We start from the raw sequence: 72,089 nt of genomic DNA on the forward strand, positions 1-72,089 counted from the left end.
TTAGAGAAAACTCTGAAATACAAGGAATAATGATCAGGGGTGAAGAACACAAGACTTGTATGTTCGCGGATGATGTTCTTTTTATTACAAATCCTGAATCTAGTTTGTTCCAATTGATGACCTTACTAAAAGCCTACAATCACTACTCTGGCTATAAACTAAATATTCAAAAAACTCAATCCCTTACGTTCAATTATACACCTCGACCGGAAACTGTAAAGAAATTTAACTTCAAATGGGACTCTCCCACAATAAAATACTTGGGAGTAAACCTAATGAAAGACATGTCTAGACTCTATGAAATTAATTATTGCCCCCTCAACAAAGAGATCAAATCTGACCTAACTCGGTGGTCTCTCTCCTCCCATTGGATATGAGTAATAGAATAGAAATAATTAAAATGAACGTTCTGCCTCGAATCCTCTATCTCTTCCAGTCACTACCCCTGGAGATACCCCAAAAACAATTTGACGAGTGGGACAGATGGATCTCACGGTTCATCTGGAACGGCAGACGACCGAGGGTCCAGTACAAAACGCTGCAACTAAAAAAAGAGAAGGGAGGGAGAGCTTTGGCCTGCTTACAAGATTACTACTACGCCGCACAACTGAAGCCCCTGGTAAACTGGTGCTCCCCAAACTTTGAAGCTAAATGGAAAAATATGGAAATTACACAATTAGACTTCCCACTACAGTCACTTTTAGGAAATAAGAACCAAGCTGAAAAATTTTACAAAGATTTGAACCATTTGACCCGGTTCACCCTGAAACTATGGTTCAGGGTAGTGGGGAAACTACAAATAGAAAAACAGGCTAGGACCTTGAATTGGATAGCTTATGACCCGGAGTTTGTGCCTGCCAGGCTGGATGGGACCTTTAAACAGTGGTCTCAGAGAGGAATTACTTCTTTTTGTTCACTAGCAACAAATGGGGGATTCCAAAGCTATGAAACCATCTCAGATACATATGGACTGGCAAAGCATGACTTCTTTAGATACTTGCAGGTTAGAGACTATTACAACAAGACGTTACTAATCAGAGATGAAAACGAATATGACCTAATTCATATCTTCCAAGAGGCATACAAGAGAAAGGACTCTAAAAAGATGGTCTCAAAAATATACGGTAGTATACAAGCCTCTAAAAATCACTCTACGTTGTACATTAAGCAGAAATGGGAGAGGGAATCAGGCTCACTAATTTCAGAGGACAGCTGGTGGGGAATATGTGACTCTCAGGCTACCACTGCAAATTCAAGGTCCTTAAGAGAGTTTGGTTGGAAGAATGTAGTGAGATTCTTTATCACTCCTAAACTCACAGCTCGGCAAACAGGCTCACAGAGCCAGGGCCTATGTTGGAGAGGTTGTGGAACCCCCATGGCAAACCATTTTCATGTCTTCTGGGCCTGCCCAAGGACCCAGCCATATTGGGGGGAGGTGGCCCTTGAGATATACAAAATAATTGGGATTAAAATAGTCTACTCATTTGATACGTTGTATCTTGGCAAATTGCCTACGGCACTCCCACATAAAGATAATTATTTATTGAAAATACTTTTGGCTGGCTGCAGGAAGGCCATAACCCGAAGATGGCAAAAGGCAGACCCTCCAACTAGGGCCCAATGGCGTGGGATAGTGGAAGAAATTTTTGGAATGGAAAGACTTACCTTTGCCCTTAGACTCGAGCTTGAGAAATTCAAGAAGCTCTGGGAAAAATGGGTTGTGTACTCCCTTTGTACTGAATAATTGAATATTACCATGATGTAAGAAGATGCTATTACTGGAATTGTGTATGTCTCCTATGCTGACCGTAAGTTTTGTATTCTCATACTGTAAACTGACAAATAAAAAGTTATAAAAAAAAAAAGAAAGAAGCTGAGGCAGCTTTGTCAAACCGAAACAACTCTTCAGCTCTTCTGTACCCGTCCTTGTCCACCCAGATATTGTGAAGCAGTTTATTGTGAAAGTGGATGTCTGTGATTCAGTTCCTGGGGCTGTGCTCGCTCAGCAGTCTGGACCTCAAGGTAAGCTGCAGCCTTGTGCTTTTTTCTCTCACTGACTAACACCCCCAGAACAAAATTATGATGTGCGGGATTATGAGTTACTCACTATCAAGTTAGCCTTAGAGGAATTGTCACGTTGGCTAGGAGGAACCGAATAACCGTTTATTATTTGGACCAACCACAACTTACCCTAAAGCCACCAAGAGGCTCAATGCTCACCAGGCTCATTGGTCTTTGTTTTCTGGCCGCTTCAATTTCTTCATTTCTTATCATCCAGGTTCCAGAAATATAAAATCCACTGATTCTCTTCCAACAACAACCAGATTCTCTTCCAATTCTCTTCCAACACCGACCAGTCAGAACCTGAGAACATCCTCCCATCACCATGTAGACTGGGCTCCCTCACCCGGGGAATCAAGGAGACAATTCACCAGGCTCTTCTGGATGAACCAGACCTGGTTTCCAGCACTCCCAATAGACACTATGTTTCCAGTCTGCCCGATCCGCCATCATTAATTGGATCAACGACCCTCTGGCCTTCTTCAACCATTAGCCATCCCTTGGATTGGCAGCATCACAATGCTGACCACTGCCAGATGCCTGCTTCCAGGTATGAACCCAGACAGAAGGCATGGTTCACCACATACTCCCGTCTCACCATTGTTTATTCTTGTGTTTACAATAAAACTTGTGAAAACCTTACGCTGCTGCCACATACTTTTTCCTCGGTTCTCAGGAGGATATAACAGGAGAGTTAAAGACCCAAAAAGCTCATGTCATGGGCTTTCTTGCTTCCGCTTGCAAAGACCATAAAAAGGTTTAAAAAAGAAGAAGCAATGCAACATGATTAAAATACAAATGAAGTAGAATACAAATACACATAAAGTGTCTGATCATTACCAAATCAGTGGCTAATATGAAACCAAATATATAATAATTTATGTAAGGTACTGCCATTTCATTTTTATTTATTTTCTTTAAAGTGGAACAGAAATCTGGGGTTAGGGACTCTTTATACTTTGACACTGTCACCAGTGTTATAAACAATTTTTTGTAACCCCAAATCCATGCAGAGAGGTGGCAAACGTAACATGTATAACCATTAATAATATTTCTATGTGCAAAATGGGGATAATTGTTTATGAAAAAAGACACGTGAATCAAACTCGGTATTGTAAAATACAACATAATACTCTTCTGTTAAACTACATTCCTGAGCCTGCACACGTGCCAATTTGCACTTTACAGTATTAACAGAGCATGATACCCATAATAGTGACTGTCATCCCGATCCACCTATTTGGCAGGAAATCAAAGTCACATCCAGGTGTTGATGTAAGCCATCTGTGTCTATGTGTACATACAAACAGATGTGGGGCACAGATGTCAGATAATTTCTCCACAAAGAGCTTTTAGACACATGAGAGTTCATTCACACTAGATCTGCTGTTAGAGGCAATCCTAATAATATAACCGTTAGTGTCAGACTGTACATTCATAATTTACTGAGAGCAAAGCCACTCTAAATCCACGGTGTATCTAGTCACACTAAGTTGGCTTTTAAAGAATTGTATTAGCTCAAGCACAGCATAGTAACCCAAATGTACCCAGTTCACATATCTTCGTTATTTATTCTGTTAAGTTGAATTACTGCAAGTAGAGAAATTTCTTGAATTAAATTCAAGGAATGCCACTGATAAAAGTTCACTGAGCAATTGGGTTCAATTATTGTTCTTTCAGTTCTGACCATAATAATTATTATTGTTATATTTGCCATAATCAGACAGCCACAAAGTATAATAAAGTATAGCTTTAGGGAATATATGGTGACTGTGGCTCAGGAGGTAGAGCAGGTCATCTAGTCATAAGAAGGCTGGTGGTTTGATTCTTGGCTGGTCCAGTCAGCATGCCAAAGTATCCTTGGGCAGGATGCAGAACTCCAAGATGCTTCCGATGTGTGCATTGGAGTGTGAATGCAAGACAGAAAGCACTTAGATGCAGAAAAGAAATTAAATGGGTCAATTTACCAAATTTACAATATACAGTTAGCTCCATGAGGTTTCCCCACATTGGAATTTAAATCAAACAATCAATATGTGACTAAAGTACAGACTTTCCATTAATTTAAGGGCTTAAACAAAAATTTGGCATAAACTGATTAGAAATTGCAGCTATCAGTGTAGACAATCCCTCAGTCTGAGAGGCTGAAAAGAAACTGGATAATTGACTGACAGTTTCATGGTCCCTTGTTATTTCATGACAAATAAAGCAAATATAATATTTGAAGATAATTCAGAGTTTGTATTTCATAGCTTTGCAGTGTAGGTAAAACTTAAGAAGTGTTCAAATAACCAATCTAGTACATTCTTAAAAAAGAAGGAATGCACTGGAAAGCTCAGCAACACCAAAAGTCCGGAAAGACCACAGAAGACATTGAAAGTGCATGATGACAGACTTATGTCCACACTTTAGAAAGACAACTTTTCATCAGTTAACCAAGTCAAGAACACTCAGTGCTTATATTTAAACTTCTGTTTGTTTTTGCAATTACCTTTGAGCCTTAAATAAGGGACTGTTTTTAAAAATAGGCATAATTGCTAAGCAGTTAATGCTAAGTTTTTGTAAAACCCTTTGAATTAAAGCTGAAACGCTGCACTTCAATCACATTTAATTGTCTGAATTAAAATCCATTGTGGCAGGGTCCAAAGGCAAAACTGTAAAACGTCTGTCTTCTGTGTCTTTGTCCAACATTTTTATATGTATACGTTATATGTTATATGTACAATATAGGCATAGTGATATTGGAACTAACTGCAGAATATAACTACATAATTTATAAATCAGATCCCATAGTTGATAAAATGTCATTGCTATGCAGTAGGATAAATAGTTGAAAACTGAGCTACCGAATTTCATTCAAAAGTGTGAAAGAGAAGGCACACATTTATGTTTGGAAATTTTTAATCAAAGTAAATATTCCTGGACATTTTCAAACAATTTCTAGTGAAATTGTGAGTCTCTTTTATTTATCAGCAGTTGTTACTTCATACGGCTACAGTTTGACTACCACTGAGACCAAAAGATAGATATGAGTTCATCTTGTTTTTACAAAATAATTCGTAATTGGAATTTAAATTACACTGATGCTTTAGCAGCCTAAAGTTATTGAATAAATATGTAAAATCCGTGCAGATGTAACAGAGTCATAAATCACATTGTTATAATTACACAAAATGTGTTCCCAAACTACTCCTTTTATACCTGACTTTTAGGACCTCCAAGCCTGTAGTTGTGTTCATTATCAGTTAGAGCCCCTCCTCATTCTTTTCTTCTTCTTCTTTGGTGCAATACTATAAATACAGTGTACCCCTTTTGCCTCTCCCCTTTTCCTACAATTCCCCTGTGGGAGAGGTGGGTGTCATTTCTTTCCAACACCCTGAAACACACATAATTCATATTTAGCCACCCTGATGTTTATGATTGCGATGTTAGTTCAGTTATTGTCATTATTAAGCCTGTTTTTGTAAGATGTTATAAGTGTGTAGTATGTGTGTATCATAAATGTGTTTTAGGCGCCATAAATGCTAGCATGAATATATACTCCTTGCTAGCTTGGGAGCTGTGGTGGGTTGAGCTAACCCTCTTCCCCACTGTTTGTATTTGGTCTAGGAGCTGGAGTGGGCAAATTATTTACTTGGAGGTCTTTCTTTCTTTTACCTTTTTTATCAGGTATGTCGGATTTCATGTTCATGTTCTCCCCGTGTTTGCGTGGGTTCTCTCCGGGTACTCCGGCTTCCTCCCACCGTCCAAAGACATGCAGCTTGTGGGGATAGGTTAATTGGATAATCCAAATTGTCACTAGGTGTGAATGTGCGAATGAATGTGAGTGTGAATGGTTGTTTGTCCCTGTGTGTTGGCCCTGGGACAGACTGGCGACCTGTCCAGGGTGTACCCCGCCTCTCGCCCTATGACAGCTGGGATAGGCTCCAGCGCCCCCCGCAACCCTGAAAAGGATAAGCGGTAGCAAATGGATGGATGGATGGATGTCGGATTTCATGTTGTTGTTTTTGTTTTATCTTATGTCAAATATGTTACGTGTAAATGCATATTTTATGTTTAATGTAAAAATATATGCCAGCCCTTTTCCTACAATTCCCCTGTGGGAGAGGAGCTGGAGTGGGCAAATTATTTACTTGGAGGTCTTTCTTTCTTTTACCTTTTTTATCAGACACAACGCAGAATCACACCGGTTACACAGATACTTTGAACATTGATTTTTTTTGTTTGGACATGTAACATTAACAATCTGATATTTTTATTCCAGATTTCCCCTTAATGTTGACAAAGTACTAGAAACACTGGCTATACAGTGTCAGGTAACACAGACACACTACGAATTACCGCTTGGAAAGCTCACAGAGCTGAGTTGACATGAATACAGTAAACATAAACAAACCTTTAAAAGTAAGGAAAACCAAAGTTTAAAAAGTGCTGTAAGCATTACTTCCAGCTTTCAATTAGACAAGCATTTTTGTGTGTTTCCAGTTAATACTTAAAAAAATAACTAATAATGCATTATTATAGTGCACACTTTAAGTGATAAATCTTAAATAATATTCAGTATGTTCCTGAATGAAGTAGTAAACCTCACTCAAACATTTTGTTGACGGGCCCTTCTGATGTTAGGGTTATATGGATTCATTTAATTTTTCACTTCAAGATTCTACCAAAAACAATACGCTATAATCAGGAAAGTGAAAAGAAATTGCTTGATATTCTTGCAAATTTATTAAAAGTGAAAAACAGAAATATAACATGTACACAAGTATTTACTGCCTTTGCCATGAAACTTAAAATTGAGCTGTTTCCTGTTTTAAATGATAAATTGTCAGGTGTTTGATTGGAGTTCACCAGGCACCACACATCTCCTGGCCAATGCCATCCCTACAGAAATGGTGGTGGTAGCATCATGCTATGCTTTAGGAACTGGGAGTCAAGTCAGGGTTGAGGGATGAACGCAGCAATGTACAGGGACATCAGAGCGCTCCGGACCTCGGACTGGGAAGAAGCTTCATCTACCAGCAGGACAATGACCCTGAGGACACAGCCAAGACATCCAAGGAGTGGCTTTGGGACCACTATGTTTATGTGCTTGAGTGGCCCAGCCAGAGCCCAGACTTGAACCCAACTGAACATCTCTGGCGAGATCTGAAAATGGCTGCGCACCGACGAAGAAACTGACCCAAAATAGGTGTTGCAAGCTTGTAGCATTATACTCAAAAAGACTCGAGACTGTAATTGTCCCCAAAGCTGCTTCAAAGTAATTAGCAAACATCTTTGAATTGTCATGTACACGTCATATTTTTTATCGTTATTAAATTTGCAAACTTTTTCCACTTTGTCATTAAGGGGATATTGTGTGTAGAATTTTGAGGTGAAAAATAAATTTAGTCCATTTTTGAATAAGGCTATAATATGGAACAAGTGAAGCACTGCAAACACACAGAAGATGGAAGTTCTTGGTGAAATTGTCATGGCTTAATTCTCTATTCTCTTAAAAGATTATTTTAAATTTCACAAACTGTGGACTCCACGCCCCACACATACCTAATCTTAAAATGAGACAGATATAGGAGTGAGCTTAAAGTGCTTTGCTTATCGATAAACAGTTAGTTGTTGAGTTGGGCTCAAACAGAAAAGAATCACTAGTAAACAAAGAGAATTCACTCTGTCCTCAGTGCTTCTTCTTAAACTCTAAGCTGAGATGTGCAGCTCTGTAGAAGATGCACACAATTACTTCAGAGGCGGGGTGCTTTATTTACATATGCAATATGCATAAGCAAGGTTACTGTGAGGGTGAAATAACCGCGAGATAGAGGGAGGGAAACGAGGAGGGGTTTTGTGTGTGTGTGCACTTGCTTGTGTGGGGTGGTGATGGAGAGAAGGTGTGTGGGGTAAGGGGGGGGGGAGGCAGAAAATTGGTGTTATCAATATTTAACCAAGCCTTCCAGCATATTTATGGCAGACAATAGAGCAGACATGCAACTGTCTCATATGAGTGGAAGTATATTTATTACAGACTGAAATAGAGGCTGTAAATAGGATGTTCATTGATATAAATCCTTTGCCACACTTTTGTGAAACCAACGAGGATCCCATCACTTGGTACACAAGGCTTACAGTAGATTTTTACTAAAACTATTAATGCACTACTGTGAAAAAGTATTTGCGCCCTTCCTAATTTATTTTTTTGTTATGTTTCAGACCATAAAACATATCTAAATATTAGTCAAAGAAAGCCGGTGTAGATATAAAATCTAGTTTTTAAATGGTGATGTCATTCATTGAAGAATAAAAGTTATCCAAACCTAGCTGGCCTTATCTGAAAAAGGAATTGCCCCCTAAATCTAATAACTGGTTCTGCAACCACTGACAGCAAGAATTGCAACCAAGCTTGGCAATGAGTCTTTCACATTGCTGTGGAGGAATTTTAGCAAATTTCCTTTGCAGAATTGTTTCAATTCAGACACATTAGAGGGTTTTCAAGCAAGAACAACAATGTTTAAGGTTATGCCTAAGGTAATGTTTAAGGTTAAAGCATCTTAATTGGATTTAAGTCGTTTTGAGCCATTCAGAGGTGGACTTGCTGGTGTGTTTTGGATCATTGTCCTGCTGCATAACCCCAAGTGTGCTTAAGCTTCAGGGCATGAACTGAAGGCTCGACCTTCTCTAGTAAAGAGCAGAATTCATGGTTCCATCAATAATGGCAAGGCATCGAGATCCTGGAGCAGCAAAGCAGCTTCAGTCCATCACACTACCACTTACATGGTGTGGTAGTTTTTCTCCAGATGTAACAGGATTCAAACCCTCCAAAAAGTTCAACTTGTGTTTCATCAGTCCAGAGAATATTTTCCCCAAAGTCTCGAGGATCATCAAGATGTTTTTTGGCAAATGTAAGACGAGCCTTTGTGGGGGTTTTGGTCAGCAGTGCTTTCACATAGCAGCTCTCCCATTGATGCCATTTTTGCTCAGTTTTCTTTCTTATTATTCAACTCTGACCTTAACCAGGACAAGTGAGGTTTGTAATTCTTTAGATGCTGTTCTGTGTCCTGTTGTGACCTCCTGGATGAGTCGATGCACTCTTTGAGTTCTTTTGGTAGCCCTGCAACTCTTGGGAACCACTGTTCCAAGTTTTCTCCATTTGTGTATAATGGGTCTCTCCACAGTTGACTAGAGTCCAAAAGCCTTAGAAATGGCTTCACAACCGTTTCCAGACTGATAGATGTCACTGACTTTGTTTCTCGGGGTTTTTTTTAGATCATGGTATGATGATTGCTTTTTGAGATCTTTTAGCCTGCTTCACTTTGTCAGACTGATTTTATTTCAGTGATTTCTTGATTCAGCAGGTCTGGCAGTAATCAGGCGTCGGTGTGGCTAGCTTTAAAGAAAAAGTGGTTAATTGCAGTTAATTTATGATTTAAGGGGAGTAGCTACTTTTTCACTTAGGCTCAGATGGTTTTAGATAACTTAATCCTTAATCCATCATTTAAAAACTGCATCTGTATTTCTTTGGGTTATCTTTGTCTAATATTAAAACATGTAAGAGTGACAAATATTGCAAAAAAAAAAAAAAATCAATAACTAATTGCACATCGTGATTATCAAATGCAATACAAATATTCATTAGGGAGTTTCTTTCTACATGTGGCAAACAGATGTATGTAATTCAATCAGTTTGAGGGAGAAAAAAGTTCTAAAAAAGCTATGAAAAGAGGGAGAAGAAATAAAATGTCTGGAGCTCTTTTTTTTTCACAGACCCATGGCCTCTCAGAAAATGTTTCCATGTGTTGTGTCTGAGCACACTGAGAGCAAAGAAGGAAAACATTCTCTCCTCCAAACCACATGCAACAGATTCTTTCTGAAGCCAAATAAATCAACCCTTCGCTTCAGATCATGTGACACTTTTTGTGCTTTGTGTTATTCCCAACATATCCTGTTTCACCCCCCCCCCCCCCCCCCCCCCCCCACGCACCCACCCACCTCAAGCAGCACACACACATACACAATCAGAGTTTCCATTTCCTGTGCGTAAGATCACCTGTACAGACAGAATGGCGTGCTTCAATGCGACATGCTCAGGCAGGAAAACAGGAAAGGGAGTTCAAGGGTGTCCAACATGAAATACTCGCAGAGTTAGGGGAAACCCAGCGCTCATGGCAGCACTCCAGTTTCTGGAGACAGTAAGTAAAGTTTCATCAGTTTTTTTTGTTTTTTGTTTTTTTTGCTTTAGCACTGCCATCATGTGCTCTACTTCTGCTTGTGCAAGAGTGCTGTAGAAGCATGATCTGCCTGCTCCAAAACAATACATACTGTATATTTCAGTGTAAGTTAATGGGATCACAAGGCAATACAGAATACAGTCTGACATTTTACATTTTGCCCTTTCCATTACTTACATGTAAGATCTCTATCACTCTATAATGTGAATGATAAATATGTATGTTCCTCTGCCTAACAGATGGTTTGCTTAGCTTAGCATAAATTTTAGAAATAAATGAAAAGTGGCTGTCTAAATGTAAAGATTGTTACTTTTTTGTGAGACTGTACTGAAGCACAGCTGTAATCCTGCTCTAATGCTAACAGAGATGATGCTACATTTTTGTCTAGGAAGTGTGATAGCTCTTTCTCCACCTGATTTTTAATTAATTGACTGATTAATACCACCTGCATATTATTGCGTAAGGTTCCCGTGACACATAAACGACTGTGTTATGTTTGAGCATAAATCCACAGTGGATCATTTTGGATACTGTGGGTTGTGAATTTAATTTTATCTATAATTCAGTATTATTTATATAGTGCCAAATTTCTACAACAGTCACCACATGGCACTTTAAATTGTAAGGTAAAAACCCTACAATAACAGAGAGTAAACTCAGACAACTCAGCAACTATCAGACAACCCCTTTTGAGCAAGCACTTGGTGACAGTGGGAAGGAAAAACTCCCTTTTAAGATGAAGAAACCTCCAACAAAACCAGGCTCAGGACGGGGCAGTCATCTGCTGTTTTGGGGTGACAGAGTAGAAATATTGGAGATAAAATACAGTGGAAGAGAGACAAGGATTAATAATAACTATTGATTAAATTCAAAGTGGGTCATAAACACAGCGAGTGAAAACAGGGGAGTGAAGAAGAAATGCTCAGTGGATCATGGGAACCCTCCAGCAGCAGGCCGATTGCAGAATAACTCAAGGAAGGTTCAGGGTCATCTGATACAGCCTAACTATATCTGTTATCAAAAAGGAAAGCTTTAAGTCTAATCCTAAAAGCATAGTCTGTCTCCTGAATCCAAACTGGGAGCTGGTTCCACAGAAGAGGGGCCTGAAACTGAAGGGTCTGTGTCCCATTCTGCTTTTAAATACACTAGGAACCACAAGTAAGCCTGTAGTCTGAGAGTGAAGTGGTCTTTTGGTTTATTAATAAAGACTGTCTAGATGAGGAGGAGGACTTTAAATTTGATTCTGGATTTAACAGGGAGCCAGTGAAGAGAAGCTAATATGGGGGAACTACACTCTGTCTTTCTGTGAATGGCTCATGGGATCTGTTGGGTTTGGAAACCGAGACAATGTCTTCAGGTCTTTTTCATGATCCTTGAACCATTCCTGAGCAGGTTTTACAGTATTGCAGGGCATGTTGCCCAATGCTGCCAGAAACTAATGCTGTCAGAGTGTGCTTGTTCTGTAACAATGTTAAAGTCAATACCAGGAACCAAAGTTTCCCAGCAGAACATTGTAAAGTAATTTTCATATTATGAATGATTACGATTACTGTCACCTGTTTGAATTCTGACTTTGAACCTGCATATTGTGCTCTCAAAAATTCCCCAATGGAATTTTATTTAAAAATTCCAAGTTATGAATACGTCAGTGGGACACGCTTCTGTGAGGTACTAATATGGTGTATGATGATTCAAAGTACAAACGATTTTTGGAACCACAAAGCTCAAACTGAAACCACCAATACATTTAAAATGTCCAACCAACAGCCCTGTCACAGGGTAACCCGGTATGCCTCTGGAGGACTAAGGCTACATATAGCCCACAACATGCTAGAATGGCAATTTCCATTGTTTTATTACATCTTGTTGGCAAAATAGAGTTGTTGTTTTAGTTGTGAATGTGATGCTAATGCGGCTGTAGACCATTCCTTCTTCAGGTTTGTTTGAAGTCCTAAGTGAGTGAAATAAAATGCATATTTCTGGTAATCCTAAGCATTTCCCAAGTTATAATTTCATACCATAAAATAATTACACAATGGGCCCATGTATTCTGAATCATTTATTGCAAAGTTGGCTTATCAGTATTACCAGAATGCTTGAAGGTTGCTCTGTTTTATGTTGCTACCATCTTTGAGGTCCAGACTGCCGTACAGGAAATAGTCTCTTTATACTATAGGAGGGAATTAGGATCTTACCAAGTAGTTAGAAACACAGGAGAGTTTGACAGTCTTTTGTTTAAACAGTCTTTTAATTACTGTCAGTAAAGTTCTGTATTTGTGATTTTTGTATAGAAGTCTCAGAAGTGATAAACGCAATATCTTTGTCATGTTTTGGGTAAGAGTGTATAGTATAAGCTAATTGATTAATGCTTACATGATTTGTTTTGGGGAGAAGCTTAAGCTTTATGAGTTTAGTTGATTTCTTTTTTTTAAACGGTTTTAAGTTTGTTTGTTCAAGTTCCTTTTAGGTTTGTCGTACCACCAACCTGTGCTGCCTGGCTATCAGTATTTCTTTTTTTGTAAATAAATTGCATGCGTGTGAAGAGAATCCATGACTCCAAGTGTGCTTCCTCCACCGCATTTGCAACCCAAAGCTCTAAATTTAAAAAAAATTATGACATTTAAAAAATTGAAATAAGAAAAAAGTAAAAAGGTTGAATGATACACAAACAACAAAGTAATCAATTGCAAACTTTCTCAAAATCTATATATATACATATATATATATATATATATATATATATATATATATATATATATATATATATATATATAAAACAGGTCGTATGGCAATGAGAGTCATAAAACCTGTCCAGGTCCTCGACATTTAGGAGAGCTGGACTTCGATAAACCTGCTTCTTGAGCAGTGAAAATGTACCCCCTTGCAAAGTCTGCCTTTGTCTGCCTTTAGATGTGTTTGGCTGTTTAGTCAGTCAGAGTTAAAAACTTAATAATCAACCACAACAGAGCACAATGCGTCAACCAATCACAGTGTCCCTCCGTTTTATCCAGTCTAGCACCAACAAATGGATGTTCACTTCAGCGGTTCTAAAATGCAATGTTCCATGTTTTGTAGAATCAAAAGGGGCTGAGGGTAATGACACACAGTGACAATGATGTTGTTTTCTTGCTAAGTTTTTGCTGAAGCTCTGCACAATCTCTAAAATGGCATGGTTAGCTTAGCATAAAAAATTATCCTAGCCATATTCTGATTAAATATCAAAAAGTAAATGTGATTACAAGCAAGTCTAAATTTCACTAATTAATACATTTTATTTAGTTTAGTGAATGTTGAAATATTTTTAAACTCCCCCACCCCCCCAAATCCCATTTATAAGTTTAACTTAGCGTGCAAAATTGTAACCTTGTAGTTCTTGCTATCTGCGATATGCCATACTGATCAATGGTCCCTGTTCTTTGTACGGTAGCACACAGCTCCCCTGTGAATCTGACAGCCATCCCTAGCCCATTTACTGTCAAATGGGGTCTGCTCGCATTGCCTGAGCTCAGATGCAGATTTATGCCAGAGCAATGCCGGTTCTTGCATATTAGATGAAAGCCTTGTTTGCATATACCCGCTCTCGCCCTCCCCTCTCCTCCTACCCTCATCCCCCCCTCTTTCTCTCTCTTCCTTTTTTCTGAGGCGTCACTTTAATATGTATGCAAATGGGCTGCGCTCCACGGGCAGATATGTGTGGAGTCCTGTCCTGCAGTCAGGAGGTGTAGGAGAGATTGTGTTTGTATTTATGAGGCATGGGCCCTGCCGCTCTTGGGAGAGAAAACGTTGCGAGTAGCGTGGTGGAGGCTCTGCAGTGCAGGCAGAATGCAGATATGCCAATAACAGAGGTCATGGTTGTCACTAATGATAAGAAGAGACAATTAGACAATAGCATAGCTGTAATGCAACCTCCCCTTACACACTCTTATATGCACACACAAACAAACAAACACCTAAGCTTAGACATTGCCTTCTCTGATAGGAGGCAAGCTCGCAGACTCTTCTTGAATGTTCGGTACATTGCAGCAGCTCTCCTCCTCAGCGTTGCCGGAGCTGGATTGGGGAGAGATCTGGGTATTTGGTGTGGGTAAAAGACCAATCTATTGATCATGTGCATCCCTCACTGTTGGGGGCTGAGGCATAGGGAGACAAGGTCAGGTCACCTGTGAGGGAGGCACCTCTGACCATTTCATCAGCCCCATGCTTCTCAGACAGGCCTCAACAGAAGACGATCAATAAAGTCTCAGCAGACGCGGAAATAAGTGTGTGCTGTGTAAAATTTCCTGTTGCACGTGTGCACCGCGAAATTAGAACAAAGATCTGGTTTCAAAGAAAAAGAATCTCATTTCAGACAAGAGTTGTAAATTGCAGGAAAAAACCCTGAATGAAAATAACAGTGAATGCCCAGTGTTGAAGACATAATAATATCTTGGCTTGGTGCCAATCAGTGATCTACTAAGGCAACACAAACACACACACACACACACACACACACACACACACACACACACACACACACACACACGACTGTGTGCAAATCAAATGTCGGTTTCCCCTCTCTCTCTCTCCCTCACACACACACTCTCTCTCTCACACACACACCCTTCCTCCATCATGAATAAACCATACTGTGTCTATGAGTCATATACCACCCCCACATCCCTCTCTAACCCACTCCCCCTATTCGCTGCTGCAAAAGTAAAAAACGCTAATTAACGTGATGGCTAGCTCCAGCTCCTGTCAGCAGCTTGTGGGGGCCTCTCAACCAGCAGCCAGGCTCTGCTGGTCTCTGGTTTTAGCTGCTCTCTCCCCAGCCACCATCTCTGGAGAACCAGGGGCCCCTCATTCATATTCAGACCCAGTCTCAGGCACCTGGAAGCTGCCAGCACCACCACCACCAGCACCGCACAACCAACCCCCATAGTGTCTATCACCAGCCCCCTCTAGCCCAGCTCCTGTCAATACTGGATCCCCCCCCCCCCCCCCCCCCCCCCCATACTGCTGTTAGAAGGCACCCACAAAATCCAGCTCCACCCTTCACAGATATATAGGCACACAATTTATTATTATTATTATTATTATTATTATTATATATATGCATTTTTTTTTGCTTTTATATTAAAGTACAATCAAACTGGAACAGGAGCACAAACCGACCAACTCCCATTTAGGAGAAGTGAGAGCTACAAACTCCATCTAGGAGATGACACAACCCAACTGATGGGTTGAATCACCCAACAGTGGAGAGAGAGAGAGAGAGAGAGAGAACAGTGGCGAACGAGCTCGGTTACCATGACAACGCAGCCGGGAGAGCAAGAAACAGGAACATACATAATCTGTTTCTGCTGAGACTTGCACATGTGGCACAGAGCTGCCTTTCCTCTGAGAAGAAGTGAAGGGGAGGTGTGTGTGTGTGTGTGTGTGTGTGTGTGTGCCCTTATGAAACATGCATGCCTGCCTCTCTGCAACTAAACTCACTTTTCTGCCCTAGTCACAGAGTGAGTCACAAAATACAAGCCATTATGGCGAAACTGAAGCACACAACCCAGTGTTTAGTGGCAGGTTTTTCTTTTTTTATTTATTCCCATCTGCTGAACGGTGCGAGGAAAAAAGCTGCTAAGCAGTTAAGATACGACATAAAATATATACAGGCAAGTAAGGGCAACATTTTCCCCTCTATTTTCCCTTCCCTGTGCCTCTCCGCCGCTCCCCTTCTGCCTTTCTTTTCTCTTTCCCTCTTGCTCCCTCTTTCTACAGGCTCAGTCTAACCTCCCCCTCCCCTTTCCTCAAGGGAATAAAGGTCGTAACGCAAATGATTACTCAAACCCGAGTTGCCATAGAAACGCAGTCATGTGACTGGAGCAGGCATGCATAGACCACAACAAAGAGGTGGATCAGGAACCAAGCGCTGGAAAGAGCTGGAGCTCGCCTTACTGGTGCCTCAGTGCATTTCACTCAAATTCGAACCCCTTTAAAAATAATAATTACAATAAATAAATAAATAAAAATGGGAGAAAAACGGCACTGAAAAGAGCTAAAGGCTGCAGTGAATCTGGGCTGTAACACCGCAGTGTGCCATATATCGTACCATTCACTAGAATACCAAGGGTGTGTCCTATTCATCATGTCCTTCTTGGAGGCTGAGCTCAGGCGCCAGTAGTCTGGAATTTCTGTGAAATGGCGTCAGTTGTTGTAGAAATGCAGAGGGTGGTGGACTGGAGAGCTTCTAAAATAGGAGCTGGATTGTGAGGCTGAAAAGTTGTCCGCATTATACACTTTCAGTAACGGCTCTCCCTCAAAGAGGAAAACAAGTTTTGTGTCAGTGCTGCTCTGGTTACTTGCCTGAGTTACTCTGTTTCCAAAGTCGAGGCTTTAAAAACCCTACTGGTGCACAAACAGATTTTGGAACAGTATCTATGAAAAAAAAGGGGGGGGGGGGGTAAATGGTAAAAGCTGTAAACAGATAAAATATTTGTTCATGATGGAAGGACACAAGTCAGAGTGTGCCGCTCTAAAGCAGGAACCAGCACCTGGAGCACAATGAGGAAGGTGGCTTGCCCCAACAGGATTCAGCTGTCCTACATCCAATCAAGCCCCATTGAGATTAAGTCCCACCAGCTCGATATGAACCCCATGGCCTGCAACCATCTCTCTCTCTCTCGCTCTGACCAACCAGCAGTCCCCTCCCCTCCATAAGAGGATGTGCACATACACACGCACACAATATCCCAGCACCGAGTCAAAGCTACACGTTCAAGAGTCTTGTGTGGAGGCAACAGATAAAGTATATACAGTCTGGAATGCAGCACGATTGCAAGAAATACGTTGGTATCCAAATTCATCTTGGTGTTAGCAGCCATTAATTTCAGTGCACTTCAGCAGAGCGAGAGGAAGGGGTACATGTTTGTCTGATGAAGTCACCACATCTGTGGGTATGAGCGCTGTGTGTTTCGATGTCTACGCTCTCTTTCCCTCTCCCACACTCTTCTTCTCACCAATCAAACACACACAATATAAAGATACCTGGGCAAAAAGATAAGTGAAGCCAAAACAAAACACACAAACACACAATCTAAAGGGGTGTGACTGCACGGTGTGGAACCCCCTCCAGCTCCCAACCCCTTCACTGACTGCTGGCCATTTCCCTCCAAAGTCCACCTCAACTCCCATGAGGCTTCAGGCAGCAGCTGAGTGTTCAGTGATGTCTGCAATTATCCCGCGTCTAGACATTGTCTAGTGGAAGACAAGGAGATCCTGCACAGGCTGCTCTCCACAGAGGAAAAGGCCTCGGCTAGACCGGAACGTCTCTCAGCTGGTGAAGTAGTGGTTAATGAAAAGGTTAAGGGCAAGCTGGGAACTCAGCCAGGGAGCACAGACATGAAGGGAAATATAAAGTCATATATGTAATTTTGATCACAGTACGTGGTTCTTGCATGCAAAAAAGTATTTGTTTGGAAAATGTGGATTTATATCAATAAAATGAATTTCTTGAAGATTTCTGATATTTCCTTTCCTGGCATCAGATATTTCAGGTATTCCTGTGTCCTTTAGTGTGTTCTGCTAAAGGAATTGCAAAAGCAATTAGCAAAAATAATTATCTTTGAATAAATATGTCAACATCCCAAGCATGAAATAAGAGATTTCATATTTTTCTTTATTTCAACATTCTATAAGTCACTTTTTTCATTTATAAAACATGCAGCTCTAATGGCACCTGCCCCTCATAAATCCATTCTGATATTGAACTCTGTAGAATTGTTTTGGAAGCTCTTGTCTCTCAGACAGAGTGGTCTGAAGTGAATAAAGGAACTACAAAACAAGCAAAAACACACAGCAGTTCGCAGCAGAGGTTGAAGGATATAATGAGCCGTGGTGAAAGAAGGCTATGAGAGAATGAGCAGGTGCGGTGGGGAAAGACCCATGGGCTTCAGGGAGAGAATAGATCAATAACTAATTTCAGTACAGAGCTTCACTCGCACCGTTTTCCAATAAATGCTGGATGGAGAATGCTGCCTTAGACCTCTCCCTCCCCGCCCCCTACTATCTCTATTCTATCACCTTCTACAAGCAAAAGGATTGGACTTTATGGAAGAAGCCTGTTCCTTTTTTTTTTTTTAAACTCCCCCCACCACCACTGTTGTCATTTTTGGTCGGGCGGATTATGTTCCTGCTGCCAATGTATAGTATAAATTCAGCCCAATATTACCATTTCCATGTGTCCTCCATGACGACCGCTCTCACAACCATTCCACATATGGCATCTCTGTATCTTTAATGTCTTTTTTTTTCCCCCTCCACTGTTCTGCCTCCTGCATCTCCCTCCCACTCTTCCCCTCATTCGACCAGGGCCAGTGTTGAGGTTTTGTCAAGAGTGTGCAGGGAGATTCAGACAGACAGGAGAGTGAAGCGTGTGTCATGCAGGGCTGCTGCTGCTGCTGCGGCTCTTCTCCTCAGAGGCTGTGACCTAGATAACCAAGAGGAGCTGGAGCGCCTGCAAGCCTTGGAGCCACTCCAGCTTCAGCAATGTCAGGAAGGGGTTAGTTGTATAACACAATGTCCTATTTAGTTTGCTACTCACACACGCATGGATGCATACACATATGTAAGCAACGGTTCCCTGTACCATCATCGCTTGCTTCTTTACAGACTGTTTGCCTGTTACCAAAGGCATGGGTGGAAAGAATGGGTTTAGCACAAGTGCGAGAGTGTAAAGGGGGGTATACTGGGCCCTCAATTCATCAGAATTTAACCATAAGCATTAAAAAAAAAAAAAAAAAGCCAGGTAAAACTTTCCACCTCAGCAGCCACCAAAGCTACATTATGTCACATACACATCTAGGGGCGCGCTCCTTCTGCTGTGCCTTATTTTAGCAACCACTCGAATGATGCTTGTGGTTTGAGCGCATCCATGAGGAAAACGTGTACCACCAATTATCCTGTTATTTACCGGTACACTGTCACAGTCACATTCAGCACTGCACTGCCACTACCTGGGAAATTATAAGCACTAATGTGTAAACAAACGCAAAACAAAAACTGCTACACAAAGCAATGAGGTCACAGGTGGTGGAAGTTTTTATTAATTGTTATTATTGTTGTCATTACATCTTCATATTAAGCTTGAAGTTACACAAATTCTACAGTATATCACCGTCACGTTGAGGATCTAAAATATAGATGGACCCTACTGTGCTGGAACAACTTCAATAGGTTGCACTGTGAATAGTTAAGTCTTCCAAAGTCTGAGCTACCTTTGAAAATGCAGGAGCAACACTGCCATCTGGTGGCTTTCATATTGTGCTGCATTTTTTATTTTATTTTATTTTTTAAATAAACGTGTCCATATGTTTCACCTCTACAGCATTTCACTGTGGCAGTGACAACTCAAAGACTAATCTGTACTTACAATGTTGTATTTGTAAAGTAAACATATACACAATTTTGTCTGTAAATTTGGCACAGGCAACACAGATTTGGAAATTAAACAAAGGCCTCAATGATATGTTAGACTTCGCTTCACTTATCACATCCTCAAATATTTTACACAAATTATTACAGAGTTTGTTCAGTCTTTCACTTCAGATTTTAAGCAACACAAATAGTAGTAAGCAGTTTATATCGTCAGCGCTGGCTCTGCTGGGGCTTGAAGCAGTCCCAGCCAGACTTTGGAGTGTACGTGTGCTCGGGAAGAAGAAAGTATTTGAGTCTGTCTGGTAGTGGTAAGGCTTTGACTCTGTCTTCCAGTGGCCAGGGCTTCAGGCGGTTCCTTATAAACGCCCTACAGAGGCATCGCAGAGCAGGGGGGCTTGCTTCACGCTCTGCTACGTGCTTGTGCAGGTTTAGTAGAGCCTGAGCGTACGGGTGAGACTCCTGACCAGGCATGGGGAGCTGCAGCCCGCAAGAGAGATGCAGCCTGGGGCTGTGAACCTTTACCAGGTCAAGCAACATCTCTGCCTGCTCCAAGAGCTCGGCTGCGTGAGTTTGATCAGAGCACTGCTGCAGGGCTGTTTGGAGCCTCTGGAAGAGAAGGCTATAACCTGACCAACAGGAGTCACTGTGATTGGAGCAAACCAAAGACGCGCCGCTCTGAATTAAGAGCACAGCCAAGGGGAAGAGCAGGTCAAAGTACTCCAGGCTCGTCTGCGTCAGGGAAGGCTCGCCATCCTCATTCAGACAGCAGCTGGGGTCCACGCCGTGAGCCAGCAGTAGCTGTGTGGTTTTCAGGCAGAAGTTACCAATCTGAGCAGCATCCTCCACCGAAGCCCCCAGCGCCTCCTTCACCAGAAACACCAACGACGACTCGACTGTTTCACCGTCTACAGTCGCAGCATGAACGTCAGCACCTTTGGAAAAGGAAGCATCTCTCAGCACTTATCCAGATTACAACACAGGCTTAAATTTGTAACACTTTTGAAACTGAGACAACTCAGTATTTACTGGTTAATTTAGGGGTTATTTGAACAGTCTTAGTAGAGTACGTCCTGTTATATCTATTTGCGTGTTTAAAAAAAAAAAAACCTATTCTCATTTTTAGGCTTAGGCTCCAAAAACTAATCCCACATCTATTATCATGCAAATTGCTAGCATCAGATACAGGCCCTCCCTGGTGTTCAGAACGGTTTCAGATAACTTGAGTCAAACTAAAAACATGAGCTGGCCTCTTTTGCTGTGTGTATTTGCACAGTTTCTCTTGCTGTGCAAATACCGTTTGGCTTTTGATCTTTATCCCTCCATTATTTCCAAATACACTTTGCTCTTCCAGTGTTTAATAAGTGACAGCAGGGCTTATGTTAACCTTGTGCAGCCAAAAAACTGACATCCTAATTTAGATCTTTTTCATGTGACTCTTCCAAAGTAACGGTTGATCTTTTAAATTAGCAACATTTTTAATAAAGGCTGAATACATTCTTAATTCAACTACATGCAAATAAATAAATCTACTCAGCATGATTCTATAAGAACAATAATCTAATAATATATTATCATCATCATATTTTGATGTAAAATAAAAACCAATGCGTGTTGAGTTTCCTAGTAACATTTACTGTTTACACACATTTTGATATGAAGGTTGTTTTATGATGACCCAGAGCTATATAGGGGACTGTGGTTAGATAAAAGATGAACAATGACTGCAGGGCTGAACAGGCCAGGGTGGGATACTGAGATGTGGAGCAGCAGAGAATGGTAGCTGAGTGAACAGAGTCCAGAGTGTGGAGAACTAATCAAATAAAAAGTGAAATCTGGAGCAGAGCAGCTGAAACGTGTGGGTATCATGGCCCGGAGAGCAGAGCTGATGAGGTGAAAGGCTGCAGAGTTGAGACGGAGCAGTGTGGACGATGGATGAGAGAGAGACCGCAGGACGGATGCAAGAGGAGGCTGAGGTGGACGGTGTGATAAACTTTGTACTACTTTTACAATTATTAAAATAAAAATGACTCTTATTTTGTTCTGGACAACTGTATGGTTAATTTGAAAATGTAGGCAATCCATTTCACAGTGAGCGGTCTGTCTTTTATACCTTCTTTATTTTAAGCATATAATACTAATACAGCCCATATGGAAAAGATATATATAAATCCTATAAAGTTGGTATCTGTCTTGTGTGGAACTTGTATGAAAAGCATACAAGAGTGAAAACAGATATAAGATCCCTTGAAAAATTATATAAATGAAACTTGTATGTTTTGGATATTTACTAAAACTATATATGAAAGTGGCCACTTTCATGAGTAAATCATATAAGCCTTATATGATTCACTATATGAAGTAGGCCACATCTTATGCAAGTCTTTTATAAGTTTTTTCTATTTCTTTTTCCATATGAGTGTATCTGAAATTAATTTTTAACTTTTCCATATCGTTTAACCCTGCGACAGAATGGAGTCCTGCCCACGGATCTGCCCCTTTCCCCTATAACAGCTGCGATTTAAACACACCGCAACTCTGAATTGGACAAGTGGAAGAAAACGGACGGATGCTTGGATAATGTTCTTCTTCTATAGTCAATTATTTAGATGTCATAGGTATTGTCGTATTGTTGTATCCTTTGTTTACTACATTATATGTATTTTATCCTTACAATCTTTCGAAGAGCTAATAAACGTAATCTTAAATAAATTTGTGAAATGTTATAATTAGAAAAATTAGATGGAAAATAACAATTTCAACTCTTCAAGAAATTACCACTTTTCCAATACTGATATTATTGCATAACAAAGAGACATAAAAAGCACAGGCAGAGGCTAAACACTCTGTTTCACGTGCAACACTTTGTATGTTAGAACTTCGCTCTTCTCTGCAGCTGACTGATGGACCAGTAACATCACCAGCAAGAGTGGCTCACTGCAGGCAGATGGACCGTGTCTGGACTGGAGCGGACAGACAATTAGCTACCCCTGCTGGACCATAAAAAAATCTTTAGTGTTGATGTTGATGACTACGCATCCTGTAATGCTGGAAATCCCCATTTGTCTTTGAGAAGTAGAAAACTAAAATACACTCTGGAATTACACTTAAAGGAAAAAAAACGCTAAACCAGAATTGGCCACAGTGAAAATGTCAGTAACAGCTGGGGGCCACTTTTGAGCACAAATAAAAAATACAAAACATTGTCATGTGCAGGGTTTTTTATGCAATGTAAAATTCATTGGTTTACACAAAAATGTCCAAGCCTTGTTTGGCCTTTTGAAGGACAAACTTAAGTTTGTCTAAACTTATTACACTTGTTTAAAAAAAAAAAAAAAACCTGAACCAGACGAGATCAAAAAAGAAAAAAGTCCCAACCCTATAGTCACCCTCTGCACATGAAAATACTTGTAAGTGTGAGAAGTTTAATGATAAATTTAAGCTTCTGCCTACAGAAGATGAAACCTTTTATGGTTAAAAAAAAAAAGTCACTAGTGAGTCGCTTCATGCTGGGATCTCAGCACTAGCTCTGCTCCACTTTCAATTTTCTGTTAAGAATCAGATCCATGGTTTATTCCAGGTTCAAAATGAGCACAGGTGGCAAAAAGCCTGTGTGCAGCATTTTAGCTGTGATGCCGCTTGAGGAAGAATTTGAATGACCAAAAGCAGATGAGAAGGAAAAGTGCCTGGAGTGCCGTTTTAGAGTCAGTACCTCTCTCAAGTAGCAGCTGGATGTTCTCCGTGTTGTGCACGGTGATTCCATCGCTGCTCGCCAAGGCATGGAGCAAAGGTGTTTTTCCTTTGAAGACAACATCAAAGCAATCGCCTTTCAGAATGACTGAATAAGGGTATGAATGGAAATTTTACAATTAAGCTTGGCCATCGTAAACTCACCGTGTTTATCCCTTGCATTCACATCAGCACCCAGGTCCAGCAAGGCGATCAGGCAGGGCAGTCTCTCTGACTCCTCACTGGCAAGGTCCAAGGGACTGCTCTCATGAATCTACAGAAATAACAGATTTACATAGAATCCCTCTACTGATTAAAAAAAAAAAAAAAAAAGACAGAATCAATCAAAAGAGAAGTCATGGATTCCTCTTTACTCACTCTGTCCCTCTTTTCAATGTCTGCTCCGTGCCCGGCCAGCAGCTTCACCATGTTTGGCCTGTTCCTCAAAACTGCTATGTGTAGTGGGTTGTAGTATGAAACTGGGTCTTGAGAAATGAAAACAAATATTTTGTGTATAAAACAAAGTCTTCATTAAAGAGATGAAAAGCAACAGACAGGCGAGGATTTGACAATATAGCATTGTTCCTAAATGAGTGTGGGCAAAGCTATAAAAGTTACTGTACACTTACATGCAGAGTATAAAACCAAACAGAGAACATGAGCAATAAAAGAAAAACTGTAAAAGACAAGCAAAAGGAGAGATCATGAAAAGACATGAAGACACAGGAAGTAAACACGTACTGCATGGTATGTGGGGAGCATTTGTTTCTCGCCAGAGGACTTTATGAAATGTGAGAGGTGAATGAAGCAGCCTCTGCAAGAAATCCCTAATCATACCCTTGGGAAAAACACATGCCTGAAACCAGCAGAGGTCACCACAGCATAGTTAGGCTTAGTCTGGAAGGTTTAATCACAGTAGAAAAACATGCTGCACTTCCCACTAGTATATACAGACGATAACTGGCTCGTTATGCATGTGCAACTACTTGTTACATGTAGAAAAATGGCAGTGGTCTCCTGTTTGTATCAGTCATTAAAAACAATCTGTGTATTAAGAGAAAATGGACTATTGCAGGAGGGAATGAGGTGAATGCTAGAAAGCCAAAAACACTCTTCAGCACTTTGAAGATCATTTGCAACAGCTTGCAAAATTTCAGTTACAAGAAACAAATGTGCTATTGGGCCAGGGGGGCACTGGCCACCCCCCAAAATTTGCTTATTTGGTTTTCACATGCACCCATTTTCAGTGATATCAACTTTAATAGCATGAAATTAACTAGGCATATAATTCTTTTCTTTATCTATTTTTTGCCATATTTTTCAAGTATCCAATATTTAACAACAGCATAATAAAAACTAGAAATTCTGTGTTTAGTGTGCCACCAATATGGCCACTCCTGTGAAAGAATTCTTAAAGCAGCCCTGTCATTAATAACGTGATGCAAATATGTTTGAAGGCAAATAACTGGCTATAGTTCATTGCCTAACCAACATTTCTGTTGCTTACCGGCATACTGGGAGTGTTGGATTTGGTTTTGTGTCAGCAACCAAATCAGTAGCACAGAAATGACACACACACATTGTTTTTTCAGCTTTTGAAAACAGAAGGTAAACTATCCAGAGCAGTGGAGACTCCTGTAAAAATGTGGTGCTGCCAGCATCGTGACCTGGAGCTTGAACCACAGAAGCTGCTGCTAATGACATCTGCCATCTCCTAGTGATGTCCCTTCCTGCAGTCTGGGCCTACATCAGTTCACTTATGATGCTTGAACACACATTTTAGGCTACGTCCACACTGAAGGTCTTAATGCTCAATTAAGATTTTTTGATCAAATCCGATTTTTTTTGTCTGCTTGTTCACACTACAAATAAAACGTGACAGCAAACGCGCTCTAGTGTGAACCCTCAAAGCGGCCCGCATGCGCAAAAGAAGACGTCACACACAACGCGCTCTGTTTAGATCCAGACCAAACAGTATTGTTTGACTGATGGCTCTTAATATATAGACTTGTTTTGGACTTTACGTTTCCCAATTTTGCTTTAAGTTATAAAGTTATTTTGTTATTTACATATGGCCTAATAATTATCCTTATTGCTGTTTTAGAGAGGAGCGGTGCTTCAAAGGATAGTTGGAAATGTCTGTCAGAATCTGCAGATTATACAGTACAAAGAAAATGTTCATGTTTCTCCAACACTGTCTTCCCAACAGTTTCACTGACATCTACATGGGATGGCCAGGAAGCTTTCATGATGTCTTATCGGGCGCTTCTCCGGCACGGATAATTGGCGTCAGTTACGTAAAAGATGGATTTAATGCGACATGACCATTCAAACAGCAGTTGCTTTCTAAAACATCAGATATGTATCGGATTCAGTACCACTTACGAAAGTGACCCAGATCGGATTGGAAAATATCGGATTTGTGCCGTTCACACTGTCATACCATGATCGGATATGGGTCGCATAGGGTCAAAAAAGTCGGATTTGATACGCTTTCGCCTGCAATGTGAACGTAGCCTAAGTAATACGCTCACTGACAAAAGACTGAGTGGACCTGAATCTGATGTTCTGAAGTACACGTATCATGATATGACATATCGTGATCACTGAATGACACAGGAAATCAATCCTGCCCTCGGCCATCTCCCTGTACAACTCTTCCATCTAATACGCTGTAAACACTGCAATAGTTGCATCCTTTTTGCACACGCTCTTTCTACTCTGTAACATTCCTGTCAGCACTGGTGATATTTATTTATAATCACCTCTGTCAATCCTTGATTTGTATTATTTAGTGATTTGTATATATTGTGCTATTTCTTAAATCTGTAACATACTGTATTGTTAAATAGTCTAGTCCGTTTCTGTTATTTATACTAGAGCAACTGTAACCCACATAATTTCCTTAGGGATTAATAAAGTATGCTGATTGTGATTCTGATATTGGAACTGCTGCTGAAAATTTTGCTAGTATGGCAAGACACTGAATGAACTCCAAACTGCCAGGAAAACTATTCTAATTTGTTTTCTCATCCTACAGATTTTGTATTGTAGCAGCTTGCTTGCGCTTGTTGGTACATACGCTTGATTTGAATCGGACCAACATAGGATTTTTAAGACCGATATTGATATATGATGATTTAAAAATCAGATATACCTTCTACGTCCTTTTTAAGATAAGACAATGCACTCATTGTTGTGTCTGTAGTGCTCTAAACATGAAGTTGCAGAGTGCCCTCTGGTGGACAAATGATTCAAAATCAACAATCACACCTTAGCTGAAGAGTGTTTCTTTCTTCTCTGCTTTTTTAAATTTCAAAAATGACATTAAGCACAGTCACAAAATGATCTCTCTCTCTCTCTTTAGCAAGGTTTCATAAACAAATGTGTATACAGTGTCAAGTTAAAAACATTCACATCATCTAAAACACACTCCAAACTGTTATTAACCTTCAAAGTTGAGATCTGCTCCGTAGCGTAGGAGGATTTTTGCTGGCTGCACCAGACCTCGCTCTGCCATTTTGAACAGGGCATAGCTGATCCCCTCCACAAACACCTCTGACTGGGATTCTTGCTCCAGGAGCTCCACCAGAGACCTAGAAATTGCGGATTCTTCCTCAGAACTCCTGACAGGAGAAGAAAGAAGCACCTTGTATGTAATGTTTGTCTGTTATCTGATACATGTTCAATTAATTACGGCAGTGTAGCACTGCCAAAAGAGGACTGTAACTGAATAGCCAGCTTTACCTTTCCTCGCCAATGTCATGTCGTTCTTCCAGTCCAATAACACACATGACAGCATCTACCAGCGGCTGATACTCATAAATTATCCTGCGAAATCCATGGAGGAAAGGCATGGCTCTGCCTCGGCGATCCTAGGTTAGCTCCTAAAAAGCATAAAAGAAATGCTGTGTGCTGAGGGTGTGTCAGTCTAACAGAGAACGCAACGCAGACATCAAAGCTTATCTCTTGAGTACAGCTGACAAAAGTATTCATATCGTAGGTGACACGTCACAGTAACAGGCTAACGCAGTGGTTTTAAAATCCTTCATACAAAATAATATGTACTCCTAATACTGATTAGTTAGCTGGACCCATTCAGCTGACCGTTTGTCTAACTTACGCTAACCGCAACGATATTTATGTTATAAAAATGGCGACAAGTGTCGCAATCAATGGCAGCATGACTTACCAAATGTATCACTTCTTGACCTGCTAAATTATAAATAAATGTCTTAGCGAAATTACTTTTAAAAGAGAGGAAAGTCACTCAGAGCAGACTCCCTTTAAAACAGGAAGCTTTCCTCACGCCCGCATCGGTCCGACGCTGTTTTCATTCCCATTTAAAATACAAGCCTAAACAAGGTTCCTCTTTCGAGTCCGTGTCCTTCAATCAAAAATGAGTAAGTAAGCAAACACACTGCACCACTTCAGTTGTTGAAACATAGACATTTACTGAAAATTTAAATGCCAAATAGTGATTTCGGGTATTTAAAGGATATAAATTAAAGGATAATAGAATAAATATAAATACTGCATTAATTAGCGTATAATCAGGCCTTCCAGCAATCTGAGGCGTTTTCATTATAGTCCATTATAACTACATAGGAGCAGGGGCTGGTTTCTGGAAACCATCCATCTTTAATACAGCTGCAGAGACGGACATGGCTTTTTCACCTAATAGCTTTTTATGTAAGTGGATAAAGATCAACCACATACATAGTACGTCTTATAAGTCAGCTCTTTCCAACTGTGTATGATCATTCAACATTTGTGCATATTTTCCTCACCTCCTTGTTATTGTCATTGTTTCTTCGACCATGCACCCTAATTTTTAATTCATACGTTTCCTCCTCACCTCAAGCCTCATCTCCTGATATGGTTGCAATTATGTATTGTCAGCAGACAATACATAATTGTATGCCCTGTCTCAGGACAAGCTGACTAAAAAGTAAGAACAGCTGGTTAGCATTGTTCGAGTTATGGTTAGGCTTGAGTGTACTAAAAATCACAACTTTCCCTCTGATTAACAGCTTGATTAAATACTGACAGTATATACTCACTATAGATGTAACTGTAGCAAGTATTAAGCACTTGAACTTTGAGGGGTAAGAAAACATAATTCAGTTGACTGCAGTCTCCAACATACTGACATCTATTGGTGATGATTTACACACTGTAGCTTTAAGTAAAATGCTTTTGTAGTTGACTTATGATCTGTCAAATATATTTTTCAAGAATGATATTTAGTTATTTTGTGGTAGAAATTACATTCCTGTCACAAGGTAGAAACTGTAGACTTTTTTTATGCTAATTTATCTGTTGATATTAAAAATATCCTTTTTAAAAGATATCTCATAAAGAGTGTAACAAAATTGCAACAAATACAACCAGTTACCACCAGTGGTATAAAACAATCAGCAAGTGCTGGCTTGTTTAGTGCAAAAAATAAAAACATACAAGTATGACTGTAAGGAAGTCTGCTGGAAAACTAACAGAGATATTGGAAGGGAAAGACATGCCGCTCAGTCCTAAAGCGAAAACTCTTGCAACAACAGCCATTGTGACTGAAGCAGAACTTCCAAGGGGGACCTTCTTACTCTGGGTCAATATTAGCAACATTTTTTAATTAACTGTAACGAATCCAAAAATGTTTTTGTATCCCAGTGACTATTGTAATTATTTTGAATAAGTCTTCAAAACTTTAGGGTCACTGCCAAGTAATGAGACTTTAAAACTACCTCATCTATGAGCTCTGATAAGCCACAGGCTCAGTTTCTGATTGTAGATTTAATTGATTGCAGCATGATGTTGATTTCTATTGTCATTATTATTACTGTTATTTTCAATTATGGCTCCAAGTAGAATCAAAATGAGGATAAAGCATGCTGTGTTTTGGTGCAGATCTACCTTGTGATTGACAAGCCTGTATCATACGGACATGCACTTTTCCTGCAATTTCTCAGTCAGTTAAAACCCTGCTTTTTAAAACACAACACTGGCAGTGCCCAAAATGCTCAGTTCATTAATTAATGAGTGATGGTGCATGGTGACTGTGTACATTTTTTTTATACACACCCTTAAGAGTCTGATAATAAACTTTAACTTTAACAAAGGTTTACTTAGAAAGCTGCACAATTTCCTTTTTTAAACTCCTTTCCAAACAGACAATACTATCAGGAAAGATTCCAGGATTTTCCTCAAACATGTGTGTCCAGTTCAGTCTATTTGTTTATTATTTTATGTCACAAATCAATCTTTGTTTCTGATGGTAACTGTCATGTATTTATCAAACCATGCCAACTTCCATGCAACGATCAAGTGCCTGATTAGCATTTGGCATGTTTCCTTTGATATTCTTACTGACCAACAAAATATTTCTCCCACCAACACGAGCAGTTCTAAAACACTTTCTTTTGTCCATATGGCACATTATTCTGGGACGGCAGCTTTCGCATTTGTGACAATTTCTCCATTATGCCGACAGCATCTGGTTGTTAACAGTTGCTTTTGTCCTGTTTAGCAAACAACCCCCTGCTGAGTCGGAGTTTGTTGACAGATGGCTCACTTTGAGAACCACAGAGGAAGGCCTTCTCTCTCACAGGATGTCATCTTTAGCGCATGTGTTTGTGTGACTGACTTTAAACATCACCCGTCCCAACGACTGCACGCATGTTAATCCAGTTTTTGTTGCTGACACACTGTCTCAAATTAAAAAATGAGCGAAATCATCACAGGAAGACAAATTAGCTAGACAAGCATATTCTTTTTTTAGTTTTAAATTTAAAAAAGCAAACAAAAAAAACGGAGTAAATTTTTTTTATTAATATGTTAAAATTAGTGAACAAATACACAGCTAAAAAAAATTAAATGACCAGTTTGAAATCACATTAGATCTCAGTGGGAAACAAATCATGCTGGATAGCTATACTGACATTGACTGGGTAATCTGTTAGGAACGAAAGGGTTCTGCATCGTTTGATGGAAATGAAAATGTTCAACTTACAGAGGGCTGAACTCAAACACAACCCAAAAGCCCAAGTAAAAATTTTAATTTTACTGAATTTCATTGCAGCAACTCAAAATGGTACTAAGTAGTTTTTATGGCCCTCACATGCTTGCATGCTTGGCAACATCTGAGCATGCTCCTAATGAGATGGTTAATTGTGTCCTGGGGGATCTCCTCCCAGATCTGAACCAGATCATCACTGAGCTCCTGAACAGTCTGAGGTTCAACTTGGCAGTGTCAGATGGATGAGAGTACGAGAAGTGTTGTATGAGAGATGTTAGGGCCAGTCAGTGGTATCAGTTCCTTCATCCTCCAGAAAATGCCTGCATACTCTTGTCACATGAGTCTGGGCATTGTCATGCACCAGGAGGAACCCAAGGCGCACTGCACCAATGCAGGGTCTGACAATGAGCCCAGTCATGCTGAACAATGTCACAGGCAGCATAATGTTTTCCACAGCTTTTCCAGACCCTTACACATCTGTCACATGTGCTTAGGATGACACCGGTGGACCTGCCAGTTGGGCTCCAGAGTTCCAGAAAGTGAGCACAGGGCCCACCAGAGGATGTCGAGATCTCAGGCCAACCTACATAAAATCTGTTTTTGATTGTCTGGTAAGAGACATTCATAACACTGGACTTTTGGAGGTCATTTTGTAGCTCTGGCAGTGCTCTTCCTGCTCCTCCCTGCACAAAGAAGCACATACCGCTCCCGCTGATGGGTTAAGGACCTTCTATGACCCTGTCCCGTGCTCCCAGAGTAATAGCCTGTCTCCTGGAATGTTCACCACGCTCTCAATACTGTGCTGGGAGACACAGCAAACATTCTGGCAGTGGCATGAATTGATGTGCCACCCTGGATGAGTTGGACCTCTGTAGGGTCCAGGTATCGTCTTGTGTTATCAATAGTGACACTGATCCTCACCAAATGAAAAATTAGTGAAAAAACAGGCAGAAAAGATGAGAAGAGAAAAATTGTCCCTAACATCATCAGTAAAACTACTAATTTTTGGGGGGATGGTTCATTGTTGTCCCTCTAGTGCACCTGGTATTAATTTCATTAACACTAAAACGGCTGAAACTAATTAACAACCCCCTCTGCTACTCAACTGTCCAGATCAACATCCCAGCAGTTTAACTGACTTGATGCTTTACTCTGATTAAAAAGCGTTCCTTTCATTTTTTGAGCATGATTGCTGTCTAAATAACCTTTGATACAAATTCTGCCTTTAGGTGGCAGTAGAGCAGCATCGGCACACAAACGACATCCTAGACCTGTTACTATACATCACACCCATGAGTGAATGGTTTTAAATGTGCATGAACGCAAACACAACCTATCATGTAGATGTGGACTTGAGCGGAATCTCAAACAAGCATCACAGGGAGACTCTCTCTGGCATCCCGCGGGCTTGTCCTCTGGAGCGGAAACAGGATGCAATAGTTTAATCAAAGTTTGATTAATTCTAATTTTGTCACTTTCAAGACAATTACTGTTTTCACATCCAAGTAACCCGATCAATAAGGCGTTGTTCCCTGAACGGATGGCAGCCTGTTCATAATCTCTCTAATGAGGGTGAAGTCTCTTTTGCTGTTTTCCAGCCACACTTAATTTACTCTGGATTTTCAAGGCGTGTGCTCATGAATAAACTTCCTTACCTTTCCTTTCACAAAACTGCCGCTGACAAGTTCTTAAGTCTTTGTGCGCACACCTGTCAGAGCCCCCCGGTGAAGTAGACAAGCTATTTTTCCAACTCTCACCATGTGGTCACGGGAGCATACTGCTGCTTGTTAGACGACAGTAGAGGCAGGTGGCACAACGCACATCACGCATTAGACCGTGAAAAAAAAGTGTTTTTCAAACGCAGGACCCCCCTCCCAGGTATCAGGCTCAGCATTAATGGATGTTCTTGAGGAAGTTTACAAACCTCACTACGGCATCACCAATGTCACTGTTGTTCTCAAAGCACGGCGTGTCAGGTCCCTGCGGGTATCAACGCATGACACTTGAAATAGCTTTAGGAGAACAGCTCTAAGCCACTTTCACAAGAACGCCGTAGGAGAAAAAATGAATTTGCAAAACACTCATTCACAGTGATACAGTCATTTAAGCGCCCACGGTCCCGTGTGTGATGAAACGCCTCGGTGGGATTCCAGGTACTGAAGAGTAATGGTCGTAGTTAAGAGCAAAGCTTTGTCAAAAATATCATCCTTTGTGCTGTTTGTCCTTTTCTTGACGTCTAATTTTGAGCTGGATTGGAGGGCGTGAGGCAAACCGGGAGGAAGAAAAGAGGGGAGATAACTGCAGTTCCATTCCTATACGAGTAAATTGGCTCTATATTAAATTTTGGCCTCATCTATCAAAACAAAGAACGGTATCGAAATTACTTTGTTGGCCACAAATCGTTGGCAGCAGATTGAGCCTCTCTTGAAACAAGGCCATCATTTATCTGGTTCACATTTCCTCTTGAGGTGAAAGGAAGCGGGACACAATAAGACTTTTATTTGTTCCCCGGGTGATAGATGTGACCCCCCTTGAACCCGTGATTACGAGATTACCGAGAGTAGAATAAGAATCTATTAAACATTTAGACCTGTTGGTTCCCTTTTAGGTACACTCTCTTTTCATCAAATAGTGCTGTCAGGGGAGCTGTAGGCAGGGGAGTCTCCCAACACGGAGGAGATTTACACAGCTACAGCATTCTGGGCTACGCCAGGCATTGTAATTTTTCCCCAGAGGGTGATACATAAAGGAAAAGTTAATTAGCATGGATGCAAAGTACTTTTAAGATGTAATAAAACCGAGCGCGCACAGAATTCCTCCAGAAAAAGTTGCACGCTCTGAGTTGAAAGGTGAGAGAATACCAGAGGTGAAGGTGACGATGAAGGCAGTGAAATGATAATAGAGTGGCAAAGCATTGTGGGTTTGGTTCCCTCAGTGCTACCGTGAGAGCTGGAATTTCAGTCTTGGGTCTATTTCCAAGGCATGAAAGCTTACAGATCTTTTTCAAGACATCAAAGGGTTGAGACCTTTTTGCAGACATCAAAGTCTTAAGACCTGTCCTCAGAGAGGTCTAAACGGCACATCTGTCAAGACAAAATCGCTCGTATTTTTCCCTCTTAGACATCTCTTTAAACAATGCCTGCAATAGCGCTGCCTCTTTTGAAAACTCCGGTTTTCCAAATCAAATGTGCCTTATCGACCTTTGGAAAGAGATGGATAGTATGTGAGCTTTCACAGCAGTCAATGTTTTGGTCATTTTAGCTCAGGAAATGGACTTACCATGTGCAGAACCGACAGGGGCTCTGCTTATTTAATGACTTGCACAGCTATATACGATGTAACCGAAGCCACTCGGGGTCTGTCTGGTGCACCCTGTGATTTCCAGCCGTCGAACAGACCTCAGTATATCGTGGTCTTCAAGGGATTTAAGTGAATGTCAGGTCCTAGAAGGGGGTTACTTTTGGACAGCTACCAGCATTTGTGTGAGTGCTTTTCCAGCCCACCATTACAGCTACAGCTAGGGAAGTGACTGTTCTACATCAACACTTTTGTTCCCTGTACCTCTAATGCTTTTTGCAGCTGTACCAGAGTGAATTTTTTTCCAGCATCAAATTGCACGCATTAAGAAGGAAGTAAAGTCTCAGTTCCATAAGCAAAAATGGAATTTGAAGTGAACCAGAACGGGCGACTTAACACAAAAGCTTTAACAATGATTTAGTGCTGAAAGATGTTTCAAACTCTCTGGTACCTGCACAGAACACTCACAGCACCAAACCAGAATAACCAGGACTACAATAGCTATATGCTGTGTGTGAATGAAAGTATTGTAGTTTTCTTTGAGAATGATTTCTTGTGCATTTAGACCTTGCACTGTAGACCTCAACTTAGTAGTTAACCTGAAATAAGTGGAGCTGAGATACAATGTCATAAACTTTAAAATAAACTGCACCCGAGTAATGTTAGAGTTGACTGAATAATAAGTGTTGCTTCTCTTTGTTTCTTAAAAAAATGCCACAACTACACTTTTCCCACACTCAAAATGAAAATCAGTGATATAGGTATTACTTTACAGCGATCACAGCACTTACAGGCAGGGACAGTGATGAAACGCATCTTGTGGAAACGAATGACTGCACTGTTGGTGAGTCATCTCATACATCTCTATTTAGTCTTCATGGATTTTTCTTTATCTTTCCTTCACAACACCGTCTAATCTGCTTAGAGAGGGAGGGGAAAAAACTGCTGTGGGGTTCATGGTTTAATCAATTACCAGATTACAGTAATAATCCATATTTTAGTTCATTTTCTGGGTTGCAATTATAATGAATTCACTGGCAGCCGCAATTATGTTCCCATCAATGGAAGTGGAACAAAAGCAATGTCAAATAACACCAGCACTGTATACTGCTAAGTCAAATTGCATTGGAACTGATATGTCAACACATGCTTGTTTGCTGGACTGCTTGCAGGGAAATATATATATATATATATATATATATATATATATATATATATATATATATATATATATATATATATATATATATATATATATTTCTAATCTTTATTATATTAGATGGCTCTGCAGAAAAGGGCCATTTGTGGTGGAGCTGAATATATGTTCCTCGTGGCCCTGAATGGGAATAAGTATGGAAAATTGAATGAATAAATGAATGGAGATGGCTCACTGGAAATTGTGTGAAAATACAACAAAGGAGCGAGAAACTCGGTGAGCACTGCAGCCATATCTGAGCCTACTGCGGTGATTGAGTGCATCTCTCTCAGGATGCAGACACCATACCGCGAATGATGTCATCAGACTGGTGCTTTTTACTTTTCTATACCCACTGTCATTTCTTTTTTTCGTAATTGTATTTTAATATTAATTACCCGAAGCGTTAAAGGTTTGCGTTATCAAACACGAGCGGCGCAAGTTTTTCAGTTCACTCTTCGTGCCGCACAGGGTCGCTGGTGCCTGACAAGTGGCGCAATCATCCAATAAATTCGAAATGTCCGATGACAACTTTTAAAATCATTGTTTTTGCACGCAAAGGGCAGCGACGTCACCAGACGTGTTGGTTATTTAACACACGTGCAACTGTCTGATTTTGATTTAAAACTGACAGGGTGAACATATTAGTTTTTTTCGGTGTTGTTGTTTTAGGAAGATGCTTTAATGCAAACTCAGCTGGTCAAAAGTGATGAATTAAAATATGTTTACTCCCGGCATCAATGATATGATGTTCCTGGAGCGCCAAACGCCCCCGCTCTGTGTCTGTTATGTCTTTCCTTCTGGTCCCCTCGACGCGCATTGGACGGGGTGACAATGCGTAAGCTCCACAAACTGCAGTCTGTCTGCATAAACATAGAAGAACGATGACTTGAATCCGGACTTTCGCTGAATATATGAATCACCTGGTGCCAAAGTGTCATTAGAAGTGGAAGCTGAACGCTGAATACGGACCTCTTGCGCGCTCTCCTCTGGCTCAGGACTTCACGAAAAGCTGTCTGGGTGTGGATGTACGCTGATCTATGCCGGGACTTGAACTTTTCTACTTTTAGATAATTCGCCTTAACACGAGGATGGACGGAAAGTATCGGACTTTACGCACTACAGCCAGCTTCAGGAGCCCGGTGATGCAGAAAGAAGGGAGCTGGAAAAACTGACCGTCTGAGGACAGAGGATTTCTGCGCTTCTTGGGATAAAAAACCCCCCGCTATAAAACAAACACAAAATCGTTGTGAAAATGTGTCATAACTGGTCTTTCGCCAGTAATCTAAGCGTTATCTCTTCTAAAAAGAAAAATGCTGGAGAGACCGAAGCAAAGCTGAAGTTCTTTCTCTTCAGTTCTTGAATTTTCCTGACAAAAACAAGTAGATCAGACTTTCAAAACTGCTCACTCGAACTATGATTGTTCAGCGTTTGGAAACTAACGATTGCAGCATGAAAAGACGTGTTTTCATTCTTCATTTTTAGAAACCACACTGCACGTAGGATGCTCTTCTTTGAACTAACACGCATCGGCTTGCGCACTAATTTTTGGGGGAATTCGTGTTTTTTAACGGCTCAGAGAAACATGTTGCACATCCTTGCGCTTCAGTCGGTGGTGTTACTTTTGGGAGGTAAGCATTTTAAACCTTTTAGCCTATGTGTCTTTACGCCCACTGTGCCGACTGAGGAGCCAGGCTTTTGTTAAACAAAGATTTCAAGTAAGTTTAATACGAACTGGAGCCAAGTAGCGTGATTTTTGTCACACAGGGGACCGCGTGAGATACACGGTGATGCAGGGTAGCGAACATCCTGCTTGTCTCATCTGCGTGTACGCTTACATTCCCTAACAAGAATTCAGTTCAGATGTGTTCAGTCATATATTATGGATTCCGAAGACCTCGCTGCAGTGGCTCTGCACCTGTACGATGAACCCAGAGCAGCTCTGGCTTTAAATAACACTTATCTCATCAATATTTCAACATGACAAGGATTATCTTCTGCAACAGAAGCACTGGGGTTGTATCGACTCTTGACTTAAGTTATTACATAAAATTCATCTCCAAGCCCATATTTATTTCATGGGAAAACTTAGGAGAGTTGCATTGATGAGAGCTCTTCATATAGCTTCACAACATCAGTCCCAATCTCTTTGAGGTGTCACTTAATATGTTTTTAGTAGGAATTTCTGCGTTTTATATGGATTCTTGGTGGGGGGAGAAAAAGATGATTTAAATGTCATTTTCCACATTGCATCAGTCAATTAGTGCCACTGGGAGGAGAACAGCAACATCCTTTTTGACTGCCTGGCGGCCAGGATATATAGATCTGAAGGCAGCTGGTGGTCTGGCTAATGAATCCCTTCTGTCTTGTGGGAAAAGGGTTTAAACTAAAATGCAATCTGGAAATTTTAACCGGTCCTCCAATGGGACTTTTTCTCCAGATGATGCCTGGCTCTAGCAGCTTTCCAGCATACCCAAAAGAAGAGTTTTTCACGGCATGTCTTTAATTAAAAGCAAAACTTTTTTTCCTCCCTTTTTTCTTGTGCAAATGAAAGAAACAACAACACATTTTTCAGTGAATGAATATGCAATCCTTGTTCACTGCAGTAAGACCTAGAATCACAATCTTATTGTAATTACATAGAATCTGCAGCCGGCAGTGTATCTGTTATGGTCTAAGAAACACTTGCGCTGGTTTCCTGCAGAATTAAAGGTCATAGTTTCCAGAAACAATCTTTCCAAAATTGCATCTTAGAGGTCCATTGTGCATGTGCGCCTCGGTGATACATCTTGGAGCTCATGAGGATTATTCTTATGTAACAGCACCTCTCTTTCCAGTGCTGGCTCACTGGCTTGAAGTATACTGTAATAATATTTGCCATGTGCTAAGGACTTACACAGTGTGATCCTAATTGAGGATTGTGTGTCATAAACCTGCAGGACACAGCTTCTTACTGTGAATAGTGATGAAAATTGATAACACACTCCAGGAAATGAGAGGATCAGATCCGTGCTAGAAAAATGTCTGCGCAGCATAATAAGCCACGATTAGGGATGGAAACTTGGTGTTCTAGTGTGACTGTGATAAAAACCCTTTGTTTCAACAACTGCAAATTATATCAGGGTGTTGAGTTTCCTGGCCCTAGAATATTCAAAGCAAATCTGCAGAATAAAATGTTATTATGATAAAAGGATGGAGACTTAACATTTTTTGTATGTTTTGTTAATAAAAAACATACAAAACAAGTGTCCCATCCTTTAATTGAAGCCACCAGGTGCGTTCCAGTGGGACACCTCAGTGGGATTCCTGAGAAGAATTTTCAATCTTCCCTCCTTTAGTTTTATCCTTGAGCTTAACAAGATCCAAAGGAGATCAAGCAAGGATAGCCTTTGGTCTACATCTTTAAGCACTAAGCACACAGCCCATGCTGTCTCTTGTTGCTGCCATGTGTCTGTCCTCATGCCTCGGCATCTCCATCAAGACGATTGAAGTCGTTCTGTAGAAATTTTATTTCAGAACATTTACTTACCCAGCCGAGATTCTTAAACCCTCTCTCAGTGGAGAGGTTTTATCTGTGATTGTCTTCAGAAACATCCACTGCTGTGGTTCCTCGCCCCAGTGCTGTGGCACACATCCAGCTCTACTTCTTTTGCCCCTGGCAGTCCTGTAAACCCTGCAATTCATGTCCTCGGTCAAGAAAAAAAAAATGAGCCAGAGAGGTGAAATACAGTCTTTATGGAGAACAATTTTTAGCATTCGCGGCTTGATTGATGGACTGATTATGTTTGTCTTTAAGCTGTGCTGCTAAATTGTGAGTGGCATGTGTTTGTCTGGATCCTTTCATGTGTCTGTGTCTCATTTCGTTAGGCTCAACACTGTCTGATTGAAATTCAGCTGGAGTTTTGACGTGGAATTGAACACATTGTCCACTCAAGCAAAAGGATTGATTTCATCAACAGTCGGGTGGATATTTTCATGTCAGCTTCGATTCCACTGCACTGAAAAGATTTTTGTTTTAGATCTTTGACAGCTTTTTAATTATATTTGTAACCAAAGCATATTGAAGTAAATGAGTATGTCTTAAGTGGCCATGCGCTGGATAAACCCCCTAATGTCATTTCTTTTTCTTTTTTTGCTGCCATTCATCAGTTGTGGTGTTGATTTAGAGATCAGAAAGAAATGAAAGGAACAGTAGTGGCTTTTTTAATTTCTAATTTTTTGTATTTATTCTTCATCAAGGCTATCTGTGCATCGCTCTTGCTGTGGTGCACAAAGTCGCTTGAATTTTACAACAGAGGACACTGATAAAAAGAGCCGTCACCCCCCCCCCCTTCTCTCAAATCCAATTTGGCGTGGCTTGGGTGGTTTCCGTGGTTTCCCTTCATGGAAGGAGAAAGGAAAAGAAAATCACAGTAGTAGTTTGACATGAGCTGTGTTTAAACTCCCCGTGGTTTTCAGTTCCAACACTCGCGAGTGATTTATGCCATACGTTTGTGTGTCAAAATCTGCACCTTTGTTTGCTTAATGACCATTTTTTGAAGCGCGCTGAGTAGGTGGACTGTCATCTAAATCCCTCGTACTGTTCTTTTACGCTCATTATACTTAAAGTGCGTGTGGGAGGCATGCAGCTTTCCAATCACTGAGTCGAAAGAGGGTTTTTGCCCCTGCAAGTTCAAAAACATCAGACTAATGTCCTGTAATATTTCCACAAAGCACATCTGCCCTGCTTAATTGGCTCTTTGTAACTGCTGTGATCTCGCATTCAATCAATTTTCATAATTTGGGGAGGCGAATGGTGGAAACCTGTGTAAAAGCTTTTAAAAAGAGGGGATGTGAATGTGCGATGAACATGCTGATGCTGTGTTTGTTTTCTTTCATCTGTGAATAGTTGAATAGTGTCTCTGTTGGCTAAGGTCACGGTGAGACCGTGTGCTCGACACTAAGAGTGGTGAAAACGAGGGGAAACTACAAACTGTTGCACTTATTTTTATTGTCAATAAAAGAATTTGTCATTATTGACGGGCTAAAGCTGCATCGGTAACTAATTTAGGATTGAGCTCGTTGACATGCACATGACCTCGCTGACCCTTTGATAGTTCGCAGTGACAACAACAACATGTGTGAATTCCTGGTTGTCATTTTGCACCAGTATATCAATGTGGATGTTGAGATATTTAGCTGGAAAAGTATAAACTTTGTCCTCTTGCTAAAGGCGTTCTTGTATACTACTAAATCCAGAGGGTCATCAAATTCATCAGGATTCCTCCACTCGGATGTATTGTCATGCATTTGTTTACAGAATGCGGCTGTAATCCATCCTCTAGACATAACAATCAAAGGGATTACGACCAATTCATTAAGTACACCTATTCACCTTAATCGGCTAATCATATGAAAGCAACTCAGTGCGTTAAGGCATGTAGATATGCGAAAGAGGACCTGCTGAAGTTCAAACTGAGCATCGGAATCGGGGAAGAAAAGTAATTTAAGTGGTTAGTCTGAGTATTTCAGAAACTGCTGATCTACAGGGATTTTCCTATACAACCGTGTCTAGGGGTTTATAGAAAATGGTCTTGAAAAGAGAAAACGTCTAGCATTTCTCTGGGTGAAAATGCCTTCTTGATGCCTGAGGTCAGAGGGGAATAGCCAGACTGCTTCGAGCAGATAGTGAGGCACAGGAACTCAAACAGCCACTCATTAGAAGCAGGGCATACAGAAGAGCATCTCTGAACACAGATAGGCTACAGCAACAGAAGAATGCACCAGGTGTCGGTCATGACGGCTAAGAATAGAAAACTGAGGCTACAGTTCACACAAGATCACCGAAGTTGGACAGTAGAAGATTTAAAAACATTATCTGGTCCAACAGGTCCTTTTCTATTGCAATGTTTGGATGGCAGGGTCAGAATTTGGTGTAAATATCCCAAACGCCTGGATCTGTCTTGTTTTCTATCAGCAGTTCAAGCTGTAATGGTGTGGGGGATATTTTTGTTGCACACATCGGATCTCTTAATACCAACTGATCATTGTTTAAATGCCACAGCCTTACCCAAGTATTGTTGTTGACCATTTATGACCGCAGTGTACCTGTCTTCTGGTAATGGCAATGAGCAATATCGCAAAAATCAAACAATCTGAAATTGGTTTCTTGAACTTGACACTGAGTTTAAGAGCACTCAGATAGCCTCCACAGTCACCAGATCACAATCCGATAGAGCACCTTTGGGATGTGGTGGAACAGGAGACTCTTACCATGGAATCTGCAGCAACTGTGTGATGCTTTCACCTCAATATGAACCAAAATCTCTGAGGAATGTTTCCAGCACCTCGTTGAATCTGTGTCGTTAAGAAATAAGGCAGCTATGAAGGCAAAAGGGAGTCCAACCTGGCATTAGCAAGGTGTAACTAAGAGGCTGGTGAGTGTAGTCTCTAAGCTCCAAGAAGATACTTAACACATCCTCTAAAAATCTTCATTCATTCGCTTGGAAAAAAAAGTATTCAGTTCCTCTGTTCTCTAAAACGTTGTAAACAACAGCAAACATATGCCTCGATGTTGTAGGTTTACTCAGTGGGCTTTAATGCAAAGCCAACAGGGTAATGTTACAAGACATTTTTAAACAATTTATGACTCTAAGGGTGCGAAGAAACTACCCCACAAGGTCTGCTCAAGTGTCTAAATGCTATCATGATTGGACGTTTTATTCCTTGCAGATACCATCCCTTAGAATTCACAATGCATTTTCATTTTTCTACCGTAGCCCTGTCTCCTTACTGCAAATGTTGTTGCATCCTATCATTGTAGGTGCATATTTTTATTCTACATGAAAGGGAAGGGGGAGAAAAAAAATTTTTTTGCACTATGTACGGTTATGTGAAAGCTCCTGAATCATGAGATATTCCGACACACCAGACCAAGAAGCTGATTATGTTATTATATTCAATGCATTAATAAAATTCCATCAGCCCAGGAGCATTTGGGGGGAGACAGCATCACACAATATTAGATATCTGTGTAATATATCCTGCATTAAGGCTTACACAATATGGACATGTTCAACAACTTCTTTGCAAGTGCAAATAGGAAATTGGGGAAAAAAGCAGAGATTTGTTCAGTCACAAACTCAATATATATATATATATATATATATATATATATATATATATATATATATATATATATATATATATATATATATATATATATATATATATATATATATATATATATATATATATATATATACTTGCGATCCTCTGTTCCAAAGGCGTGTAGTCTAACCACTATGCTATCCAGCTGCTACTGGCACCCCTAGATAGATATCTATATATATATATATATATCTATATATATCTATATCTATCTATATATATATATCTATATATCCACCAGACATTTATTATATGTACTTTTTACTGTATTTTTTTTTTCTTTGTTTGTATAAAAACACTTCTCTAACTCTGGTTGGTTATTCATATTTGATTTGAATGCTCTCGGGCAGGTGGCGGGACAAAAGCCTGTCACCATATCTGACTCTCGGTTGTACGCTGGGATGTCGCCGCCTATCAGATGCACCAGACCTTAATGCATTAGAGGCAATGATCTGACAGGTACATATTGTCAAGGCCCATTGACTTCTTTGTGGCGTAGCTGATTGATTGCTGAGATTATGTTAAAATAGGAGCCTGTGCGACTCTTTGTGATTCAGAGCGGTGCGCTCATGCAGCAGAATGCCGAACGGCGCTTTCCAAACTACCACAGAATTTTAATTTTAAAACATATTAGTTTTGTCCCTTGAGCAGTTCGTTCTGTTTTTGTATAATCACCGTAGTCTGTGGATGGAACAACACACGCCAGCAAGTTTGTTGTGCGCTCTCATCTGTGACACAAAACCAATATGAAGCTGCATGATGAATGAATTATGGTGGGTGACAGCACCTTTCATAATTTCAAACAAAAAGCCTGATATGAGCCTTTCTTTGGATAAATAAATAATAATAAATTTTTTTTTATCAGCATATTTATTATCTGTAAAGTTGTTCATGTTCCTCCTTTTCTCTTTAGCTTGACATTAGACAGTGCAGCGCCACGGTGACTAACTTTGACTAAAATTTAGTCAAATTTCAAAATAATGATACCGACAGCATGGATGTGACTAAAAGTCGCACATATTTTCCTGTTTTTCGTTCTCATTACTGACAGCAGTGACTTATAGTTGCTAAATGATTATTTATTGGCACAAAGGTGCTGTCGAGGGACTAAAAATGAGAAAATGCAGTTCAGAAATGTTAGATACAGTAGCTCAATTACAAAGTCACCCACTAGAGAAATATTACATAAACAGTGTTCACAGTGTGCATTCAAATTGGGGCAACTGGGGTGAAATAGAGTTTAAAGTCACTTTCAAATGTGTGGTGCTCATTAAATAAGTTGAATTTTTATTTTTATTTTTATTTTTTTTGTGATGCTTTTGATTTTGAAGACAATCCTTCTACACACCAAAAAAAAAGGAAAATTGCTCCACAGAATGATCATTTGTTCATGCACTGCAACTCAGTTAAATGCAAATGACCTGAAGTACACTTTGACCATTTTCTAGATGGTACTTGGTGTAATTGGAATGCCAACGTATGTGTGCGTCCCCAATCAGTCTTGACACAATCACTGCTTCCTAATCAGTGTGAAAGTAATGGCCACCTCGGAGTACAATCAGTGTAGTTAGTCTGGCAGGAGTGGCTGTAACTTAATGAAGCCCCTTGAGTGAACGGAGTCAGTGGAAGACAAGGAAAAGAAAAATTCCTTGACTTTATGGCTCTGGCAAAGATATTGATGTTCGGTGGCAGATGCAGCAAAGATGTATTTTCACGTGACGCTTTTCTCTTGCTGTCCAGAAGCCTGAGGTCTTCATGAAAGCCTAGGGCGTTCATGAGAGTGGACAGTGAGCTGATGACGGGTGAGGGTTAGAGATGTCCAGTCACGGCGTAGAATTTGTGGCAATACTGAGTCATTGTTCCTTGTGGCACTCTGTGATGTCACCGCGGCCAACAGGGGCAAGGCTGGCGGTTGGCACATCCTGCAACGTGCTATCTGTGCCTGCAGATTCTCCTCTTAACCCCAAAGCCCTCAATTTCACACAAATTGGAAAGAGCCACACCAAGTGGAGACAGAATGACCCCAATGATAACGAAGGATTAGCCTATTTTTTTTTTCAGTTTAATTCAAATTGGGAATAAAACTGTATAGATTTATTAACGGACGACTGAATGCTGACTTTTCCAGCCGCTCGGAATTTTGATTAGTTGTCATATCTTTTTATTAACCCTGCATTGCTTTATGGATGGCAGTGTTGGTTGAATTGAAATATCTCACCGCATTGTTGAACAAACATTTATGTCGTGCTTATGACTGGACTTTCCACCCACAGCAGGTCACGCTCTTTTCTTGTTTGGTGAAACACAATTAGGTCCATAAGTATTTGGACAGCTTTATGATTAAATCAAGATGTGATTGAGGTGCAGAGGGGTTAAACAAAACTGTTCAGGAATTACAGACATTTTTCTCTATAATATAGATTTTTTAGAGACGCAAAACTAATTGGACGATTGCAGGGTGTTGCAGTTTCATGCCCATCCATGTGAGGCTTGTTCCCTTCAGTGAAACAACAAATTAAGGTGTTGTTTTGATTTGCAGATGTTTACTGGAATTTTATAAGCTGCAACTACATTGGGAGAGATTTTCTTGCAAGCTAACAGCTATAGGTAACCCTTACTACCAGGTCGTATGCCAAGCCCTGGTATTTTTCTAGAAGTTACACAATGCCATTAAGTGAGTGAAGCAAGAATAACTTAAAGTTTCCTCCATAAGAGACTTAGAGGTGAATTATGGTATGTGTAATGGGTTAGAAGTTTAAAAATGTAAGCTGGAGGCGCATTATTGACTGTGCTGAAGGTGAATAAAACTGTAGAATTGACCCTAAACTTTATTGGCAGGCCATGTAGAGAGGCTAATATTAGCTGTCTTTACCTCCTTTAAAAGCCCAGCAGCACTCTCTTTCTTTTTCTTTTTTTACAGCAGTATAAGGATAAGTGTAACATGGATTTTAATTTATAACACCATCATCCCACCACAAATCTTCCCACTGTTATGTGTGATCATTTTACAATGATCTTGTCAATTCCTTGTGTTACAACAGTAGCAAGCAGCTGCCTTCTCACTTCAACCTCCTCCACTTCCTGGCTCTGATCCACTGACAATGATGCAGGCCTTGATATGATTCGTTCTGAGGACATGCTCACTATTGCTTTGTATAAGCCAGAGATAAGTGTAAGTAATAAGCACTTTGCAAGTGTTCTTTTTTTCCTCTGCTGGGCTGACTTTGATTACTATTGCCGCCTTGTTTCATGCTGTTTTTGTGCATTCTCGCTGAACCTTGAAGATTGTAGTGTGAAGGCCCTGTAATTAGATGTTCTGGGAGCATGGCAACTGCTAAAATTCAGAGTGATGTAATCTGCACTCCATACTTAATTGCTCATGCCATGTGTAGGATGGTTTGTTTAACCTGCAATAGTAAAGGAACCGCATGTTTTCTTTGCCAACGGATGCTTTCCAGAATAAGTCTAAATATGGAATTTCACTGTCTGGTTGTATTTCTTACAGAATGTCTGTACCTAACACTTATATTGCTGTTACAGAATAAGTCTATTTTATCCTACAAACTGTGTTAGCCTGCATACTGGAAGCAACATTGCCTCTTCAATTATATGCATGCCAAAAAATTTATTGTAGATGATGTGGGCTCCCTTTAATTAAGAGGTGGGAGTCTCTCATTGTGCTTTAACATGTGCACCATCAACTTATAGCAGAGAAAACTTATATTACAAGTACTCTTTGTTTAAAATAGCAAAGGGGTCTTGTTGACAAGTTGCGGGACAGTGGAGCAGGAGATTTACAGACAGATTGGTGCTGGTCTGTTGTGTTGAAGAGAGAGCTGAGTGTAAAGGTAAGCTTCAGATTTACTTCTGGATTTATGTTCCTATCTTCACCTATGTGCAACAGCTGTGGGTAGTGACCGAAAGAAGAAGATTGGGAATTAGAGTAGCAGAAATGAGCTTTTTTCAAAGGGTATGTCGGTCAGTTATAGAGATAGGGTGAGGAGTCCGACCTTTCGGGATCGGCTTGGAGTAGAGTCGCTGCTCCTCAGCATCAAAAGGAGCGAGGTGATGTGGCTCGGGAATCTGTCTACAAAGCCTCTTGGATACATCCAAAACACCTAGTAGCTGAGGTCCATTTACTACTGGGAGAGACCATACCTCTGGGCTACCTTGTGAATACCTTGGTATTCCCCCCCGGATGAGCTGGAGGAAGTGGTTGGGGAAAGGGAAATGACATGGGTTTCAAATGGAAACACCATAGCTAGAAGTAGCCATCAGATGATGGGTAGACTGTGGTCATTAAGGGATGGACATGGCCAGCAACAATACTCAGATACTGGTGGTTAATCAATACTCAGTTGGTAGTAAAAAGAGCCCAAAATGTGCCAAGAAAATATTTTTCACTCCAATACCAGCATGAAGCATTGATACAAGATAGATCCATGCTTTTATGTCGCTCATCCTATCATCATTGATCATCATCAATGTCGCAACAAAACTCGAGACTCATCACAGCAGGCAGATTTTCTAATCTTCTACTGTCCAGTTTTGGTGAGCTGACGTGGATTGGAACCTTAGTTTCCTAACAGGAAAGTGACACCCAGTGTGTACTTCTGCCGCTTCAAGGTTTCACATGTTGTGCATCCAGAGACGCTTTGCTACCTCGGTTGTAACGAGTGTTTGTTTTTTTCCTGTCAGGTGAAAGTCTAACCAGTCTCCTCTGATCTCTGGTATCAACAAGGCCTTCCGCTTACTCGATATTTTGTCTTTTTGGACCATTCCCTGTAAACCGTAGAGATGGTTTTGTGGGAAGATCCCAGCAGATCGATAGTTTCTGAAATACTTAGACCAGCCTGGCCTCTTGCAAAACCACTTAAATCACTTTTCTGTCAGCTTCTCATGCTTGAGTTGATCTTCAGCAGGTAGTCTTGGCCATGTCTATTTGCCTGATGCATTGAGCTGCTGCCATATGATTGGTTGATTATTTCATTACACCAATGAGGAGTTGAAAAGGTGTACCTAATGAAGGTACATCTGGGTGTATGTGCCATGATGGTTCGCCATCTTGACGGCAACCAGGTAGTTTTGAAACAAAAGTAAAAAGTAGCAGGAAAAGTACAACATAAGTAGAACGCACAAAACAATTGCACACGGCAAGTCTTGTACTATCTAGCTTTTTTTTTTCATAGCTGGAAACCAATGTCAAAAGAAATTTTCAGGATATGGCCTGCAGATCGACAAAGGCAAGTCGAGTGAGAAATATGTCAGAAAGTATATGGTGAGCTGACCAGCAGATAGGTGGGCTGATCTCTGAGACATAAGCCTCTTGCGAATAAAAACAGATGAGAACTGAAGAATCATTTGGTCTTGCTGCAATATAACACAGTAAACTAAGCCCTAAGACAAACACTAAGAAAGTGAAAAGTTGAGCTCCTTTCTCACTCAAAAGCATACACAGGACATAAAACCTGAAAGCATAAGGAGAATTCCATCAATTATTTGATAAGGGATCTAGAGTCGCAGACAATTTCACAGAAGAAACTGGGAAGTGAACTTGTGATTTATTTTTGCTATACCGCTTCATGTTCTGAGAAATAGAGCCATGCTCTAACGACTGGGCGGCGGCAATACATAAAGCTCCAGGAACCCAGTGCAGAAGCTGAGTTTAATCATATTAATGGCATTGGTATGACCAAATCAAGTGTGCACGTTTACACGCATTCTCCTACATGTCTGCTTTTATCTGCTGATAGCACTTTTTCCTGAATCCACAAATAAAAGCAGCGACATTCCAGCCTGCTCTGAGGCTGCCGTCTATTTAATTAGGTAATAATCATTTTGTTTGAACGAGACCCAGCGTAAACAATTACAGCTACAGGTAGAATCAAGTCTTGATTCATTATTCGGCAAACTGAGTCATGATGTACAGTATGAACAACTAAATGAAAAACAACACAAAACCTTAAAAAAGGGCCACGGCACGCCGGCAAAACACCATTGTTCCAAAAGCAATATTTGCTTGTGGTGTTTTGAATGCCCAGATTGTTTTACTCCTATAGTGATCTGGCAACTGCGAAAGCCAGAAAATAACCCAGTCAGTTTGTTAGCCAGGGGACTGTTGCTTATGTTCCATTCGGGGCTGTTTTGCTTTGTTTTCTTTCCTTTGCGTTCGCTCTGTGCTTGTTGCTCAAGAAAGGTTTGTGGTTAGAGGTAAAATATACCCCTTCACAACCTTAAACCTGCAAGTTAAAAAAAATTACACTCACCTAGGGGATTTAAATTCAATGCCAAGGGACTCTTTACTTCCTGATAAAAACCTGTGCACAGCAGCACTGCTAAATAGCATGTTTTTTTGCTGTTTTTTTTAAGTGAACCACTTAATTCATGAAGGGGAAACAGGCGTGTCAAAAAGGATGCAGTTAGACAGCCTGTTTTAGCCCTGCAAGTGCTCTAACCTCAACTGTCTTATAGATGAGCGACTCAGGAGAAGTAACCCAGAAAGTTGATAAGGAATAGGTGATAACATGCTGCTCTACTTCCAAAGAGGATGCAGCTTGTGAAATGCTTTTTATGCATTTTCTATGTCACAATGAATCACAGGTATGATATTTCTGTTTATATATATACAAATGCGTCCTGGTTAGTTCTGAGCTTAATGAGTCAGCCAGCTGTCCAAAGCCAAAGGACAAAACGTTCAGAGCACATGTTGGCTTAATGACAAATCTAAATGGCACAGAAAGGTCTCTTTAGAGAATATGGTCACATTGTAGATGACTGCCATTCTCATGCATTATTCATCACCCCAAAAGAATAGCTTGGATGAACTAGATAAGTAAAGTATGTGTAATAATTTCGAGGATTAATTGAATATGCTGAGGGGCACCTTTTGCTTTACGTTCCTTTTTTCAGTAACAGTGTTTCATAATGCTGGCTGCCTAACAATGAAAAAAACCCATAAAATAAAATAAATAACAACAACAAAAAGCGGCACTTTTGCTCAGACCATTGAGGATTAATTCAAAGCGACTTTCAGTTTTGCCTCTAGAACAACTCTGCTTCCGAGAAATGTTTGTAGAATTAAAATTATAATTAGTTTCTATTTCTCCAACACATTAGAAAGCCCACTTTTTTTTGTAGCTGGCTTAAGAGGAATCGTCTAGTCTTCCTGGATTCCTGCACACTAGCCGGGAGTGCAGACTGGGTTGATGTCAATCACTGAAATAAAGTTTAGCTTGGCAGCTCTACGGGGAGGCTTTGAAACAAAATGTACCCCGTGTTGCTGATTTCGAAATATTTCTTTAAAACAAACAGATTTTTTTTTCCAGTGGTGTGAAAACCCTCTGCTTTTCCCTCTGATCTTGTCTGAAATAGAAACATTTCTCTCTCCCCCCCAGTCACTTTAATGGCTTTCTTTCCCTGGTCCCAAATAGAGCAATTTGTTCATGGAGTTAGTTCCTGCTTTGACAGGTTTTAGGTTAAACTGCAGATTTAAAGCCAGTCCATCTGAGGCGGCAATAAAAGCTCTTTTGAAAAGGGAATGAGGCAGTTTGGGGTGAATGGACACTTCTTATAAAGAAAAAAAGAGAACATGGATTAACAGTTTCAGAGTTAATGCAATATAACACACTCTAGCACTGACCTTGCTGTATGTATAGTACAGCAATTTGCATACTTCACTGCATAGGAAAAAAAGTGATATTCAGAGAAATATAACAGAGGTGTAAATGAAGGAAGTGTACTTACTGCCATAATTCAATGTGTTATTTGGTTGGCTTTATCTATGACCCTCCGTATAGCTTAACATAACTTGTGCAGCACTGAGATAGGCAGAAACGAGGGACCTTGAGCAGTTGCCAGAGGTGGAAAGGCAAAGATAGAGAGTCACATGGCATCTGTGCAGAGTGGAGCATGAACCACTGCTGCAGCTGTGAGATCCTGAACTAATCAGGACAGATGATTAGTCATCACTACATTGCATACGTTTCTCTGCATTAAACACTCACAAGCCAGAATTAATATGTAGAGTAACTGTTCAGTACACACTGTCTACAAACTGTCAGATCTCTGTGACGGAGGTTGACAGCAACACTCGAACAAACAGGACAGATGGTTCAGCGCAGTCCGTGGTGCGACGTGAGATTTCTGTCTTTCAAAAGATGCACTTTGACTTAAAGTTTGCAGTTGTTTTCCCTCAGTTCACACACAGTTTAACTCTAATTGAAATGGAAACCATTGGATTTTTCTGTGCATGTATCTGTGTATTCGTTTAATTGACAGCGATGTGACGTTGAGAGCTAGGCTGTGTTTTCAGCATAGCATTAGTTCTTGGCCTCGGGATCAGTTTCAGGCAGCAATCTAAGCAGATCAGCTGATCTCAAAGCCAGCCCGCATCATTTGAGGGCTCAGCTGATATACCTTTGCTCATCCTGCCACATGGTCGGATGAACTGCTTCTGCCTCGGTGTTTTGGCCAGCACCCATGCTGGTTTTTGAAGGCAAAGTCATCATATTTGGAAGAGAGTGGAGTTAAGCATGGTTAGTTAGCTGAATTCACAAACTGTACAGGTGCAACACACAATGCTGCTAATTAATATTAAGATAAAAATGATAGATAAAAGATAAAGTAATCAAATTTCACTAAAACAGAAGCAAAACTTTCTTGGTTAGACGTCCAGTTAAGTTGCTTGAATTAGCTGAAGTGACGTCCAAGAGAAAGTAATTGGTTTTAGTATCCCAGCAGCTGGACACTTATTTTAAATCTTACTAGTGTGCAAATGAGAGCCAGTACTGTGCAAAAGTCTTGACTCACACTTCATTTCTTTATGTTTTGATAGGAAATTTGGAAGGAGATGTAGGGATTTATTGAAGCGTGCAAACATACATGGAAATACAGTAAACAAAGCAACAACAAAAAATGTTTGTTGAGTTCTAACAAGCTCAAAAGTCAGTATTTGTCATGACCACATTCCTTATTCAACACAGCCTGAAGTCTCTTAGGCAGCTTTTTTGTCATTTCTTTAGGTAGTGTTCAGGAATAGTCCTCCTGGCTTCTTGAAGGACATTCAAAGCTATTCTTTAGATGTTTCTGCTTTTTGTTCCATTCTGTTAGCATTACCTGGTTTGGTAGAAAAAAACCTGTTTTCTATGTTCAAACAAATTTGGAGTGTTTCATTGTGGCTGGATTTTCTTTTAAAATAAATGCAACCTTGTCAGAAAATCTAAATGTACTACTTTTCAAGTTTGAGAGGAATCAGAATCAGAATCAGAATCAGAATACTTTATTGATCCCTGGGGGAAATTATTTTTTGTTACAGTGCTCCATTTTAAACCAACATTAAGACAAGACAGACAATACGCTAACTAAGAATAGTACAATATATACATATATATACATACATACATACATAAGTCACTTATAAATAAATATTTGGAAAAGAAACATGTGTAGTTGTAGCAGCAAACAGTGTGTTAAGTGGATGCGTTGTACAGGGAGATGGCCACAGGCAGGAATGATTTCCTGTGTCGTTCAGTGGTGCTTTTCGGTAATCTCAGTCTCTCACTGAACGTGCTCCTGTGACTGACCAACATGTCATGGAGTGGGTGGGAGGTGTTATCCAACATTGTCTTTAAGGAAGCAGTGTTGTATGAGGAGAAACCTAAACATTCAGAGACGCTAGGCTACAAAACTCTTTCAGTGAATGGATTTTGGAAGAAAACCTTCTGTCTGTACTGATTTAATTAACTTGTGGATTTTCATATCATCTTAAGGTTCTGAGCAAACACCCATTTAAAGCCCTGAGGTTTTGGCTTGAACAAATTTTAAGTATCAACAGTTCACCGTGAGATCTTTTTGAGTGGATTGTGGTTGAGCTTTAAAGTTATATTTGCTGGATTTTTAAAACTTTTTATTGATATATCTTAACCCTGAGAGGTGAAAAGCGTGTTTTGGCTTGATTCTCACCAACTATCATTTTCCTTTTTTTTTTTTTTTTTTTTTTAACAGAGGCAGCCTCTCATTCCTCCCACTCATCAAAGAGGCATAGTACTTCATTTTCATACTGCAGTATCACAGACAGGCGTCAACACCCATAATCAATCACCATTGCTTGTGTGGAAAATTCCATTAATTGGCTTTTCTTTGGTCGCCTGATTTGGTGCAGTGTTAACATGATCACACTTTGAGAGGAAATTCTGCCTGGAGTAAAAAAATCACTCGGCTAATTGTGCCCAGTCCTATTTGCTGTGTAATTGCTGTATCACTTTTACCCTCGCTGTGCTATCTTCAGTTGCTGGCCAGAAAGTCTTTGTTGGATTTGTGTCCGCTTGTTTTTCTACCTCAACATTAGATGTTCCTCCCCACTCACAAAGAAGCCGACTGACTCTTCCCTGTGAGTGCCTCTGTAGTTAGCCTGATTTACGATATCGCTCCGCAATAAAGGCCCGTGTGAGGGGGAAAGATTCATTAAGGACCCCAGTTTATGTTTCGGAGAACTCCGGAGGGACCGTGGGAATACTGATTGGCACACAGATGTGCACTTGTCTCATCCCCCCAACCAAAGCCAAAAGCTCTCAGCCCCTTTCCCCTTGCACCATGTGCACTGGATTGCACAAAGGAGGTGCTGTTTGCTGCCTGCAGGATGCCTGGGATACTCAGAGTTCTTGCCACTCAAATTTGCACTCTCCTGCTGTGATAGGACTATTCCAGACGTATCAGACCTGCTCGCAGCACCTGGAGGCCCTTCTCAGCATCCTTTAATGACATCCCCACTGACCTTCCCAGCCACTAGCAGCACGACCTATTTGGGTTCATCTCTTCCATCCACAACTTTACCAAATAGGCCAGCGGGCACGGCATTGCAGTGTTTACTCTTCATCGGTCAATACTCTTTAATCCCCAAGATGAGGCTTTCTCTCATGAACTCAAAATAGCTCATCCTCCTCCCCAGTGAAGCCACAGGCCCATTACTCTTTATTAGCTCTTAGCGTCTTAAATGTGGCCATCCATTAGAGGAGTGGCAACAAACATCCCCAACTGATCAAGCTCAGTAAGCTGGCAGGACACACACAATACGCATTCGCTAATTTAAACTGACCCTTAATCAGGAATAATTATTGTGGAATGAAACAGCTTGTGTCCGAGATAAAGAAGACTCACCTGCACAGCATCGTCCCAGTGAAGATTCCCAAACTTTCCGCGGTCTCCATACCTCCCTACCCCATGTCTCTTGCTTACCAGCTCAGTAGTCTCCACAGACCTCTGCCTGAATGATTTCTTTTCTATGGAGGCTGACATGGAGTAATACCATACTGTGTCATATATTGATTCTTCTTCCAGTCCCTCTTTCTTGAATTTCGTAGCGGCTCAAAAGCATAAATCATCTGCAAATGATCCTCGAAGGAAATATTGTATTTATTATTCTTGACGCATGGTCACAAATTCAATAAGCCTTATTAATTGAACATGGTGAGAAATATGATGTGGGTAATTCAATGGGACTAGAGAGCTTTCTCTCATCCCTCATATTTAAGACTGTCCTGTTTGGCATTCAGGGCAAAGTCCAGGAATGATTCAGGGTCACAGCGAGGGTCAGGGAGAGTGTAATCTTAAGCCTCGACAACCGCTCGTTTTTGTGATGTGATTTACTGTTTTTTGTTCATTTGTTTTTTTGTGGAAAACCACATGAAGGCCACCAGCACCAGAAACCCTTTTGTATTTCACTCTTGTGTGAGGAATGATTAAAACGCAAGCACAGTAACACCAACTTCTCTGTTGCTCTATTCACTGTTGTTCAGTATTTCTGAAGCTTTCTGTCCTTGCTTCTTATTTCTTTTTCTTCTTGACATGTTTGACGAAGCCGAAATACAAGCAAGGCCAGGCATCCAGGCAGCCATTCACTGCTATGTCCACCCATATTATTACAGCCAGAAGTGGGCAGCAGGGACATGGCCTCACCTTTTCTGGTGCCCTCTATTGTGGCTCTTCATTTTCTCAGTCTCTGCGAGTGTGAAAGCTGCTCTCCGCTCCGCTACTCCTATTCCGGCTCTACATATCCTAGCATGAGCCCCAGTGGAAGGATGAGTGAGTTTGTATGAGGCGAGGTATAGGCAGGGTGCTGCTTGGCTAGTTAGAGCTCATCTGGGACCTGGTTTCTTACCTCTGCACAGCCATGCAGAGAGAAAAACCCTTTCCACTGGTCACCTTAGAAACTAGGAACGTAAGGTGACTGTAAGTGCAAGAGTGGCATCAGATAAGTGACAGCCAAAGCAACTGGAACTAAAGGTTTTTTGGAAAGCTACCACATGCCGTGTGTCGCTCACTGCCTCAGAAACTAGATTGTACAGGAAGTAGACCAGTTCAAAGATGATTAATCATTTTCCTATGAGTGAATTAAGGATTTTTGTCCAACATTAAGTTTATACCAAGCCTTGAGGATTCATTAATTGAATAAATAAATCTTCAATTTGATGGATTTTTAGTCGCATTTTGCTCAAAATTATTGCTAAAGTTTTGGTTTATTTTTTAAAATCCAGGCAGGATGAAAGAGGTTAACTAACTCGCGTACAGAGGAGGATTGTCATCACCAAAGCTATGCGTACCTAGAACCTGATCACCTACTCACGAGCAGACAAAAGGTGCTTTTATAATTTCCAATTAAAAACTCGAAGAGAAAAAAGGGATTCAGACATTAGAATTTAGAAGGCACTCTGTCTCAGCATAATGTGGGCAATCCTTTTACAATTTAATGCCACACAATGGGGAAATTTAATTATAAATGATGTGGATCATGAAGTGTGTGCTGAAATAGACATTTTTCTCAGTTGAATTATCATGATTTTTCTTTGTCTTTGCATTTTTTCCACCCACTGAAACTTGTGCGTATCTCTCTTACCCCCAACCTGGAGAAAGAAGAAAGAAAGATGATTTGCAAATTTTATGTCTTTCTGCATCAACATAACAATTCCAGGAGCGCAGTCACAGTACTGATACTCTAATAGCGAGAGCACGCTGTAATTAATGTGTGAAGCTTTTACTGTAATGTTTTACAACATTATTTCCATTCAGTTTTTTTTTTCTTCTGACCAAAAGCTGGAAAATGTGGAAATTACTCTTTCTGTGGCCTACTCACCGAGTCAGGGTTATAGTATTACTCCACTTCATGACATAAAAACCATTAAAGAAGACCTTACTGGAGTCTTCTTTTTTTAAAGGTTTATTAAAGTTCATTTGTAGTGCTTCCTGTGACTGTCACAAAATAGAGGAAGAATAATAGAAGTTTTAAAAACTGAAGCCAAAATCCAGCGGGGGGATTAAACTTCTAAAAAATAAAAACCCTAAGATATTAATCCTGCTGTCACGTCGACACTGATTGCCTGTCCTTAATAGAGGGAGAATTGAGTTTTCTGATGCTGCTTAAGGGTTTATTTCCATCAGCAAAACTCATCAAAACAGTGAGAGAAACCAATCATTTTTTTTTAAAGTTACTTGAGAATGATTGCGCGTGATAAGCATCTTAAAATTGTAATATTGTGCAATTCTTGTATTGCGTAGCGTTGAAAATAATGGTTGCACTTTATGAGCTCGGCTTGTCTGAAATGTTGATGATGAACCTCCAATTCATGGTTAGCATTTACTAGCAAGCTAAATGGTTACGCTGGTCCGTTAGAAGCGACTCTTTTAAACGAATTGATTGAATTGACGAAGTTAGCCCGACATCCTCACAATCAACATCAGTGTAGTTTGACACTTATGGACTGTTTTCATCTGTGTGACTGCAAAAGTGGACTGAGCCATTAACCTTTGAAAGGCGGCAGGCTGTTAGATACAACCAGCTCAGTTATGCAGTTGTCTTTCCAGAAAAAGTTGGCATGCTGTGCTAATAATTATGAATGATTTTTTTTTTTTAAATTAAAGGTTTTTTGAAGTTCCTGCTTTTGTTGGGTTCTCAGAGATTTAGCTGATAAAAAGTTTGCTAAAAGATTTCCTCTGAATTTTGAATGTGGAACGTTTACTCCACTGGAACTGCAGTACCTGCTACACTATATATTGCTGTATCAAGTCTAGCCTCTGTTGCAAAGTGGGGAAATAGTGGGTGGAAAGTTGGTGACAGAAGGAGCTGCAGCTTGGAGAGGGCCCACACAGACTCCAAAAGAATTACTTTGTTTAAAAGGCAGTGCCTTAAGCAATGTTCTCTCAGGGTCCAGATATCTGAGTCAAATCCCTGCTGCACAAAAAAACAAAGCACTACTAGAGTTTGAGTAGGGTTGTACTGTTCAATTTCTCCTCCCTGGAACAAAGGAGCGAGTGATTCATCTTAAAATAGCTTTGTATGATTTATTAATTCCGATCCATGACACAGGCTTGCTGATTCTCATTATTTTGGATTTGGGTTAGAGATTTACAGACTTTATTTGGCTTGAGGTAGAATTATTTTCCAGTTTATGAATTCATTGTCAGTTTTCAGGCACCGGTCCTAAACAAGGTTTGCATGCTTATGTTTACACAGGGTGACATAGCATAAGCACTGCAAACAGTCGTGGTTTAACAAAGATGTTACCCTACATGTGGCACGCGACTGATCTCGAGTGTTTGATGCAGATATACAAAGGTCCTAGATTTTATTTCATTTCCATAATTTTATGTCCTATTTCATCCTCTCCACCAGACTAACTAATTTAGTTAATGCAGAAGTCTTTGTTTTTAATCATACAGAAGTCTTGGTAAGCTTGCTCAGTTGTTTAAAGCTTTGTTTTTTTAACGCGTTATATCATTTTATTCAGAGGCTCTTCTACTTGTAATTTGCTTGTAATAATGATCCATCTTGTCTGGCATTACCAAGAGCAGCCTTACTGAAGATTAACTGAATCACTTAACCTTTAGTACCCTTTTCCCCAAAAGACCTGCAGTGCTATATTAAATGTAAATAAAACCAAATTCAATATTGTTCAAATGAAACCCTGTATTTAACACAAAAAAAGAACAGAGAAAATAAATCAATATTTGAAACTGGGACATTTTATTGTCATGCTTTAAAGAAAGTCGACCCTTTTTCAAATTTCTTTTTTATGTATGAGGATATAAAAAAAAAACTAAACAAACAAAAAGAACAAGCTGGTGCTTTTTTGAAATAGGTAAAGACAATCTCAGAAGAACAACACACACTTACTGCTTCCATATGATTTAAGGGGGGAAATAGCATCCAGATTCTGATAAAGGCACTTAATTAACAAGCATGATTATCTCTATCAAAGTTGAAGTTTTGACATTTTGCTGCTCTGAAGCGTTCAGGTGTGTGTTAAAACAATGCCAAGACGGAGCGACGTCAGCAGCAATTGTTGCTGCCAATCAATCTGGGAAGTGTTTTAAGGCCATTTCCAAACAATTTAAAGTCCATCATCCTACAGTGATAAAGATTATTCACAAGTGGAAAGAATTCAAGACAGCTGCCAATCTGTCCCAGGAGGGGACATCCCAGCAAATTCACCCCAAGGTCAGACTGTGCAATACTCAGAGAAACTGTCAAAAAAACCAAGAGGCTCTACATGTAAATGTTACATTTATCAGAGTGCGATTAGAAAAAAACTGACCAATTATAGCTTGTTTGTAAGGGTTACAGAATGGTAAATGCCCTGTATTTATATAGCGCTTTACTAGTCCCTAAGGACCCCAAAACACTTTACATATCCAGTCATCCACCCATTCACACACTGGTGATGGTAAGCTACATTGTAGCCACAGCCACCCTGGGGCGCACTGACAGAGGCGAGGCTGCCAGACACTGGCGCCACCGGGCCCTCTGACCACCTCCAGTAGGCAACAGGTGAAGTGTCTTGCCCAAGGACACAACGTCCAAGCCGGGGCTCGAACCAGCAACCTCAACAAGGCGAACGCCCAACTCTTGAGCCACGATCACCCCACAGAAGAGAGCCCAGCAGCATGGTTTAGGCTAACAAAGCTGCATCTGATCTAACCATTAGACAATGTCCTTTGGACAGACAAGATGAAAATGGAGTCTTGAAAATGTAATCCTGTGTATACCAAAGTATTGTAGAGCCAAATGTGAGGCCATATGTTTGACAACTAACATTTGAGGAGATTTGAATGCTATTGTAGAAACACAATAAAGATTTCTGGCTTCTTCACCTACCTCCAAGGTGCTTAGAGAAGAGTCAAAGTCTAAAGAGGCTGAAGCTCCAGAAGAACAAGGTTATTACTTGATAAATTAGTTTTAACCAACAGTCTTGATCAGAGCCATCACCCTAATCGGACATGAGACAGAACAACGATCCCAAGCACAGCAGCAAATCTAGACCAAGATGACTGAAAAATAAAATAATTAAAGTTAGACGTCAACACAGCTGAAATGCTGTTGGAGGACTTTAAGAGAGCTGTGTATAAATGCCTGCAAACGTCACTGAGCTGAAGTAAGGTTGTAAAGAAGAGCGGACGGAGACGTCTGTATAATCATATGAGAGACTGACTGAGGCCAACGCTTCAAGTGAAGTTTCTAAATGTAGTTCTACGATTAATTGAATCATGGGGTGTACAGTCATGGCCAAGGGTAATTTTTTTTATTTATATGGCAGTAAAGGTTTGGAAGCATATGAAATCCTTATCATTGCTCTTCACTGATAGAAGTAAAAATGTATAATTTAATTAAAAACTAAAGTGCATGAAAAACAAACACTGTCATGGCTGTGCTTAGGTTTTCACTGCCTCTGCATTTTGACTTAGATTTAAGGTAATATTGTTGTTCATCTGGGCTTGTATGTAATATTTTTATTATGTCATGGAAACCCATGTTTAACAGAACCACGGCAGACCCGATGGCATTACAATGCTTTTCAGCATATTTTATTTACACTTATCACACAGTTGCTGTATACACAACTCAGTCGTCTGCAGCTCACAGCCCAACAGGACAGGACCCAGTACAGATTTTAAAGCCGGCGGGGCATGATTGCAGACCACACCCCGCCACACCACGTAAACCTTGAATCTAACAGGTATACCTTCTTTTGACTATGACTGAGTGGCTGTTGCAGAATAACATATGCTGCTATTAAGATGATGACTTTTCCAGAGAACGCTGTTCTTATTTCAGCATTCAAAAATTAAAAGGGGGTTAGGGGGACTACCTAGCTCCTAAACCTCTTAAAAGAAGAAATAATGCAAGACATGATTATAAAATGATCATTTTAAAAAATGAAGGGAACATTTAAAATAAATAAAATAAAAATAAAATATTTTAAATAATAAAAAAATGTAAAATACTAAAATAAAAACATCAAATCTTTCCACATTTGAGGATTGATTGTGTATTTAATACAGTTTGTACAGCATGTTTTGGAAAATTTTAAATGAAATTTAAATTTCTTGGCTGGAAATAGTTTTTTCCAGATTGTTTTTTCTTCATTCGTATATAAAAGCACACAGATGAGTCGCCTACATGTCTTTGTACCAGCAGTGAAAGCATTAAGTCACATTTCAACATGGTGCGAGGAGAGGTGCTCAATGCAGAGAGCTCTTTGCTCTCACCTTCTCTGACACATGAGGGCTCAGTCAGGAGAGTGAGAGTAATGTTGCTTCCCAGGAACCAGAGAATGAATCGGTCACTGACTGGGCTATAAAGCTTTTCTTCTGCCAGCAGTGTGATGGCACGTATACAACAACGCTTCATGCCAGCAGTTGACACAAAGCTCCTGCTTGGTCAGGAAAAACACAAATTGCCCAGTGTTGTTCTGCAGCTCAGAAATCTGTGTTTCCTGCTGTAAAGACCGAGTCTTTACAAAGTGATTCTTTAAGTGGGACCATTTCTGCATGGTTTGAGGTTTGGACACTGACTGCTTCTCTCCATCCAACGGTAGGAGAGCAACATTAAGGCCGGCAGGAGCACCGTGAAGTCCAAATCCTTGTCTGATTTGTAACCTGCTGGGACGTTTGATTTACAAGGGTGATCAGAGGAAAGAAATCCTCCAGCAGCCAGCATGAGGATGAAAGTGTACTAAGGAAGTGTAATCATGTAGCCGATTGCTCTGGAGAAGAAGGTCAAAGCACACGCTTGTTGTCATTAAAACCTTCTTTATGTGTTCTGTGAAGTTCCTCGGGTTATAAGAACAGTATTGTCAGTCTCTATGGACTTCTTGTGATTTAGAAAGCTGGTTTTAATTGTAATTATAATTACATTTTAACTGATTTTATATTGAACCTCATAGGCTATGTTATACTGATAAATGGATAATTCGATGCTGCACATTTCTAATTAAAGCGCACAGATAATGTGGGGTTTCTAGTGGTATAATTGCAGCAAAATTCAGGAATATAAATATATAAATGTAGTGCATACATTTAGAGCTTGGGGGCCAGAAGGGTATACTTATTAATTAACTGCAAAAATTCTGCCTCATTATTATTTCTCATTACTGGTTAATTGCTTCATTGTTTCAGCACTAGTTCTAACATGTTGCAGAGAAAATCTCTGTCTCGATAATCTTCTCAGATGTCTAAATCTCCTTGTCCTTTTTCAGGCTTTTTAAAATACAATTACAGCACACAAGCATTTCATTCTTACAGCAATCTAAAGTCATTCCACTGCCAAATGCCAACAATACACACTATGGAGAAGACTAAGAGACTTTAAATGGCACAAAAGCTCACGCTCTGTCATACAAAAAATACGGCACTGTAAATTCAATGAAGTCATCTTTTTGTATTAATCTAAATCTGTTTTTATTCATATAAAAGATCACAGGATTCAGACCCTTTAAAACACATGAATATGAACCACCTACTAGTCTTTAGAGTCAAAATAATGACTTTGTTGAAATAAATGTGAAGATTTCTTACACCTCATTAAATGAACAGTACTCCTAGTGTCCATTTTTTCTATTAAAACTTTCCTGAGACATCCTTCCTTTATAGTCTGAAGAAAATATTTAGAGTCTTGGCTTACAGTGAGGATTTTATACGTATTAACCGTACTAAAAAAAAAAGGAAAAGAAACATGTAAGGAGGTAACTGATGTCCTTTTACAATAAATGCATTCATTCAGTGTCTGCTGCCTGTGATACATGCTCTTTGTGTCAGTCGAACAATTAACAGCTCTGACTTATTTAGTAGAAAGAAACACATCTTTTTTTAATTTACTGAAATTCACTTATTCAGCTGATTCATGTTGTCAGAAGTCAAATAACAATACTGGACTAATGAGTCGATCAAGCTTTCATTCGTTCAGAAGACCTTGAATCCTTACTTGACTTAGTGTATGTGATCTATCAGAGATATGTGTAGTTACAACACTTTTCTTGCACGTTCAAAATGCTCCTTCTAGTTTCTGTTTTGGCTTTATTTGTGTCTTTCTACATCATCTTGGTGAAATAGGTTATAAAAGCACTTCTATTATAAGACTACACTGACTGGCTTTTCTCTTCTGTCTTTTAGTAACCGACTGTCGAGTCTTAGAGGGGTTGCAGAGATATTCCTCTATCCCCACGTACCTGCCTGTCAACTATCAGCTCCTCAATGCTGACTTGGGATTTTTCCTGAAGGAGGCCAACCAGGACTTCATGAGGAACTCTACCCTGGTGTCGCGGACCGAGCCCTTCTTCATCTACCAGGCCAGAAGTTTGCCCTCTGTGAACGCCAGCTATGGGCCCCTCTCTGTGGAGCAGCCTGTCCCCTTAGAGCTCCTGCAGAGCCCGGGGACCTTTCCTGCCTCTTCTCTTTTTACCTTTAACTGGAAGGTGCAGACCTTTATCATGAATTCCCGAATTCACTTGACCAAGCCCAAAGTCCAGGTGTTGTTCTATGTTGCAGGCAGGGACTGGGATGACTACAGTGCCATCGACAAGCTGCCCTGTGTGCACATGTTTGCTTTCCATGAAACCCAGGAGGTACGTGGTACTTGCCAGCTGAGGGGGGAGCTGGGACTGTGTGTGGCTGAGCTGGAGCCACTGGCCAGCTGGTTCAGCCCACCTAGCGTCGTGCCAGGACGCCAGAGGAATCACGAAGTGTCCGAGGGCACCCCAGTGGAGCTCTACTACGTGCTGCAGTCCACAGACGCAGGGTGCCACTCAGATGAATCCAGAAAGGACAATTTCATCCGCACAAGTCAGGAAGGGCTGTTTGGTTCCTATACTTCAACGCCTTTGAGGAGGATTGGCGGTGTGAGGCTCTACCAGAACCCCACTGAGCCACCTCTTGCTGAACACAGGCTGGATAATAACTTTATGGTCTTGGTGCCAGCCACACCCATGAGGCAGAGGGAAACTGGCTCTGCTTTTATCACTGTGTCAGCCTACTCTCCTGTGGAGATGTTTACTCTCAGGTAAGAACATATTTCTTTCTGTTGTTCAATAAAATGTCTTACTGAAGAGTTTTTCTGTCAGTCTCACATAGTGAGGTTCTGCAGCCAGTGTCTCTTGACTCCCGTGTTATCCTTTCAGTATATTCCATCTTAAAAATCTGGACATTATTCTTAAAAAACATTAATAAGGCCTGGTGTCACCTCACTGAAACACTGGAACAGCTGGAACATAGCAGAATCGGTTTTCCTTTCTCCTCGCTCCCTGCTCGTTCCATCTGTTCTTCTCGCCCTCCACAGTCACCCGTGTTGGGTTTCACTTCAATATAGCTGTTCTCCATTTTCTGTAATTTTCTTAAGTCAAAAATAAAATAATGATTGATTTCAGCTTATCAACGCCACCTGTTAACCGAGGTAAGCAGTAATTGCTCTGCTTCTGTACTCAACTGATCAAATCATTATTGATTGCGAAGTCAGCTGGCAACATTAATGTAGCACACAGTCTAACGACGACGACTTCATTTTGTGATTGGCTGCACTGGGATACAGAATAAATGACTGGAAAGAGTTTGAGGAGAGTCGTCCTCTTTCATGACGGTATTTATACAAGAAAAGGTGCCATGTAGCTAACAGCTCCTTGACATTTGTGGTCAAATTAATTCATTGATCGTTTTTTGTGGCCATGTGAGAAATGTAATGTGATTTAACCCTTTTGTGGGTGAAACCTTTCACCAATAGAACCAAAGGAGTTTGTGGTTCAGGCCAAGAAACAAGCTATACCAGGCTTTACAGTTACAGTTTTTTGTTGTTGTTGTTGTTGTTCTTTTACAGTGACTAGAAGAATTCATGCTTACATTGTTACTCACAATTAATGTCATCATTACACATTGTTCATTATTTTTCCTTAAAAGAAACCATTACATTGATTAATTCAATCCCAGAGCAGCTCACTACACTACTCGTTGTATTTTGCATTGCTCTGTAAAATGACCTGAAATGCAGTCACATAATTGTAACAGTATAAACCTGAGGCTACAGTCCCAAATGCCGACACATAATCCTATCCTAATGAGGGCATACATACAGTCTTTTTTATGTTTATGCATGAACACAAAAAACAACGTACAGTAAAGATGAAATCAGGACCAAAGAGACTTTAAGGTCATCGCACAATGATTGCACTGCAGTGCTGCAAGTCAGACTGCTCATCATAGCTTTTGTTAGCTGCTGAAGATCAGGATCTGGGTGCTGGGTTGGGGTCAGCTTTAGCATCACTCTGGGTTGTTGGCTAGCTTTGTGTTAGCATGTTGTCTAACGCAAGTTAGCAGTATATAGTTGTTTCTGTCTTGGATTCAGGACTTTATCGTCATGCTCTTGTGCTTTCGTGCATTAAAAATAAAAGTAATGACCTAGTAAAAATAATACAAGAATTGAAATCAGCTAAAGATGTAAAGTGATTACAATAAGACATTTTGTTGGAACGCATCACTTTCAACATTGTTATCACCATATCCATAAAAAACTTTTTAAGAATGATTTCAGTCAAACATGAGCCTCGTTTGTGTTTTGTCTCATTTTAGGCAAATCAGTTTAAAACTATACAAAAGTAATAAAAAGTTGAAAAGGTTCCTCTAAGGTTCCTTCACTTCCTCTAAGGATCAGTTTAGTATTTGGGACATTATCTTCAGCATTAATGTGTGTTTGTCTGATGAATATTGTCAGGATCAGTATATTGTCTTGTCCATAATTTTTGTTGCCTTTTCTTTTTCTTTTGAAGGATTAAACAGTAAAATATCATCTGTAAACCTCAGAAATAATATAATATTAACAGAAGTAGATTTACAGAATTCTCAGTTCCTTTGTTAAAAAGTTGTTTTAACTCACCGACATGCTGTTTATTAAAAATGTTTACATTTAATTTTGTCGAGAGCTCACAGACTAAAATGTTAGAAGGGTTGTTGATTGCACATTACTGTTAATATGAGGCATAAGGTTCATTTGTGCTAGTATTTTTGCAATGTTAGTCATTACAAACTTTTTTGCCCATGAAACATGGCTGATTTTTTGGCAGTGCCAGCTTTCACAAAAAAAGTATATTTTTAGGTACCATGTACTTTAGGACAGAATGAGGTGGATAATTTATGACGATATTGCTTCACGAAGAACAGATCTGGATGCTGGTCTTTTAGGTGCTTTGCTGAATTTAATCCCTTGGTCTGAAAATCACGACATAATCGCTTAAATATCACCTCATTTTATCAATTATCATCCCTTGGTCACCCACATCATCCCTCCATGCCTGACTCTACCTTTCTTACCCACGTCAAGGACAGAGCTACTGCGAGAGTTGCATTTGTGGCCATAAGACTAGAAAACTTGTAGGTGTATGCTGCCTCCGCCTGTTCAGAAGAGCTGTAACCTTCACTGCCTACAGTATTAAAAAATACAAGTGCCATTGTGTTTTCAGAATTTCTATTGAAAAAAGTTAAAGGAAGGTAAATACCAGTTCTGGTGACATCCCAATTCATCGTGGTGTCATCGAAATTTCTTCAAGAAAGCAAAAAAAAGTTTATTTCCTAAAATGTTTTCCACATTTGTTGTGAGTCTGTGTGAGTAAACTGACATGTTGCTGCAACACAATACCAGACTTGTTATATACAGTGCCCTTCCAGAGCAGACTGAAATTTTAGCTGCGGGAAGCTTTGAGATCAAAACGAGACAATGAGCCCCTCTCTGAGCTATCGTTTCAAGATATTTATATGACAACAGCACATAAACCGAACTGAAAAGAAAGCGAGCAAAAACAGTTGTGTGTTAACGAACCTTTAGACGGTACACTTCATAGCCTATACAAGGTATGAATTATATGCTGTGTAAAATGAACTTCTATGTTATAATAGATATATTATAGTTGTTTTTATTTCATCTTACCACAACCTCATAACTTATTTTCTAGCTAACCACATATATCTTCAGTAAGTGCAGGAAGAGCCGGGTTATCTCTCAGAAATGCAGTGACTCAGTGAAGCTGCTGATAGGTACTAATTACAATGAACAGATGAGACAAAATGATTTAGATAATTAACATGTGATGCAAATGAGGATGCCATTAATTAAAATGCATGTCCATTAGTGTAATGACTGAAGGCGATCTTAATCACACTGGTTTAGAACATTTATAAACCTCCAGAGATGCTCTAACAAGGGGTCAAACCAATTCATCAAACTATGTAAAAAGGAAAACAAACTAGGTGGAACGCAATATTAAGATGAAGCGTACCGATACTTATATCAAGCTGTAGCACTCTTATTGTGCACTAATAAAAACAACAATTTCCCGAGTTTACAACAAATATGCACAGAAGATGTTTTAGGGCCAGAATTGGAGCTGAGGTAAACAAGTTAACGGCAGCTTGCATTGTTTAGTTTTAACAAGCCAAAGAAAATTTCCAGACTTGCCCTTCTCGTGCTTGATTTAATCGCCTACTACTTGTCCTGAAGTGATAAGCATTAAACTTTCTTTTTCCGAACTGCGAAAGTCTGAATGAGTTCTTTGATCAGTCAAATGAACAGGCCAGGCTGCCCGCAGAGGCAGTGCCTGTGGTGTTTTTTTTTTTTTATTTGGCAGCGTTACGCATGCCAGGCGCAGGTTGGCCATCTGAGAGCGACAGATATGAAAAGGCCTCTGTGTGGTCCTAGGTGATAAGGCTGTCCTCATACATGCATTTGTTAGGACACTTAATCGCCAGAGCGAGAAGACTTTGATCTCTATATTCACAACATCATTATCATTTGTGTACTACGCACTTCTATGTCAGCCATTGTTGGCTGTATCCACGAATGCAGAATGAGCTTATGATCGTGTGAAATTAGTCAAACAGACCCTCGGCTCTATGTTAGTTTAAAATGTTTATTAGATCCCCGCTCTTTAAAACCAAAATCCGGGGGTTAGTTCTGCATGCTCATAAATTTATACGCACTATTTGCACAAAAATCCTCTTCTTCTCAATGGACATGATGAAAAAGGTCAGATTTAAATGAAAGTTGAAATGGTCATTGAGCCTTCAGTCATTCTTTCCTCTTCTCCAATTCAGTTTTCACCTTACTTTGCTCCATTATGCTGAAAGGTTCACACTGTGATAGATATTATGCAAAGAAAGCTAATTTGGAATATTCTTAATAGCCAATCATCCGGCCAATTTGTTGCATTGTGAATTCACAGCAGGGTATGGCTTGCTGGGGCATTTCTCTGTTGACATGCTACTTTTAATTTGACGGGTTCTGATTTGATTTGACCTCCTCTGTGTTAATAGGCTCTGTCACTCAGGAACTGGAAAGTTTTGCTTATTTTTATTGTAGCTTACTTTCCTCAAACGCAGACAGATTTCGATGTGGAGCATATCGTCGCTACTTGTAGTTACTATCATCAGTCATCCTGGCATGAACACATTTCTATTTCCTGTCTCCTCTCCCTTTGATAAGCCATCATCCACTGGAAAAAAAATAAAAAGGTTTAAATGTCAAATGAAAGAGAAAATTGCCTGAATTATTCTAGAAAAAGACCATTATGGCTAACATTTTAAAATCCATTATCACCATCTTACATGCACAAGGTGGAGGTATCTAGTTTGGAGGCCACCATGTTTAAATAATATTCCAGGGGCGGTGCAATTTACTCTGGAATAGAAGAGTCTTTACCAAATTCTCCTTTTAATTTGATGAACTGTTGAATTAATAAAAACATGCATCATCCTTGAAAAAAAAGAAATGTAAAAATTGGAAACTACCCATCCTTGGACAGCTGACATTTTTGTGAAAATATTTAACCACTTAAGGTTCAGTTAGTACCATACAAGTGCTCCTTTTAAAATTTTGATTAATGTACAAGAGACTTGAAAAAAGGAAGTTAAAGCAGAGCAAGCACAAAACTGCAGTTCCTGTTGTGGCCACTTGAAGCAGGCTCCCAATGCATGTCAACGCCCATAGACTCCCATGTTACAATGCACAAATTTAGTGCCTTACAATCATTTTTACAGTCTATTGTTTCCATCGCTATGAATAGTTCATGATATTTACGAGGGATGAATTTTTAATTTATAGCTCATCCACCTGGATACTAGAGGTAGGGGCATGGCCACTTTAATTAACAGTTCCTCTAGATGTCTGCTAGACCCCAACTGTCATGTAATGCAGAGATTGGGAACTCAAATGTGTGCAGGCACGCTTAAAGAACAACAAAACCCCAAACTACAATAGCAAAAAAAACAGCCCTTTATTAGATGTCCAAAACATAAATCAGCCTGTAAAATCCATCTATTAAAAAAACAAACATGAGGTGAAGCAACAGGATGAAAGATTAACATACGCTGAGGTACTGAACAGAGGAACAACAGGACTATATGAACTCACACACTGAGGGCTAATTGGGTTTACACACAGCCGGGGGAAACAAGACACCGTGGCATCATCTCAATCACAGGGGAGGAAAGAAAAGCAGATACAAGACACAGAAGACAACTAACCAGCAGTTAGTTTAACAGGAATCAAGAAATGATAACTAGCAAACTCAGACAGAAAAGTCAACTTAAAAAGGGACAAAAACATAAAGAAAACACAGATGGGGAAAAACAAAATGAAGGAACTATTAAACTGTAAAATAAAAGGAACTAACACACAAAGGTAAGCAAGCAGAAATGTAACTCTGAAAACTCAAAACTCTCTCTGAGTGTAACCCCACGACCACCACAGGACAGGACCCCCAATAAATGAAGGTAATGAACATAATATTTCTGACATATTTGTAATGTTGATGCATTTTTATTTGAGTCATCCAACAAACATATTTAACTGTGGGCTGTGTATGTATGTTATCAAGCAGTTATTTAGCTCTAATGTGTGTTAGCAGATATGTTCGTCTCTGCTGAGCACCAATATGGTTTATGGATGCAATTTGCAAGCTAAGTGTGCTCATCCAAATGTTGTAAACTGTGGCACGGAACAGCTAACATGACAGCGGTAAAAATGCTGGTGCTAACGCATTAAAATGTTGGGTCCAAAACCAAAGGGTGGCATCACAGTGGCTACAATCTCTTCTTAAAAGTTTATATAGTGTACACAAATTTAAATGAAATTTTAAAATCTCAAACCACATCAGTTCTCCCAGCTCGGTTTCAAAATATTGAAATACTCCCTGGTGAGATTTGTCCCAATTTGCGGGAGAATGATAAAGAAGAAGAAGAAGCAACAGCGGCTGAAACAAAGACTACCTACTTAATTGTTAACATGCTTCAAAAAACATTTTGAATGTCAATATTTTAGAGGTGCTTTAATATAGATAAATGCCATAAGACATGCAGCTGACACAGCATTAACTTTATTGTGTTCAAACAAAGATTGAGGTAAAAAAAAAAATGTAATTGAAAGTAATAGGCAGTAATTAGAGACTGCGGAAAGAAATCTGACAAAAAAAAGTAGAAGCACTATAAACACAATTACAGGGAGACGGGTCTGACTGCTGCTGAACAGTTTTCTGGGTGAAACTCTAAGTGGCAGTCATGCTGCTGTATCTCATCAGACGTTGTAAGTCGTCATCCAGCAGAAACCTATTATTCCACAAACCCATTTGAGTAAATGCTAGATTGCTTTTTCATTACACCATAAGCCATTATTTACACCAAGCTTAAAAGTTTACTCTACATGCAGCTACTTCATTACCAGATGATATAAAGGTAGAGATTTTAACTCCTCAACGGGGTTTAAGATGTATTGTGGATGTTAATTGATATAATCAAAGAATAGGTTGTTGTGAACAAAGATGGATTAAGCAGGATTAACTATTTGATTGCTATGGATTGCATAGCTGTACGCCTGCTTTAGCGTGCCCCCACTTTGTTAGGTTTGGGAGAGAAACTGTTTCAAATCATATTCCTTTCTCGCGAGGCTGTTTTATCATGAACAGCAGTCGCTCTTTGCAGTGTCTTAAAGACATTTGTGCACACTAGCAGCCTTTTGCAAAGGAGAGCCAAATGAAAGAAAAGACATTGAAAAGGCACTTTAAACTCATTAAATTTAACATGCCAGTAATGTATAAGATGAAGTCATTATCATAATATGTTTTCTGGCATCACTGTGCAAGCTACTTAGTTTGTTAGGTGTCATTGATAATTCATCATTATCTCCTAGTATTATATGCTTCATATGCAAATCAAATGCAATGAAGGAAATTATTTTAAAGGATATTTTCCTGCTGCAATCTCCAGCGATATAAAGTGAGAACCCAGAGCACAAAAGGAAATTGCTCTATTTTCTGTCTTGGTGCAATGCTGCCGTGCAGCACGAGTCACTGTATGGTGAGGGCTATTACATGTACATCGTCCTCCCTGCTGAACTCTGCCATTATTTTACAAAAAAAGATTTTGTCGATTTAAGTGACACTTTTCCTGAGAGCAAAGCTTCTTCGGTACACAAACACTCATTCTCATTTCTTTCCATGTAACATACTGCTGTAATTCAGGAACAAAGGATCACACACAGACACAACTGGTGATGGATTGGGGATGTATTATTAACACTGGAGTGGAGACTGGGGCTTGTCTGCTCTTTTCGTGCAGCGTTTACTGCAAAGTAAGCAACAACTGAGCGTGACTGCATGTTGACCAATGCAAGACGTAGCCTCACTTCTTCCGAAAGTAACAGCTGCTATTATTCTTCTCCTTCTCAAACTTGCAGTCTTCAACCTCCACTGACATTGAGTCAAGCGAATCGAGGCACTCACTTGAGGCAATTATAAAATTTTTAGTGCACCTTTCTCCGGGCTTTGTACAACTTTTTTTCAAACAGGCACTAGTACTTCAGAACACGTGTAAGATGTGTAACATGGGAAGAAGTTCCCATTTAATACAAAGAGAAAAACACCTATTCCATGAATATCTAAAAATAAAACAGCAGTGGTACAATGTGGTTTGAAATTAATATTTAAAGGAGGAAAAGAGTTCAGAAGGGCGTGCCTCACATAAAATCTTAGCTTGATGGATGAACTATATTTTTCATGGAGACACCATAGAAGAAATCAGACAGGAATTGGTGTGATAGCAAATTTATTAGACACCAAGCATACAACTGACGCTGAGTGCAGACTTTAAATAATCAAAGATAAGCAAATGTTACTAGTTTGTTCTAAGAGAATTGCATCATTATTACAGTTTTGTCCAATCAAGAACTTATATCTGTCAAAGTTAATATGAAATGCTTCAACTTGAGGAAGAGGTTTCCCTAAAAGCTGATACCCAAAAACCTTCTTTGGGTATCAGTGCTGTTAAATTGGCAGAGACTTGTGCAAAACCAGTAGCAGAGACACGAATTGTCATCTGTGCAACCACAAATATTGTTGCATTTGTTACATTTGTTACCTGCGCTTTCTCTGTGTGGCAGCTGGATTACAAAAGGGTGTTGTGACTGCTTCGTGTGTGCCTGTGCGTGTTGCACAGATGTGCAGGTGTGTACACTGAGTACACACGGCTGAATGTCTCAGCTGTGTGCCAGGCAGATAAACACCGCTGATCTTCTGCATGCAGTTTGTTTAATAGTGTGCCTCCTGTGGAGAACATCCTACCAAACATTTGTTTTCGAACAGATTTCAATAAAGCTGTCAGCGATTTTGCAATAACACTGGGCATCCATTTGTGCGTCTGTGTGTGAACAGGAGTGCCTCCGTGCGTGTTTGTGCTAGTAGGCGAGTGCTCGTGCCTGCAGAGACGTGTTTGCGTGCGAGCACCCTGCTATGCTCGCACCGTTAATACCGAAAGCTCCACGAGTGGCTGCGATGGAATCAATTTGCATCTTCTTTAAAAGGCAGTGCATCAGTGAACAAATTACCTACCATCACGCTTCATTATGTGTACTGATGGACAACGGCGACTAATGTATGCAAGAACCAGTGGCCTAAAATATCAGCTGTGGTGGGATTGAGTGTACAAAATCATTATGCCGAAAAGAGTTAAAAACCTGATCTGAGGTAGGCTATTATCCAAAATACTATCTTTGAAAGAGTGGAAGGTAGGATTTAATTTTCCAAAAGGCACAATTTCCTTGTATTACATTTTCTACTACAAAATTTTAAGAGTAAATGCAACCTTTCTGGAAATAAAAGACAAACATCCAGTACTCCAAAGTGGCATTGACCAAGTCCAGTAAGTCGCACACAACTCAGTCAGAAATAAGGCCCCAAAACAGCCCATGAGATACACAAACATAATGCTAGGAAGCTTTGAAGAAGTGATAAGAACAAAGACAATATGACAAAAGACAGTCACATATTACACATATTATTACGGTATTATGCATATTATTATTATTTGGTCAATATGACTGGAGAACAGCTATGGTATTAATAAAGGTTAGACTATTTGAAACATTTGAAAGCTGGAAAAATGTCCACTGTGCCATTAAGATATAGGAGAATGTGATGGATTATTCTGCAATGAGTGCTTTTTCTTCGCTCTCCTCTTTTCACTCTCTGTGTTTACTCTGCATTTAATAATTAGTTATTAATCTCTGGCTTTGTTCCACAGTGTGTCTTTTGACCCATCTCCCTCCACTCACACCCTACCAGTCATGGCTGATGACTTGCTGAGTGTGGTTCTGCTGGAGGTTTCTTCCTGTGAAAAGGGAGTTTTTCCTTCCCACTGTTGCCAAGTGCTTGTTCATAGGGGCTTATCTGATTGT

The 72,089-nt window shown here is 40.1% G+C and overlaps 2 protein-coding genes and 1 long non-coding RNA gene across 3 annotated transcripts in view; 2 read left to right on the forward strand and 1 right to left on the reverse strand.

The window, feature by feature from the left end:
• The first annotated feature begins 10,126 nt into the window (after positions 1 to 10,126).
• LOC113033962 (uncharacterized) lies at positions 10,127 to 19,054 on the forward strand. The gene is made up of 2 exons (XR_003274103.1): positions 10,127 to 10,241; positions 18,624 to 19,054. It is a non-coding gene; the product is annotated as an uncharacterized LOC113033962 (long non-coding RNA).
• A 275-nt stretch (positions 19,055 to 19,329) lies between these two features.
• Positions 19,330 to 27,766, reverse strand: asb6 (ankyrin repeat and SOCS box containing 6). Its single transcript, XM_026188191.1, has 7 exons — positions 27,607 to 27,766; positions 27,162 to 27,301; positions 26,865 to 27,040; positions 23,793 to 23,899; positions 23,580 to 23,688; positions 23,398 to 23,484; positions 19,330 to 20,620 (listed from the first exon to the last, which is right to left on the reverse strand). Exons 2-7 carry the CDS (start codon positions 27,269 to 27,271, stop codon positions 19,899 to 19,901), a joined length of 1,311 nt encoding a protein of 436 aa, XP_026043976.1. The 5' UTR covers positions 27,272 to 27,301; positions 27,607 to 27,766; the 3' UTR covers positions 19,330 to 19,898.
• Positions 27,767 to 35,485: 7,719 nt separating this feature from the next.
• si:dkeyp-14d3.1 (transmembrane protein 132C) overlaps positions 35,486 to 72,089 on the forward strand; it is a 186,733-nt gene continuing 150,129 nt past the window's right edge. The window contains exons 1-2 of the mRNA XM_026188667.1: positions 35,486 to 36,549; positions 61,505 to 62,390. Of these exons, the coding sequence (XP_026044452.1) occupies positions 36,423 to 36,549; positions 61,505 to 62,390 (1,013 nt within the window). The 5' untranslated portion in view covers positions 35,486 to 36,422. The remainder of the gene's footprint in view (positions 36,550 to 61,504; positions 62,391 to 72,089) is intronic.

Source organism: Astatotilapia calliptera, chromosome 12 (assembly GCF_900246225.1).
Source record: "Astatotilapia calliptera chromosome 12, fAstCal1.2, whole genome shotgun sequence".
NCBI lineage: Eukaryota > Metazoa > Chordata > Actinopteri > Cichliformes > Cichlidae > Astatotilapia > Astatotilapia calliptera.

What these genes read in the sequence shown, in the direction of transcription:
- asb6 (XM_026188191.1), bottom strand. Translation starts at nt 27,271, where the DNA reads ATGCCTTTCCTCCATGGATTTCGCAGGATAATTTATGAGTATCAGCCG. An exon ending in ACATTGAAAAGAGGGACAGA is followed by an intron (nt 23,689 to 23,792) that starts GTGAGTAAAGAG and finishes TTATTTCTGTAG; the next exon opens with ATTCATGAGAGCAGTCCCTT. An exon ending in CCAGCTGCTACTTGAGAGAG is followed by an intron (nt 20,621 to 23,397) that starts GTACTGACTCTA and finishes CCTTTTCCAAAG; the next exon opens with GTGCTGACGTTCATGCTGCG.